Here is a 50,722-nt window from a genome sequence, read left to right as displayed (position 1 = left end):
GAAGTCAAAGGAAATTAAAGAAAATAAGGTTTTAGCCCATACTACTAGTACTCAAAAAAAAAAAAAAAAGAGTCCTCCAATATTTTTGTGTTATTCCCAGTCGTCCTTCAGCCTGGCTGGCGTCCTCGCCCAGTGTCTGGATTCCTGTTGCCACCTGGTGGTGGGACCAAGCCAGTGCACTCACACAGCCACTTGCCCTTCCCCCACCGCACTCTACCCCTGTGCCTACCCACACCCTCTCACCCAACCCGGTCCCATCCCAAGCTCACCTGATTCAGAAGCCTCAAGCCCCTCGGTGAGGTCGGAGGCCCAAGTGGAGGGCTGAGGTTCGAGGATCCCAGGAGCTCCGAAAGTGCATTCCATAGCCTCATCCCGGAGATGGTGAGTCCTTGGCGAGACCCTGCCTCCCAAGGCGGTCCTGCGCAGGCCTGACTGGGCAAGAGACCCGGGCTCTCTGCTCTGCCCCTCCAGCAACACTGGAGCTGAGTGCCGGCTCTATGCTAGGGGCCTTATGGACGGACAATGTCTCATTCGGCAGAAGGACTTAATTACACCTTTCCAAGAGGAAATCGAGGCTCAGAGAAGTTAAGTGACGGGGCACAAAGTCACAGTTTGCAGTGAAGGAGCCATGTCTCAAGCCTGGGTGGAAGTTAACCCACGACTGTTTCCATTAAGCCATAAGGCCTCTAAATGAGTGGTTCCTCACCTTGGCCGAACACCGAATTCCCCTGGAGAGTGCTAAAGAACGCTAATGCCTGGGTTCGTCGACCTGGGGTTCGGGCTCGAGCAGCGGGGCTTTGCAAAGTTCGATAAGTATTCTAGCCGCCACACTGAACTCATCCATTCTGCTTTCTGTGCCCTGAGGCTCAGCTCTTCGCTCTGGGGGTGATGGCAAACTTTCAATAAGCGATCTATACAGAGAAGTTCAGCTCCCCCCTCCTCGCCCCCGAGGGCTCACAGGTGCACTGGGGTGGGAGTGGCGGGCGCCACAGGACAGCCCCCCCCCACCCACGCCCCCGCCTAGAGAGAGAGGCCTGGCTTTACTGCACCCCGGAAAGTGGACGGTGTGCTCTGCGGCAAGTCACCATCTGCCCCGGAGCGAGGCTGGGGAATGTGAGGTCCCGGCTCTGCTGAGTACTGGCTGTGTGGCCTTGGGCCAGTAACTGCACCTCTTTGTGAAGTTGCCTCGTATGTGAAACATGTACAAAAGCATCTACCCCCCCCCCACACACACACACCCCAAAAATGGTTGTATTAAGTGAACTAACACAGATAAAGAACTTATTCCGGTGCCTGGAACCCAGTAAGCTCTCAATGAATTGTTACAACTACTGTCGCTGCTAGTATCATTAGTCCTGACTCTGACAATAGCTCCGCCTGGACTACTGCCAATTACTCAGAAGTAGCAGAACCCCTCTTTTCCTTTTTAGAACTACCATTCTCTCATGGGTGGGCTATCACAGAGAGCCCCGCCCAGAGGAGAGCACATGACTCGAGTTGGCCAATCATAGTGCCCCATCCTCTCGGACAATACAGACTAACCCGCAGGTTAGCGAGTGACGCCCGTGGAGCCAGCCAGGCCCCCACTTTGGGGGAATCTATATGGTCAGGGGCCACCAGCGGTCACCTTTCCCACCAACAGAGGAAAGCAGAGAGGGTGAGAGACTTAAGGACACTTTTCGAGCCGCTGGGTACAGCCATGCCTGAGGTGAGAACGCTTCTAGATGGCTCAGGTAAGAGGCCAGTCAGCTTTTGAGCTTACTCTAGTTGGCACTGGACTTCTGTCCCCTGCCATCAGCAGAGTACTGCCTGGCTTTTGGCTGGATTCATAGTCTCTGCTCACCCCTGGAGCGAAGAGCAGAATCAGTCCCTGGATTCACAGTCCCTGGAGGTTCAGCTGAGGCATGGCCTGGAGGTCGGGTCCTGAAGGCAACTTTCAAGCCACATTAATTGCCCGCAAGTGAAAATCGCATAGAGGAAGGAATCCCCCAGAGGATAAAGAAGACTAGAGAGACAAAATCAACGCAAAGTGTGGTCCTAGGCCTTTAAAAGCCATTATGGGGACAATTAGCAAAACGTGAGTGGGCCTTTGGCCAAGGGTATTCCAGAGTTCATTATAGTATTCTTGCAGCTTGTGTGTAAATTTGGAATTGTTTCAAAACAAAAAATAAAAGAAAAAAATCTCAAACTGCCTGTCAGGTAGTGTACCCGCGCTCCATTCACGCACCACTTCGGAGACACGCAGGGACACTGAAGGAGCGCCAGGTGGACAGGCCAGCAGCCAAGGGCCCATCGGTGCCAGAAGTCTGTGTCTGTGGGCACTAGAAACTCCGCACTCCCATGTTGTGGGGCCAGGACAGAATAAGAGAACGCAGGGTCTTCCTCCCAGGTCACACTAGTTCTCTCTGTCTCCCATTCACACATTCGACACAGACTCCGGGCCAGGCCCTGGGGAGACACTGCGAGCAGGATGGACAAAGTCCCTGGCCTCGTGGAGCCTGCCACCCACAGCCACCATGGCTAACGTGGCCTCCCGAACTCAGAGACATGTGGACAGCCACCTAAGGGTGAGACAGCGTCAGCCTTCCCTGGAAGGCCTCCTGGAGACAGTGCAGTGCCTCGGTGGGTCTCGCACTTGAGTGGGTGCCAGCGCCCGCAAGGTCTGCCGGAGCGCCGATTGCTGGGCCCCACCCAGTGCTTCCGATGGTCAGCGGTGCGGCCTGGGAATCTGCACCTCTAATACGGCCCCAGGATGTGCTGCTGCTGCTGGTCCAGGCCCCTGCCCTGAGAGTTGCGGCTTTCCTGGGAGGAGTAATTGAAAGAGCAAGAGTTCTAAGCCCCACAGAAGGCTCCAGTCACCGAGGATCCCTTAAAACTCCTGCTGCCCAAACCCCACTTCCTGCTATTTAACTCGGAATTCTGAAAAGTAAGACAGTATTTTTTAAAGCCCCCTGAGTGATCCTAATGTGCAACACAGTAGGACACCATGGCCCCAAATAACCAGGCTGGACTTCAGCTTTCCCCAGATTTGCCTTCGGCTTGGCCCAGAACTCTGAGGACATCGGCCCCTCCCAGCTGCAGCCCGTGGCCAGCCCTGTGCTGGGCCACCTGCCCGTTGTCAGTTTTCTCCCAGTTCTGCAAGGTTGCCGCCCTCATCCCACTTTACAGATGGGGAAACTGAGGGCTTCTCTTTACCCAGGGGAGAGAGCCACAGAGCAGGAATTCAAATCTAACACTGTCCCGCTTGTCCCTGCCCCCCCCGCGCGGCTCTGCCTCCAGTTTCCCAGGCGAGCGTGGCGCTGGGGGCTGGACCGCAGCGCCCATTTGCCGCATTACAGGACATCTGGCGCCTCGGCTCCTCTCTCTAAATGCCACGCGCAACCAACCCCCAGTCACTGTGACAACTCAAAGCACCCCACACGTTTCCAAATGCCCTGCCTGTCAGCCTCTGCACCCAACGCTAACCTTCGCTAACCTTCGCACCAGGCATCTCCGAGGACCCCCAGACGTCCCTCCCTAAGTCTGCCAGACACCGCACGCGGCCTGTTTTTGACTGGAAATCCAACTCTGCCTCAGTGAACTTCCGCCTCAAACCTCACACAACCCTACTCTAACCGTAATGAAGTTCCTAGGTTGCTTGTTAAACTTAATGCTGACTTCACAACCTTCCTAAAGCCCGGCCTCCAGACCAGTCTTTCAGACGCCCGGATGACCCAAGTCTCCAGGAGTTATCCCCAACTGCATACACCACTCCCTTCGGCTCACTCCTCCTTGTTTTTTTAAAGATTTATTTTTCTTTATTTTTAGACAGAGGGGAAGTGGGGGAGAAAGAGAGAGAGAAACATCAGTGTGTGAGAGAAACATCAATCGGTTGCCTGTCACACGCCCCCAGCCGGGGACCTGACCCACAACCCAGGCACCTGCCCTGACTGGTAATCGAACTGATGACCTTTCAGTCCACAGGACAATGCCCAACCCACTGAACCATACCAGTCGGGGCTCTCCTGTTCGTTTTCAATTTATTCTCTAGAGCCTTGCTGAATGTACAGTTCCCATCAGCTCACGTCCAGTTCAACAACTTTCAAAGGCTTCTTAGCACCCACCACTGCCCGCTAATATCAAATGCCATACCGCTGGTATCACACCCTCAGTGTGACCCCAAAGGAACTTTCCAGTTATAGCCATAGCACCAGGTTTAACTGTAAGTAACAGAAAATTCCCATCATAGTGACTTACACAAGATCAGTTTGTTGTGTTTTTTCCCATCTTTCTCTCTCAAATTAAGGCCCCCAGCTGGTTGCTCCATAGTCACAGCTCACATTTCCAAGGTTACCTCATGGTCCAAAATGGCTGTCAGAGCTCCAGCCCTTACGTCCTCTTGCCAGCCAATGGGAAGGAAAAAGTAACTAAGAAGGGTGCACCCCTCCTATAAGGATGCCTTCCAGAAGTGACATACAAACACTCACTAACAGCCCAGGAGCCAAAGTTTGGCCACACAACCACACGGCTGCAAGAAAGCTGGGAAATGTGTTTTTCCGGGTGTCCGTGTGCTCAGCTACATACAGGGATTTTATCAATAAGGAAGAAGACATCTTGGAGGACAAGCAGATGCCTCCAGACCATCGCCCCTCCCTCCCCACCCCTATGAAGGACCTCGGTTTTGAGTCTCGCATCATCAGACTCCACCATTCTCTGAAGATTCGGGCTCCCGACTCTCACTCTCCGGCATGTCCCTGCCCTAATTTTTGCCATTTCCACGTCCAAGCCAACCCTCCCAATGCCCGGCCTCTCCGTTCCTTGGCCTGCTTGCCTCAGTGATCCTGCCCCCCACTCTCCTTCCGCCGCTAGATCTTGCCATCACTGACCCCCTAGAATTCCCACCTCCTCCTCCCCACTCTCTAACCCCACTCACCCCCTTTGGCTCCCCAGCTCCCACCACCTTGCAGCTTCACAGAAACCATCTACCAATGATCTGTCACATTTTCCCTGTGTTTTCAGCCTACAAATATGTTCTCTCTCCCAACTGAAAAACAAAACAAAGCATCCCTCTCAAATCTACCTCCCCCTCTAACTAGCTCCCTGTCTCTCTGCTCCACTAGTCCTGCTGGGTCCCCCCCTCTCCCCCGCTCTCCCTGCCACCACCCCACTCCCGCAACACCGCCCTAGTCAAGGCCACCAGCAACCTCACGGTACACGGGGCAGCGGCCCGTTTCCTTGCCCAGCTCCCTTGGCCCATCCCGACAGGCATCCACACAGGCTGGCTTCGCTGGGACAGCCCCGGTTTACCTCTGGTGCTCTGCTGTGGTTGAATGGCGCCCCCTTCACAAGTGTCCAGGCTTGGACAATGAATTACACTGCCACCCTCTCTCCCGGTGGCACCTGACACCTGTCACTCCCTCCTTCCAGATCCCAGTTTCCTCCCTCCCTGGCTGCTCCTCCTCAGGCTCCTCAGTCTGTCTCCCCTCTGTTGTAGACCCCCACCCACCGCAGGCCCGGCCCTCAGACCCCCACCTGCTCTAACTTCCCCAGCTGCCGTGGCCACCTCAGCCAGATGTTTGCCTTGACCACATGCGAGCTGATGACTCCCGACTTTGTATCTCTAGTCTGGACTTACATCCGTTGCACATGGATGTCCAGCTGGCACTTTAAACCTAAGTGTCCAGCACTAGACTCCTGACCTTCCACACCTGGCCCTCCACCGTCCTCCTCACTGCAGCTAACAGGACCTCTGCCCTGACCCCTGATGCCCACACCCAATGCCTCTGGGTGGTCTGACACGTCCACCACCGACTCACCCGGCCACTGCAACAACCTCCTTGCTGGCCTCCTTGTCCCCCAGCTCTCCACACAAAAGCCAGAGCGGTCTTGTTAAAACTTGCTCAAAACCCTTCAGTGTCCCCCAGTTCACGCTGAATAGAACCCAACATTACCTTAATCCCTGCTCCCAGCCCCCGGTCACACCTCTAGTACCTCTGTGACCTCATCCACTACTGTCCCCTCGCTCACCAGAGTTTCTAGCCTTGCTATCCCTCAGATGTGGCTGAGCGTGCTTCTACCTCAGGGCCTTTGCACTTGCTGTTCCATTTGTTGGAATGCTGTTCCCCCAGACATTGGTGTGGCTCACCCCTCACCTTTTCAGGTCTTTACTCAAATGTCACCTTCTCTGTGAGGCCTTCCCTGATCACTCTGTTTAACTACAGCCACACACCCCCCCGGAATACTTTGACACTTTTTCCTCTCGTCCTGCTTTTATTTTCGACACAGTATATATCACCTTATGATACAATAGTTTAAGTTGTCAGCGTTACAAGGGTAGGAACTTTAGTCCATTTTGTTTACTGCTGTTCATCCAGTGCTCAGAAGAGCACACAGTGGGCCCCGCGATCTGGCTCCCCAGCTCCCGCCCACACCCGCTGTGTCAGTCAGCCCCTCTCTCAGACCGGTCTCCTGCGGATGGTCCAGGTGGCTGACTGGCCAGAAACGGTTCCAGTTTCCTGACTCTGTGGGGCACGGTGGCTTCAGAGGGTGGCAAGTGGCCTGTGCCGGAGGAGGGTAGGAAGAGGCAGGGGCTGTGTGCAGAGGAGGACCCCTGACTCTGCTGGAGGCCACAGGGCAGGGCCTATCAGCCCCTCCACCAGACCCTGGGAAAAGCCATGGAGACCCCACTGGCATCAAAGGTCACATTCTGCTCTCGAGGAGACCGAAGTACCATTGTTTCATCTTCTATGCTCCCACAGCCACCCTGACCTCCCACCCAGACTATGAGCGTTACAATCAGAACTGGGTTCGATTCCCATTTTCAGCTCCCGCAGCCTGTACCCGGTGGCCTCGACAGGGCTTCATCTGGTAAGCGATTGAGGCTCTCGTGGGTCACCACGGTGCTGCTCCAGGGAACTACACTGGGACAGCTGGCCTGAATCCTGCTCACTGCCCACCTGTGAGACCCCCGACAGTGACTTCACCTTTCTAAGCCTCCTGGTCCTCTTCTGAGAGGCCGGGGTAAGACCAGGACAATTGCCCCTCACGTCTGGGCTCCCTGAGAGAAACTCCCTGTTAGGACAGTCTGCTGGGGGCTGTGGGGCACCAGGAGCACTAATGGATGAAAGAAGCCCCGAACAACCTCAACAAAAGTAAGCCAACAGAAAGAGGCCATTTCCAACCTCAGGACCATTTTCTGTTTTGCAGGAGCCTGAACATACACCTTCAGGCTGCAGAGTTCCCAGGTTTCTGATAAGCCCAACTGAATGGGTCCTTTTACGATGCAAATTTATTATTTTGCCAAATCAAGAAATCAAAGTTCAAAGCAAGAGGTTCTGGTCAAGGGGGAAAGTTCGCCCAGTGTCACCCAGCTGGTGCCTGGTAAAGCCGGACACTTGAGTCTGTTTCCAGGCAGACTGAACCTGTAGCTCTTCGCCCCTGCTCAGACTTTGGAGAATGGCCCCCTTTTTCACCTTGGCTCTGCATGGGCTGAGCCAGGGAGACCTGGGTTTGATGCTCAGGGACTTGGGCCTCAGTTTCCTGCTCTGTGCTCTGAAAGTGAAGGAACACGCAGCTGACGTTGACAGGACCTTGCTGCATGCCCCACACCGTGCTAAGCACTGTACGTGTATCAAATGGTTTAATTCTCACAACTTCCAAAAAGTCAGGCGCAACTATTGCCTCCACTTTACAGGCTGGAGAGGTGAAATAATGTGCCCACCTGCCCTCAAAGTTCCCAAGGGACTCGAAATAGCACAAGTGGGTACCAGGCTCGCAGCAGGTGTTTGATCAGCAGTGCGGCTCCTCCAAGCACCAGCTGTGTGACCTGGGGCAAGTGACTTGACTTCTCGGAGCTGCAGAGGGGCAGGCTCGCTGTGAGGATGAACTGAAAGCACTCGGCACAGTGCCCAGCACACGGCAGGTCTTTATTTATCAGCATCATCGTTGTTGGTGGTAGCAAATCTCTGTCTTCTGAAAGGTTTAATTTCAGCAACCACCTACAATTCTTATGGAGTTGAGTCTGGTGACTAATGCCAGTGATCAACTTGAGAAATGTCATTTTTAGACCAGAGCAAGGTGTAATTACAAAATCAAGTCTGGTTTTCTTCGGAGGAAGGCCTGGGGTACTGGTGTCAGATCAGAAGGTACTAGAAGTTATCTGTGTTCCTGCTCTGAATCACACCCTAAACTGACCTCATTTTAATCAAATGCTTGATGTCTCGTCTTAAATCTACCCCCGACCCGAATCTGAACATTTACACTGCCTCTAAGTACTCCACGCTGGTTTACCACTCTGGGCCCACCAAAACCTAGAAGTTTCCTTCCATTCTTTTCTGAGTTCCACTTAGCTACTTTCTGTCCCTGTCATGATCTGGATCCGTACTAATTCTCAAAAAAATTAAGTGTATTTTATTGATTATGCTATTAAAATTGTCCCATTTTTTATCTCCCCTTTATTCCCCTCCACCCTGGATGCCCCTCGCAATCAGCATTCCCCACCCCCTTAGTTCACGTCATGGGTCATACATATAAGTTCTTTGGCTTCTCCATTTTCTATGCTAGTCCTAACCTCCCCCTGTCTATTTTTTCCCCCTGTCTATTTTATACCTACCATTTATGCTTCTTATTCCCTGTACCTTTTCCTCTATTCTTCCTCCTCCCCTTCCTCACTGATAACCCTCCATGCAATCTCCATTTCTGTGGTTCTGTTCCTGTTCTAGTTGTTTATGTAATTTGTTTAAGTTTTTCTTTTTGTTTTTCTGGTTCAGTTGTTGATAGTTGTAAATTTGTTGTCATTTTACTGTTCATACTTTTGATCATCTTCTTTTTCTTAGATAAGTTCCTTTAACATTTCATATAATAAGGGCTTGATGATGATGAACTCCTTGAACTTGACCTTATCTGAGAAGCACTTTATCTGCCCTTCCATTCTAAATGACAGCTTTGCTGGATAGAGCAACCTTGGATGTAGGTCCTTGCCTTTCATGACTTGGAATACTTCTTCACAGCCTCTTCTTGCCTGTAAGATTTCTTTTGAGAAAGCAGCTGACAGTCTGATGGGAACTCCTTTGTAGGTGACTGTCCCCTTATCTCTTCCTGCTTCTAGGATTCTCTCCTTCATTTTCATCTTGGCTAATGTCATGATGATGTGCTTTGATGTGTGGTTCCTTGGATCCAACTTCTTTGGGACTCTCTGAGATTCCTGGACTTCCTGGAAGTCTATTTCCTTTGCCAGATTGGGGAAGTCCTCCTTCATTATTTTTCCAAATAAGTTTTCAACTTCTTGCTCTTCCTCTTCTCCTTCTGGCCCCCCTGTGGTTTGGATGTTGGAATGTTTAAAGTTGTCCCAGAGGTTCCTGAGCATCTCCTCACTTTTCTGAATTCTTATTTCTTCATTTTGTTCTGGTTGAATGTTTGTTCCTTTCTTCTTGTCCAACCTATTGATTTGAGTCCCAGTTTCCTTCCCTTCACTGTTGGTTCCTTGTATATTTTTCTTTATTTTACTTTGTATAGCCTTCACTTCTTTCTCTATTTTACAACCATACTCAATCATTTCTGTGAGCATCCTGATAGGTTGGTTATCTCTTCTTCGCTTAGTTCTATTTTTGGAATTTTGATCTGTTCTTTCATTTGGGCCACATTTCTTTGCCTCAGCACACCTGTTATGTAGTAAGGGGTGGAGCCTTAGATATTCACCAGGGTGGAGCAACCCACATCTCTGTGTTGTGGTACTGTTTGTAGGGAAGGGGTCAGAGAAGTAACAATGCTGCTTGCTGCACTCTCTGCCCACTTTCTGTTTCTCCCACAAACAAATTAGGCCCTTCTGGTGCTGGTTCCCCAGTGGATGGGTTTGTGTATGTTCTAGGATCTTTTGGGTCTCTCCAACAAACTCTCCTGTGAGGCTGGGAGTTTCTCCCACTGCTGCAACCTCCACAGGATTTTACAGCCAGAGGTCTCGAGGCTTTATTTTCCTGTACTGGAACTCTGGGTTGCGTGTTCTATCTTGCTCCCCAGCTGTTCCTCCTGGTTTACGCACACACAAATGTGGGACCACCGGTCTGTCAGCCACCACCTTGCCACAATGCCTCTCCTCCCTGGCTGCCTGGCATGCCCTCTTATGGGTCTGGAAGAATATTTCTTTTTTAACTCCTTGTTATCAGACTTCCATACAGTTCAATTTTCTGGGAGTTCTAGGTTTTTTTTTTTGTTGTTTTTAAATTTATTGTTGCTTGTCTTTTGGTTGTTCAAAAAGGCAAAGTGTATCTACCTATGCCTCTATCTTGTCTGGAAGTCCTCGAAGGATTTTTTGGAGGGATCCTAACCTGAGGATATGTTTACTGATTTTAGAGAAAGAGGGAGAGAGAGAGAGGAACATCAGTCAATCTGTTGCCTCTCCTATGTGCCCTGATGGGAGAGCAAACCCACAGCCTTTTTTATATGATGCTCCAACCAGCAGAACCAATCAGCCAGGTCTCAAAGGATTTTTTAAAAATGTAATTGCATTGAAAGCATACAAAATTTGAACGCATCCTCCTCAAAATTAAATGTTAAAATTTTTAATTAAAATTATTTTTACATGTTTTCAAAAGGGACTTTTTCAATATATTCAAAATTATGTATTAAAATAAAAAGGCTAATGCAGTTTATAATTAACGAATATCAAAAATTCAATCAAATTTAAATGGTTTGGGAAATTTTAATGCCATTGTATTAAATATTTTTAGAACTAGTCCCAGCGTCCCACTGGTTGCGGGTGCGAGGAGCTGCACCTTGCTCCACACGGTGCGTCCAGACCCGCATGTAGGGAAGCCGCGCGGTCACGTGAACTGTCTATAGGGGCCAGCATCCTAGGCTGCCGTGTGCACTGTTACGAAGGCCTCGCTGATTCACGAGAACCTTTAAACCACAAAAAGAAGCAAGAAAATGGACACTTGTTACACAAGTATCTATCACACCATGCAACCTGAGAAGGAAGATTTGAGAAATGAATTTATCTTTTTGTTCACTTAAGAGCTTCTTCTCCCCGCACGGCAAAGCTGTGACCATCCCTGCCGTCCAGGGCAGACAGACACTTTCGGTTTAGAGAACAGTGGGCAGGAGGTGTGGAGACGAGGTCCCTGGGGCCTGGGCAGTGTTCGGACGTGGACATTTAGGTTTCCTGCCTGTGGGGTCAACTGAGGCCTGGGCGCCTGTGGGTCTTAGTTACGTATTTGTTTGGAGTTTCGGACTCTCAGCACCTCTCCGAAGTGAGGGTCCTAGGCGCATCTACTCTTGCCCTGGTCAAGCGGGTAGCACTTCTCCATTGTGCCAAGTTCTTTGCTGCCTAGAAGCATTTTGCTTAAGCTGTGCCTTATGTGTGGAACATCCTCCGCCCCGTCTTTGAAGTCCTTCAGGTCTCAATTTAACAATTCCCCTCTCACACGGACCTGCGAACCACACGATCGATCGCAGTTTGATTCCCAGTCAGGGCACATGCCTGCGTTGCAGGCCAGTTCCCAGCAGGGGGCACACGAGAGGCAGCCATACATTGATGTTTCTCTCCTTCTTCCTTTCCTTTCTAAAGATAAATAAATAAAATCTTTAAAAAAGAGAGAGAAATTTTTAAAAAGTTCCCCTCTCAGACAGCCTTGTCTGTCTTAAATCCAGCCTGGACCTCACCCGCTATTCTCATGGAACCCAGTTCTTTCCCTTCTTGATATTTATTACAGTTAATAATAATGCAATCATTGTAGCTAATTGTGTATTTATGTCTTTAGTGCCTTTCTCACAAGCATGTGAGCTCCAGGAGGGCAAGGACCACACCCTTCGTCTATCACTGAGCGGTCCATGGTCTGTGCCCGGGAAATGTGTGTTGACCAGCCTCCAGCTGTGAGTTCTCCATCCTCTGATATCGGTGATAACGTCTGCCTCACAAATGTTGTTGGGAGGTGGAGAGAGGATGGCGGCAGGGGGCTGACACACAGAAAACCTTGCTCAGTAAACACTGTTATTATTATTACACACTCAGAGGCAACTGAGGACTGGAGATTCTTGAAGGGCGAGACTTGAGAGCTCTGTAGAGTCGAGTAGGTTTTGTGGAATAGTGAGCGCATCCCAGGAAGGAGCAGCTTGGGGAAGGACATGGAGGAGAGAAAAAATAAAAGCACCAAGGAAGCCTCTGAAGTTGAAGAGTAGGGTTTGAGCCATCCCTGTAGTTGGAATGGCAAGACTGGGACCCAGTCAGGGAGAGCCTTGAATGCCAACTCAGCGCATTCAAACTTGAACCTTAGGCAATATAGAGCCAATGCACATTTTTTTATCAAAGGCATTGACTGAAGAAGTAGCATTTTAGAAAGATTAATTATGGCACACCTTGGTCATGTGGACCAAAGAATGAAGAAAGACAAAAAGCCTTTCTCTATTCAACCCCCTTCTCCAAACCTGCGACTGTAAAATGTGCCCATTTTAGCAGAGCTTTTCCACAAAGCTCTGACAGCAGACAGGCTGGATTCGGGCCCCGGCTCAGCGACATCAGGATCTGGCTGACCCTGAACAAGTCAGTTCCCCTCCCTGAGCCTCAGTTTCTCCACCTGGAAAATGGAGGTGATCTCTATCCTCTCACTGAATGGACTCATGCGCAAAACAAATGAAATACAGATGCACCCATTAATTCCCTCGCTCAAAAAATGAACCCCAACGTGAGTCAAGTTGTGCTGGCAATGCCGGGGAAACGGATTAAGTGGCAGCACCGGACATCAACGCATGCAGTTTCCACTTGGCATCTCATTTAGTCACACAAGGCTTATCAAACCCACCTTATGAATGACAAACGAGGGCTCAGAGAGGCTGAGTCACTCGGGGACGTCCAGCTCTGCCGTGGCAGAGGGCTTGGGCTCTGCCTTGAGCCCAGGGCTTGGGCTCCGGGTGACCGTGCCGGAGATGACAGGCCTTTGGGTACGTCTGGCTATTCCCAATGTCCAAGACTTTCATCTACCTGTTCCCTCTCTGTGCAGCCCTCCCCGATTTTTCTTGCCTGTGGAACTCCTACTCATCTTCCAAGCGTCAGGTCAGGCTGCAGACGCCCTCTGGGCAGCCCCTGGGCTTCCTCAGCGCAGCACCAAGCCTCTCTCATGACATTAGCCACACAGCAATGTGTCTGCAGTCTCCGAATGTTTAAAAAAGCATGTCCCCTATTGGTAAAAAATATTTAAATGTACACCCATCACATAGGCATATTTCCTTATAAAGTATATACACCCACTTCTGTCAATCCATATGTATTAAGTATTAGTAAATTCTAGATTTGTTTAAAGATTTTTATTTATTTATTTTTAGAGAAAGGGGAAGGGAAAGAGAAAGAGAGGGAGAGAAACATCCATGTGTGGTTGCCTCTCACATGCCCCCAGCTGGGGACCTGGCCTGCAGCCCAGGCGTGTGACCTGACGGGCAATTGAACCAACAGCCTTTCAATGGAACCAGCAACCTTTCCGTTCCCAGGCAGGGACTCAATCCCCTGGGCCACACCAGCCAGGGCTAGATCTTATTTTTATGAAAAATAAAGATATAGGATCTGATCTAATATTTTCTTTCCACACCCCTTTGAAATCGACACATTACAAGTGGATAACTAACTCAAAGCTGACAGGGAGACTGGTTCCGTGATGCCACCCTCCAGCTGCTGGGGGTCTGAGAAGAAATTGGGGTCGCAGCCTCTTCCCTAGCAGCTTGGGTCCCGTGGGGCTGGGGTTCACAGGCAGGGGTACACTCACAGCGCTGCCGGCCCCCACCTTCTTGAGCCAGCGGGAGGCGGAGTGAAGTTGAGCCCGGATTAGCTGGGCGGTCGGCCTGGCCCCTAGAGCGCAGGGTGGCCACCGACGGGGTACAGGCAGGCAAACGCACCATGCCGCTGCAGGACGACACCCTCCGGGAGGTGTGGGCCTCGGACAGGTGCGGGAGGTCCCGGGCTGCCCACCTGGACCCCGGGGCACCCACGTGGAGGGGTTGGGAAGGGCAGGAAAAGGGGCCGGAGACGGACTGATTACTCCGCTACTACCCGCAGTGGGCCTGCAGAGGAAGACGGCAGCCCCGAGGTCCGGCAGCGCCCCAAGCAGGTACGTCATCCCCGCTTGGAAAAGAGGTAGAAAGATCCCCCCACTGTAAACCAAGTTGGGCAGGGGACCTGGAGGGGTGCCCTCAGCAGAGTCCAGGGGCGTGCTTCCCTGAAGGGGTTGGTTGGTTGGTTTGTTCGTTTGTTTGAGGAAAGGGGTGTTTGGGGACATGGAGCGTCCGGGGAGAAACTCGGGCCTTGGCGCACGGGTGGCCATGGTGGGTCATCCTTCCTGTCCCAACAAGGTGGCCACAGTTCCCCTCCCGATAATCCGTGGTTATTTCTGGCGACTCAAGGGATTAGAGGGTGACAGGCAGCCCTCCCGGCCCCCCTTCCCTTCTTCTTCTTCCTCTTGACCCCGCCCCTCGCAGCGGCCTGCCCGGGGACAGAAGTTGAAGAAGAGGACCGAGGCCCCCGAGCCCCTCTGCCCTGCGGGACCCAAGCCCCGGAGACCTGGAGGCAGGCGGGGGGCTGAGCCCGGGGGCGCCCCCGAGGGTGAGGGACCAGGAGGGAAGGAGCTGAGGGTGGTCCAGGGCGGCGGGACGAGGGGGGCGGGCGGGAAAGCGGAGCAGGCTGCAGAGACGGGTGTGGAGGGATGAATGAAAGCCGACAGCGGTGTCGAAGGTGGAAACGGAGCCCGGAGGAACCCCGCGGGTCAGGAGTGGGAGGGGACCGCCAAGGCCAAGGCCGGGGGCGCTGTGGGAGGAGGGTCCGGAGCGCTGACGCGCGCCTCCGGCTCAGCCGCTCAGAGGGGGAGGCCGCGCAAGGAGCCCGCGGAGGCCGGGGCGCCGCAGACCGTCTACACCAAGTTCCTCAGGGACCCCGAGGCCAAGAAGTGCGACCCCCGAGAAACCTTCCTAGTAGCCAGAGCCCCTGGCGCAGAGGACGGTGAGAGAGGGCCCGGGCGGAGTGGAGAGGAGGGAAGGGGCTGGTCCGCGCAGCAGACAGGGAGAAGCAGAAAACGAAAAAACATCCTCCACTTTTCTGACTTTGTCTTTGAGCCAGAAAAACACTTAATTTTCTTGTTCTTTCTCCCTTTTTCGGGGTGGGGGAAAGGAGGCCCATAGTAGTTAAGAGATTTGTATTAAACTATAGCTAGGGGCCGGAGGTAGCCCAGTGGGTCTGGCTCAAGGCCAGAAAGAGATGCGCCGGGAACAGCGCAGGTGCCGCGAACGCAGAGGAGGAGAAACGGGAGGCGCGGGAGGAGGTGAGGGTCCCAGAGAGAGGAAGGACTGGGGAGAAAGGCGTTTTCCCAGAACAAGACTCCCAGACCTCAGCACCCCCAACTCGAGCTCACTCTCCCGACTTGGACACCTCCGAAGATTTGGGGTCACCCCCATTCTTTGCGGGAGCTGCTGGAACTCCTTTCCTCCTGTCCCCGCTCCAGAAGGAAAGCCCTACCCCTGGCGCTCACTCACCTATCCGGAGGGGCTGGGCTCCCCAAGTAACAGGGCCCACTCAACCCCATTATTATGAGGAGTTTCTACCTACAGAGGATGAGGAGGAGGAAGAGGAGGACCATGAAGAGGAAGAGGAGGAGGAGGAGGAAAAGAAAGAGAAAGCCCGTCTGCCTCCCAAGAAGCCCCCCGCAGAGAAGGCTCCGGCAGACCCGAAGGAGAGCAGGGCCAGGGCCCGGGGCCCGGAGGGTGGGTGTCTGCAGCACAGAGCCTCACAGGCAGGCGAGACTAGCCCCGCCCTTCGCCCTTGGGGGCCTGGGGTCTCAACCACGCACAGGAGCTGAAACATCAAGGTGACCCAGTGCCCGGACCTGAAAGTCTCCCCCTCTGGTGGTCCCTTCCCCCATGGTCCTCAGGACATAGACCAACATGTGCCCCCCACACCCCCCACCCCGCCTGGGGTGCTCTGTGAACAAGGGGGGGGGCGGTTGTTTAGTCCTTTTTAAAACTCAGTGTGAGTTATTGTTATAATTTTTATAAAAGTGTCAGTGTGATCACAGTAAAAATCAACAACTCCACACAGTGGTGGCTCCCTGGCCTGGCCCTTGTCCCTCAGGCCCCACAGTGAACCCAGGGTCAGAGGCGAGCACAGCAGATGGCAGACTCGGTGCCCTGCCAGGGCTTTCGCCTCCCTAGGGATGCTCTAACCCACACCCTTCGTTTCCAGTGAACCTGGGAAGCCCCGTCCCCCCACCAAAACCTCTGCGCATGAAGAAGAAGGTGCCAGCAGGGGAAGGGACCAAGACAAGAAAGACCAAGAAGAAAGGTGAGACAGGTCTCTGGAGGAACAGGGGACTCTGGGTGTGGTGGGGGTTGTAACCCCCTCACATACACACACAGGGTCTGAGGAAGCTGACAAGGACCCTTCAGTGAGTTCGGCCAGAGCGCAGAAGATCCCAGCAGCCATGTTTCTCGTTGGGGACGATGGCCGAGCAGGGAGAGCTCTGAAGGAGAAAGGTGGGTGGCAGTGGCCTCTGGAGCCATGACATGGAGAGGCAGTCCTGGGGCAGGGGGCACAGTGTAGGGTAGGAGTGTGGGTTCCAGAGTCAGAAGACTTGGGGCCACCTTGACCATGATTTTAATCGCTGTGCGGCCTCAGGCAGGTGTCTGACTTTCAGAGGGTCAGACAGGAGGGTGGGTGTCTGACTCTGATAATAGTCATGTGGGGCTACTCTCCTTCGTCTGTGGGAAGGGTCCCAGGGGCACATGCTTTGAGAAGCACTTTGCAAACCACGAAGTACTCTGCCAGGGTTAAGAGGCTTGTCCCACTCTGTTCCAGGCACTTCCAAAGGCTCCGAACAGGAGGGGAAGGGGGAAGAGGGCGAAGAGGAAGAGGTGGCCGCTGTGATGACCAAGAACAGCAATCACAAGGGCAAAGCGAAAGGGAAAAGCAAAAAGGTTAGGTCTCAGAGGAGAAGGGGCTGAGGTCCCCTTAGGGACAGTGGCAGGGGTCTGGGCTTGGGGGACTAGAGTATGAAACCTCATGGGCCGGGGCCATGAAGTCTCTTTGGGTTAGAATCTTGGCTCCCCCTCTGGTGACAGGATATGAGGACAAAGGGCACAAGGTTTGTGAGAACAGAAGAGGCAGTTGCAGGGTCACCAGGCTGGGACTGGGCACCCAGGACCCTTATGTCCTCTGGTCTCTAAGCCTTCCCCTCTTCAGCCCCCACATGAAAAGACACACATTTTCTGGACAAGGGATGTGGAGCACCAGGCCAGCACACACATGTGAGCACACCCCAGGGCACACCCACTGACGGACAGCCAACTGTACGAGGCGCTGAAGTATTCCCACCCTATTGCTCCCCAAGAGCTTTCTGCTACCCCACTCAGTGCCTCCCAACCTTCCAGCAACTAAAGGCTCAACACTGGCTGTCAGGGGCTTCTAGCCTCCTCCTCCAGGCCCACAAGGGTCCGTTCTGACTGCGCTTTCTCCACAGGCAGAGCACGTTGCTAAATACATTGAATATTGCCCTTACAAAGCCAGGCACTGACATGCACACACTCAAGTGAGCAGGAGAGAGAGGTCCCCCTGGGGAGAGAATGCAATGACAGTCTTTGAGAAAGAATTTCCCACGCATGGAGAGATAACCGCGAGAGCACGGCTGGGGCCTTTGCCGTGTAGGTTTGTTAGTTTGTTCAGGCATGGTCAGGTCTCGGGGGTTGATTCACGTTAGTCAAGGTCGCCAGATACCAACATGTAAATTGAAAGGCAGTTTATTCCGTCCCAGGAGGAACAGAGTGGGAGGCAGTGCAGCCTTCGGTACGACAGGCCCTTGAAATCCACAGCTGCAGAAATGTTTGAATGTGCTCTGGCTTTCCCCAGATTACATTCCAAACATACCCTTGTATTTCACAAGCTTCTTCTGGGGCGACCTACAGTGGAGAAGAGATGTCCACTTGCCCACAGCCTAAGGGCCCACTGCCCGGTACCAGCCTCACCTCACACACAGCACAAACCTGCCCTCAGCAGACGTGCCCGCCCGCCGCACGTCAGAGCTGGGGGAAGCTAGAGCTGGAATTCCCACTCCCCGTCCCATGAGGGCTAGAACGTGAGGACAAAGGCCACCGTGTTTGTGAGAACAGAAGGGACAGTGTGGGTCACCAGGCCTGGCCGTTGGAGAACCTAATGCAACCAAATTGTTATTAGCCTCTCCCTGAGCAAAATGTGCTTATTGACTCATTCATTATATTAACTGTGTGTTGCTACACAACAAATCACCCAAAAATTTAGTGTCTTAAAACAACAGACATTTATTTTCTTAATTTCTCTGAGTCAGAAATCTGGGAGGAGCTTAGCAGGGTGGTCCTGTGTCAGGGTCTTAGGAGACTGCAGAAGCCACAGTACCTTTCACGCCTTAACCTTAGCTTTAGAAGTGACCACCCCATGATTTCTGCCATATCGACTGGTCACAAAGTCCGACCCTGAAACAGTGTGGGAGGGGACAATACCAGGGGGTGGGGACAACTGGGAGCCACCCCAGAAGTTGGCTACTACATTGAGTACTAGGTGCTCATAATAACAGCGGCAGCGAATACTCCACCGCACTGTGTGCTCAGAGCACAGCCTTCAGCACCCCTCGCCCAGAGACCGTGCGTGCACGTGAAGGAAGCTGCTTCTAAAGGCTCTGGATCTAACAGGGACCTGGGCAGCATTAAATGCCAGCTCCACCCCTTACTAACTCTGTGAATGTGGGCAAGTTCCTTAGCCTCTCTGAACCTCAGCTTCCTCATCTGTAAAATGGGACAGTTAATTACCTCAGTGGATGTTGATAAGATGATTAAATGAAGCAATATTTGAAAAGTGCTTAGAGCTACACCTGGCGTATTTATTGGTAGACCACATATAAGTGTTTGTTACCTGTATAAATTAAGTAAGGTCTGTCCCAGGGATTTACCCCCTGCCTATCTACTCCTTAGATGGAAAAACTAAGTCAGGGCACTCAACAACCCTGACAAATAGTAGTGGAACTAGGATTTGAACCCAGGCTCTCTGGCTCCAGAGCCTGGGCTCTTGGCTACAAGCTAAATGAAACGTTAACTCAGTTTGAGCCTCCCAGAACCCCTAACATAGCCTGCTGAGCTGCTGGCGAAGATGAGGGGCCGCCACACTAGTTGGCCTCTTTGTTCTATCCCCGCACAGAAAGTGGTGAGTTGTCCTGCCTGTCCTGCCTGGGTCCCAGCACTGGGGATATGCTGAGGGCAGGGAAGCTAGTGCCCTGGGGCTGATGTGCCCTCTGCCCCCAACCCAGAAGGAGGAGAGGGCCCCGTCCCCACCTGTGGAAGTGGGCGAACCCCGGGAGTTCGTGCTTCAGCCTGCCCCCCAGGGCCGGACAGTGCGCTGCCGGCTGACCCGGGACAAAAAGGGTATGGATAGGGGCCTGTATCCCTCCTACTTTCTGCACCTGGACACGGACAAAAAGGTGGGTAAGAGAGAGGGAGGGGGAGGGACAGTGGAGGTACCAGACCCGGGCCAAGGGGGGATCTGGGACCAAGATGTGGGGAGGGGCTACAAGGCAAACAGGCTTTCTCTTCCCTTCACCCACCTCCTTTGCCACCCCATCTTCTTCTCCTCTCACTTGTCTCTGCATCCCCCCAAGGTGTTCCTCTTGGCTGGCAGGAAACGGAAACGGAGCAAGACAGCCAATTACCTCATCTCCAGCGACCCTACCAACCTGTCCCGGGGAGGAGAGAATTTTGTCGGGAAGCTGAGGTGGGGCCGGGGGACTCAGAGCAGCAAGAGCTCCATGGCCAGTCTGTCTGTCCCCTGTGCCTGCAAAGCGCCCACCACGTCGGACAGCCTGGCCCAGGGCTCCTCACACTTTGTACAGATCACTTGGGGATCTTGCTAAAATGGCTCAGTGGGTCTGGGGTGGAGCAGGGCTGAGGAGGAAGATTCTGTATTTCTAGCAATCATCCAGGGGATGCCCACACCCCTCGTTGGGCATAAGTTCCGCGAGGGCAGGACCTGTCTTGCTCATGGGGAATCCCTAGCACCTGGCACACAGCAGCTACTTGGTAAAACTTTACCAAGTGATCGGATGCGCAAGGGTTCGGCAGCTACTCTGTGCACTGTCTCCCCATCTAATCCTCACCACAAATCCGAGAGGTGGGGGCTGGACCCTTGAGTCGAGCGTGATTCTAAGTAGCTTGCAAATATTAACCAATTTATTCCTCTTACCGACCAAACGAGATAAATACTATCCATATATCCATTTTGCAGATGAGGAAATTGAAGTTAAGGAACTTGCCAAAGGCCACACAGCTAGTGAGAGGTGCAGCTGAAATTTGCACACTACTCAGTCTCTAAATCCGTTTTTATAAAAGACCCCATGGGGGTAGCCTGGGGCAGGGGACAAGAATTGCTCTATCCTAAGACACCTTCACCCTCAGCCATAAGGAACTCTCAAAACTACTTGGCTGGGAGGGTCTTGGCGTAGGGGCGTGGAATCCCTTAGCCCCGCCCCAGCCCCGCCCTTCTTGCAGATCCAACCTCCTGGGGAACCGCTTTACTGCCTTTGACAACGGGCAGAACCCGCACCGTGGAGGAGGCGGCGCTGATGTGGGGAGCCTTCGGCAGGAGCTGGCGGCTGTGATCTATGTGAGACTCCAGCTCTCCCCCGGGGCAGGCCCCGCCCCTTGCAGGACCTGGCCTAATGAGCGTCTCCCTCCCAGGAAACCAACGTGCTGGGCTTCCGAGGACCCAGGCGAATGACAGTCATCATTCCGGGCATGAATGCGGACAACGAGAGGGTCCCCATCAGGCCCCGAAATGTGAGCCCCGCACCTCCCTGACCCCTCTCCCTGAGGGTCCTACCCCCTACGTGGCTCACTGCTCTGGGGGGCTGGGGCTGCAGTGGGGGAGTCAGCTTGCCCAACACCCAGCCTCCGGAGCCCACTCCACGCTCCAGGGCAAATTCATCCTGGCAATTTGTGGAATGAATTCAAAGTTTTTGAACTGAATTCACTGAAACAAGCACAATGGTTGCTTTTTTTAAGTTTACACCCAATCATCCATTTATATATTCATTTGACACACACATACTGAGAGCCAAGTATTATCCTAGGCACCTGGAAGACCTCAGCAGACAAAAGAAAGATCTGCTCTCATGAAGCTGGCATTCGAGGGGAGCAAGACAGCAGTAATAACTGTGAGAAATACCATACTTTTAGGACTGTAAGACACACCTAGGTTTTAGAGGAAAATAGGGAAAAAATTTTGAAGCAAAAAATGTGGTAAAATATTTAATAACCTGTGACCCTGCTCCACCACCGCCCCCCCCACAGTGGGCCACGTCAGCTACATTCAGACTGTAAGACACACACCCTTTTTCCTCTCAAATTCGGGGGGTCTTATAGTCCAAAAAATACAGTACGTAAACTACGTAGTATGTTAGAAAATGATAAGTGCTTTGGGGGGAAAAGAAAAGGTTGAACAGGGTTAGAGAAATGAGAGGTGTGTGTTTATAGGTTTCAATATTAAATACAGTGATCAGAGTGGGCCTCATTGACAAGGCGAAATTTGAGCAACGTCTTGAAGGAGGTGAGGGAGCAAATGTGCAGATACCCGGAGAAAGATCATCCAGGCAGAGGGAAGAGCCAGTACAAAGGCCCTGAGGCAGGGCGGCGCCTGATGGGTTTGAGGAACAGCAAGCAGGTGGCCAATGTGGCTGGAGGGAGAGGAGGTAATAGGTGAGAGTGAGGGGCAGATAGGGCCTGTGTAACTGGTTTTTACTCTGAGAGAAACAGGAAGCCAGAGCAGGGTTTTGAGCAAAGGAGTGAGATGGCTTGACTTATATTTTAAAAGCAAAGGTTGTGCGTGGGTGTGGGTGCGTGTGTGGGTGTGGGTGTAGGGTAGATGGACAGGCGTTTTACAGAAAGGTGGCCCCCTGCAGAGTCAGTCCCTCACTGGGCTTCTTAGCAATGCAGGTCCTTTGCTAAGGGATTTCAGAGACAGGAGGGTTGGCAGGCCCCATGCTCACAGTAAGGTCACTGTACTCATTTTCAATGAAAAAATGATATCCCCATCATCCAATCACAAATTCTTCCCTGCTGGAAAGTCACATGGTAATCAGGCCCAGCCGACCCATGGGGCACCAGCCATGGGAGGTTCTGGTCTAGAGGATCCTGTGGGTCCCACACTTGCCCCTCCCATGCCTGGAATAAACACACACATCCTCCAGAGGAAGTGTCTTCTGTGCATTTGGTCTCTGAAAAACTACCCAGTGCCGCTCTGGGTCTCTCTTCTTCATCTCAGTTCATTCATCCTACAACTACTCGTTAAAACCAGGCACTGGAGATCCAAAGTCAACACAACAGTTAACATCAAAACAACATCTAATATTTATTGAGCATTTGCTCTGTTCTGGGGGAACTGATCTAAATAATACTCCGTGTACTGCTAATATATCTAATCCTCAATACTGAGGGGAACTGAGGCACGGAGGCGTTACTCAAACACCATGCCTGCCCTTGGAGTATCTAACTCTGTCCACTACAGCGCAGCAGGGGGAGTAAGAGCAAGGCATTGTTGGAAGCTCAAAGGTAACACATCTAAATAGGACACAGGATAGGGAAGCCTTCTTGGAGGACATGACCTTAGAGGGTGGACTCCCTCTAAGCCATGAACATGACCGGTGGCAAGGAAACTCAGGAAAGAAATAACTCAGAGCACCTCATACAGACATCACTCCTTCCTTCCAGAAACTCTCTTCCAGGACATTTTGTTTTAATTGCTGTTTACCTGTTCATCTCCCCAAGCTCAACTGTGACCTCCTTGTAGGTTCTAGAATGTCTGGTTCATCATTGTAATCAGGTGCCAGCACGTGGCCATTCTGAAGAACCCTTGGGTACCAATGGCACAGAACACCTACTTTGTACCAGGTGCTACTTGCCCTTTTCCAGCCTCCACTTTGGCACCCACAGCAAGCCCCGCTCTCACAGATGCACGCCCTGCCTGCAAGGACACCAGAGTCCAAGCATGCTCTCAAGGACACCCGGAGTGGAGGTTGACATCCAGGCTGTGCAAAAGCATGCATAGGTCCCCAGGCCCGTCCTCCTGTCCTTCCTGAGATGTCTCCTCCACCCCTAACTGGCCTCTCCCCAATTCTTCCCCTGGCATCCCAGGCCAGCGATGGGCTGCTGGTGCGCTGGCAGAACAAAACACTGGAGAGCATCATCGAACTGCACAACAAACCACCTGTCTGGAACGAAGACAGTGGCTCCTACACCCTCAACTTCCAAGGCAGAGTCACGCAGGCCTCAGTCAAGAACTTCCAGATTGTCCACGCCGATGACCGTGAGTACCTGAGGGCCTGGACCAGGCTGTTCCCCACCACCTTCAGGGCCCTGACTCTCACTCAGGCTTTTCCCCACCATCTTTCTCTCTCCCTGGAGCCAGAACATCCAGGAAGGTTGCTCTCTCCTCCAGGGGCATTGACGCTGTGCTCTCAGGAGCCTCAGGTATTCCAAGTAGATGTCTTAGGGCTTTTTTATTCCAGGCCCTCGCTCTAGCAGAATCCTGGGGTAGAAACTGGGATACTCTGGGTAAAACTGTGTTGACGGGAGAGCTAAGCTGCTGGAGCGTGAAAGCCACTGATAGCCCGACCCCTTTGTGGTCAAAGAGGGTGCTGAGGCTCAAAGAAGGCAGCCCATACCCAGTGTTTCAGCTCCTCTGCTCTCTGCACTGGCCCTCAAAGTTTACTTCACGAACACTTACACAGTGCTTTCTACGTGCCAGGCGCTGTTCTCAGGGCTTCACAGATACTGAATCATTAAATCTTTTCAACAGTCCTGTGAAAAAGGTACTATAATTATCCCTATTTGGTGGATGAGAAAACTGAAGAACAGAGAGGATAAGTGACTTGCCCAAGATCATACAGCTAGTGAAAGGGAAAGCTGGAATTAGAACCCAGGTGGTCTAGCTCCAGCGCCCAGTTTCTAACCCCTTTAGACTTTTAGGAGTAGGGAATATTAATCAAGCATTTCTGAGTGCCTACTCTATTGTCGTCTCTCAAATGAGGTGAAAGGGCTGCCCTTGAAGAGTTAGGAAAACAAGCTGTACCCTAACATCCTTAAGTTAGAAAGGTCCTGTTACAAGCTCAGGGAGAGGTCCACACTAGCGTAAGGAAGCTTGGGAATGAAATGGAAAGCTTTCTCCCAAGGGTCTACTGGTCCCCAGGGCTGGCTAATACTGAAAGACTCCCCAGCCTCCACTCCATCCTGGGGGTACCCCCAGTGTCACCTGTCCATGGGCCTTGGATAATTGCTCTCTAGATCACATTTCTGATGCAACCTAGTCTGGCGAAGTTGGAGGTATTTTTAGCAACTTCCTGTCCCTATGGGGGGGGGGCGTTAAGTGGGACCACTGGATAAGGAAGGGAACCAGGGGGCTAGCCAAGGAATTGAGCCTGGTGGTCTAAGATAGGGCTTGGGGTGGGTTTCGAGGGAGGAGGAAGAAGAAACCGGGTCAAAAGACATCAGGAAAGTTGGCGAGGGAGGAATCTTGCTTGGGGAAGTTTGACAGGCTCCTGTACTTAAGTGGCAGTTGCACTCAATAGCCCTGGGCTGCTGAAGATAAGGCAAGGTCCTGTCCTCGGGGGCTTACCGTCCCCGGCGGTAAAGCTGCAGGTGGGGCAGGTAGGGTGAGATACGGAAAGGGGAGTGGGTGAAGGGTGAATAACTGAGAAGGTGGTGGAGTATTGGGGCCCCTATGTTGAGGGGATGGGCACTGATTGACAGGATGGGGATCCAGGAGGTCTCAGGAAGCTCCCACCCTTATGTTCGTCCGCAGCTGACTATATAGTGCTGCAGTTCGGCCGCGTGGCAGAAGACGCCTTCACCCTAGACTACCGGTACCCGCTGTGCGCCCTGCAGGCCTTCGCCATCGCCCTCTCTAGCTTCGACGGGAAGCTAGCCTGCGAGTGACTCCAGCAGCCCTCGGCGGCCCCTGAGCCCGCCAGGGCCGGGGAAAGTATTTCCTCGGTGGAGGTTTGCAGTATCCCTTCACCAAAGTCCCCACTGAAGGCTCCTCCTTCATCGGGGGACCCCTTAATGTCTCCAGGTGACCTCCACCACTTCCAAGTCTAACACAGACCCACCGAGGGGCGGAGCTTAGACGGCAGGTCAAACGCAGATGAAGAACATCTGGAGCTGTGCCGCACATCTGGTCACAGAGCTAGCCTGTGCCGCTTCACACACACACACACACATACACACACACACGCGCGCGCGCGCACACACCATCCCCCGCCCCAGTCACTTCCTGTCCAGAATCAGTAGTCAGTGTTGTTTTAACCCGATTCGGGGCCGTTCCAAGGAGCTGGGAGGCTCGGAGGAGAGGAGCGGGTGGTGGAGAACGAGGGCCGGGCACGCACATCCCCAATAAAGCTGCGTCCCAGGCCAAGCGGAGCAGTGGTTCTTCAGCGCGTGCGAAGGACGGGGCGGCGGAAGGGGTCGGGAGGGCGGGCAGGAGGCTGTCCTCGCCCGCTCCCGCCCTGGCCCCGGGCGTTCGCGCGTTCCCTCCCCCGCGCCCGTAGCCTGTCCTAGCGAAACTCGGCGAGCTCGCCGCGTCCGCGCGCCCCCCGCGGGGCCCCGGGGGAGCCGGGCCGCCAGAGAGGGCCCCGGAGGTCCGGGAAGAGGGGGAAAGGGAGAAATTCGAGAAACAAGCCTCTCGGGGAGAACCAGACAGACCAGGTCTGGGCGGGGCGGGCGCAGCCACCAGGGCGGGGCCGGGTCTGGGCCCCGGAGCGGGGCCGGGAGCTCAGGCGGGAGAGGGAGCTCTGCCTCGGCGGCGGGTGGGGAGCCCGGAGGCCCATGCGCTCCAGCTCCACGGTGCTCTTCGTGCCGCCGCACCCGGGCCCGGACACCGACGGGAATCGGTTTTCCAGGCGGGAGCTCCGCCCTCTGCCCCGCCCAGGCCGGAGTCCCAAACCCCGGTGGGGCCCTGGGTTTAGGCCCGTTTAGGTTGGGAGCGTCGCACCCCCGGGCGAGGAACCAGGCGCCAGGGCGCAGGCAGGCCTGTGCGGTCTCCCGCGGCGAAGCCCGGGGCGGGCGGCCGCCCGCGTGGCCCCGCCCCCGACCGGAGCCCCGCCCCGAGCGCCCCGCCCCCTCCGTCTCGCGGCCCCCACCCCCAGCCGGGCTCCTCAACACAAACTTTCCGTCGCGCTCGCTCCCTCCTCCGCGCTCGGCGCCTCCCGCTCCAGCCCGGCTCATTCCGCACGTTCCGGCCAGCCCCCTCCCCACGACCCCCCTTCCCCAGCCCCCCTCTCAGCTCCCTCGGGCCCGGCGGAGCGCCCCAGCCAGCTTGGACCAGGTGAGCCGGGCGGACTCCCGAAGGAGGCCCTGCTGGGTAGGTGGTTTGGTCGGTTGGTTGGGGAATGGGGGGGGGGTACTCGAGGGAGGCTGGTTCCCCGAACTATTGTCCAGCCTAAGACGGAACCCCGGATTTGGGTGCCGGAAAGTTTAGGGGGAAGCGGGGAGCTCTCCGGGAAACCCCGCCCACCCCTCTCACCCCGCCGCGACCCGGACGGGTGGGTTCGGGACGGTAGGGGAGCCGGGAGATCGCCCCCCGGTGCCAACCGCTGTCCCAACGCCCCTCTTTGGGGTGTCAAGGCAAGGGTCTGGGGCCGCACGGTTGGAAGGGCTGCCACGGAGGCGCTCGTACCCCGGGCGCCCAGTCCGGGGCCTCGCCGCCCTTTGGACTCCAAGCTCGCGCTCTCGCGGAGCCCGCCCGGCGCCAGCTTCACGCAGGCCTCTTGGGCCTCGGGCCCGGCTCCCGGGCGCTGACTCCGGCTCCTGCGCGTGGTGTCCGCGGCTGCGCTAGATTGTGGAAGGTGCTGGGAGTAAAGCCGAGCCCCCTGAGCCCCCTGAGAGACAGGGGCGTACGTTCCCTCCAGGTCTGCCGCCTGTGTTGGGCTGGATGTTCAGAGTTCCTGTCCTGAGCGCTGTGAGCCTCGCTGCCGAGGTGGCTGGATCTGGGGCCTTCTCTTAGCCACGCTTCCTCAGAGCCCTTGTTTAGACTTTAGATTTGAAGGCGGATTGTCCTCACCACCATCACCACCATCACCACCATCACCACTGTCTGTCATGCCCTTTATCCCTGCCCGGGGAGGGAAGGCCGGGACCGCCTCTCCGCGTCTGATCTCCAGCCTAGCTCAGACCCTCTGACGTTGAAGCCCCACTCTGTCACCTTGCTAGGAGAGGGGCCCTGATCCAGGGCTGAGAGATTCTTTCCAGACGAGTGAGGATGAGGGCCTCGGGGAGGGCTTCTCAGGGGGCACCTCCCTCTGTCTTCCCTCTTTCCAGCTGGAGGCAGAACCAGGTCAGGCCTGGACTTGTAGCCCAGGAGATCAGGGGATAGGGGTGAGGGCTGGACACAGCCCTGAGGGGCTGGCGCCCTGTGGTGGCTCTGTGTCCTGTCTTCTGCGGCCTGGTTCTATGTGCGCATGTTCCATTCCAGGGCAGGAACTGTTTTGCCGGAATGCTGGGGGCAGCCTGGGGCAAAGAGGGAAATCCAGAGTCTCCGAAAGCTGAAGATTTGGGAGCATTATGTCGTCCTCTCCTCCAGATTTTTGTAGTTCCTTTTCCAAGGGATGTCAGTCACCCCAGGACATTCTGCGGACATCTGAGTCCCTGCTCACTCTGTGGGCAGGGATGGACTCATGTATCTTCTAGGAACTAAGACTCTGGTGAAGGTGACTTCCTGGGTCCTGGATGCCCCCTCAGAGAGAGGGTGGGAGCCGATGGGAGTCCAACTTCTTGGGCCTTCTTCCCCTGGCCCCCTGGGGGGGGACAATAATTAACATTAATCCGTGCATTTGGGCTGGAGAATGACTGACTAGGATGGTCAGTAATTGGGAGGACCAAGCTGTGTGTGTGTCTGTTTGTCTGCCTGTCTGTCCCTGACCCTGCTCTTGCCCCTGCCCTCACTCTCAAAATGTACCAGAACCTGATACATTCTGCCAGTTGAGGAAATATTAAAACTAGAAGGAAACACCTCAACAGAGGAGGTCAAGAAATTAAGTATCTGCTTCCAGCTGGACTTTATTTTTCTAAGATTTTATTTATTTATATTTAGAGAGAGGGAGGAGAAGGAAAAAGAGAGGGAGAGAAAAATTGATGTGTGAGAGATACGTCAACCAGTTGTCTCTTGTACATGCCCCTGACTAGGGACCCGGCCTGCAACCCAGGCCTGTGCCCTGAATGGGAATCAAACCAGCGACCTTTCAGTTCACAGACCAGCACCCTATCCACTAAGCCACACCAGCCAGAGCCCAGCTGGACTTTAAGAAGTTGTGTAATCTTGGTGGGCCTTTTTGGGCCTCAGTTTCCCTGCTTATAATAAGTGACTTCTCAGATCGCTTTTCACCCAGCCCCTCCCAGAGTTCCTGTATCCTAGTCAGGCAGCCTTCCTTCCCCTCCCACTATGGAACCTAAACCTTGGGGGGTCAGGAGAGGTGAGTAGGTAGGTGATCCAGTGGCCTAAGGAAGAAGGTGAGGACAAATGAGGAGGTGACCGAGGAGTAGCTGAACCAGGCCCGTTTTTAGCATGGCTAAAAACGGTTGCGAGCAGCAGGGGCTGAGGGACAGGGAGGCCAGGTGGAGTTGGGGGAACTTGCCCTCTGAAGTGCCAATGTGGTCTGGCAAGGCTGGTTGGGATGAATGGCTTTCAGAGGCCGCTTGGATGGCGGGCCCCTCTGCCTTACTCCCAGACCCCTCTAGGGGCTCGATGTCAAGCTGGAAGGGTGCTGAAACTATCCGTCCTGCCCATCTCCTCCCTCAGGGAGTGGAGGGGAGCAGAGGCGAGCAGAGGCTTTGGCTCCCAGTGAGGAGGGTGGGGAAGGGTGCTGGTCGTGCCAGGCCCCAGGGAACTGGGGGACCATGATGGCTCTAAATACTGCAGTTTTCTGAGGAGGTGGCTCAGAGGTCACACTGTCTTCTTCCCACATGGAAGCTGCAGAAGCTGTGAGGTGCCAAGGGTGGCCTTGAGGACCTACGTCTCTGTGGACCTCTCGGGCAGCCCTGGGGCCATGGCAGAAGCCTCTCTGGGCAGAGCTGAAGCAGAAGTCAGCAGATGACCTCGGCTCTGTCCTCATGGTCTTGCCCTACCCTGCCCTCCGTCCTGGTGCTCTGCCAGCCTAGGGTGGTCTGCAGAAGAGGGGCTGCCCCTCCCAAGAGGACACTGAATGGGAGAGGGCTCCACCTGTCCCCTCGGGGTCCCACAGGAGGCTGTAGGCAGGGGCCCAGGGGCCAGAGAAGCCTGTCACTGCAGATCCTGACGCCCAGGCCCCTGAGGTTTCCTAGAGAGCTGATTGTTTCCTGTGCGCCCTGCCAGCCCTGGAGGACAGGAAGTGACTGAGGGAAATGGGAGTGCAACTGTGTGTGACGCTGGAAGTGTGTGAGAGAAACGGAGTGGGCCGTCCTGTGTGGGCAAGTCTGCGTGTGGGGTGGGTGCCAGTGTGAGGGAACCAGGCAAAACCGGTTTGTGTGTGTGACTGCATGTGAGGCTGGGCAGATGCATGAGAGAAACTGTATGTGATGTTGTGACTTTGTAACACACGTATGTGATGGACACTGCATATACATGAGAGGCACGGTGTGAATGGTGCTCTTAGTGTGTGGTTGTGAGCGCCATCTCACGGGGCACGTCTGTGAGAGGAGCTGTCAGCCTGGCTGTCGGTGTGAGCCTGTGTCTGCTGCTGTGTGGGATTCGGACACTGACCATGGGTGAGGGGCACAGTGACAATCTGATGCTGGGTGTGTCAGTAGGCTGGGCAACGTTCTCTGCGGTGTGTGATGCTGTGGCGTGACTACTTGTCATGCTGTAAATGTGAAAAGCGTCAGAGATGGTCTCAGGTTTATAGATACTCTGGTGGACTGTGTGTGACTGTGCATGACAAGGTGTCAATACGGAGCGTGTCTGTGTGTGTGTGAGGGGAAACCACTGGGACGTGGGGGACCATGTCTAATGCGGTGTGAGCACTCTCCCACAGTGTGGGGACACACTGGGCGCGAAGTGAGGTGCTCAGGTGAGACTGAGCGCGAGGGAGAAGCTGCATGTGCGCTGCTGCGTGCGAGAGGAACCGGGGTGTCCCCGAGACTGACTCTGTGGGTGGTCACTCTCTGTGATGGTTCGGAGCTACAGGACATGGGATGACACCCTTCGGGGCTGCAGTGGGCGTGGTGCGGGGGACCATGTGGCAAGCTGGGGGCCTGCGAGGCCGAAGCCTGCGGCGTCTGTGTGCAGGACCATCAAACAGATAGCTGTTAAAAACAAGAAGGAATGTACTTGATGCCGCTGAATTGTGCACATAAAAATAGTTAAAATAGTAAATTTTATGTTATATCTATTTTATCACAGTAAGTTTTTTTAAAAAAACAGAAAGGAAGAGATGCAGGCAATGGTGGGCGCTGGGCAGCGTGGAGAGGGCGTGTGCAAGAAAAGCCCGTGTGTGGATGGGCAGCACTGGGACTCCCGTGGTCTGGCGATTGACTGAGCGACCGGTGGCAGCTGGGGGTGACTCGGGGCACAGGGGCCTGGGTGCAGGCAGGCTGAGGTGGCAGGCACTGACGTGAGTGAGAGCTGTGGGACCATTCCCCAAGTTCCCCTTCAGCTTATCTCTGTTCCTCCCAAACTTGAACACCGGGCCTTGGCGGAGTGGGAGGAGACGGGACAGGACAGAACCTCCAGGTGGGGAGAAGGCGGGACTGGGAACTGGCCCCTTTTCTCTGCGGGCAGTTTGAGGGCTCTGAGTCTCTACCTGCTCCCTGCTGGTGGGGGGAGCGCTGACAGTGAGGAACAACTTTGAAAAAAGAAGCTAGCGGGGGCTACCCCAGGCCCTCCACTCCCTGAGAAGCCCATGCCCTGTCTGGTGGGACTGCAAGAGGGGTGCACAGAATTTTGATTCCCAAACTAGAAGCACATTAATAAGCAGAGGAGAGGGGAGGAGGCCCNGGAGACGGGACAGGACAGAACCTCCAGGTGGGGAGAAGGCGGGACTGGGAACTGGCCCCTTTTCTCTGCGGGCAGTTTGAGGGCTCTGAGTCTCTACCTGCTCCCTGCTGGTGGGGGGAGCGCTGACAGTGAGGAACAACTTTGAAAAAAGAAGCTAGCGGGGGCTACCCTAGGCCCTCCACTCCCTGAGAAGCCCATGCCCTGTCTGGTGGGACTGCAGGAGGGGTGCACAGAATTTTGATTCCCAAACTAGAAGCACATTAATAAGCAGAGGAGAGGGGAGGAGCCCCCCCCCCCCCGCCTCCCTCCCAACCGGCTCTGAAAATTGCTTCCTCCTGTGAAAATCCCAACCCTGCTCCAGGGAAGAGGGTACTCCCTCCCCAGCCTGGCAGGGGGTGGCCACTTGGCAGGGTCCCTCAGGGGTCGCTGGACAGAAGCTGGGGGAGGCAGGCACCATCCCCACCCCTTCCCACTCTCAGGTCCCACCCAGAGTAGGGCCACTTCTAGGGTGAGAGCCAGTGGCAGCTGGAGAACAGCTGGCCTCGCTGTGGGGTGGGTGTGGAGAAAGCGGGGAGGCAGGGGGTGGGGAGGCTAGATTAGCCCTCAGCAACTGCCCTCCCCACCCTCACCCTCCGGGCCAGGCCAGGCCAGCCCAGGTTTGGGGCAGGATTTGGGGTGGAACCTCGGATTCTTCCTACAATTTGAGGGGCTGGGGTCCCAGCAAGAATGGACAGCTGCTGGCTCCCAGACCAAGTAGGGTCACCGGGCTCAGTTTGTTCTCCCAGTGGGGCTGGTACAGGGGGAGGGATTAAGAGTCGGGGGGACCCCTGCCTGGACTTGCCTTGTCTGCATTCCCCACCCATCAAGGTGAAGGCTCTCGGGGAACCCACGCTTCAGACCTGTCCCCCAACCTTGAAAAGGAGACTGCGGCGGTGGGGGGGCAGGGAGGGTGCCTGGCCGGCAGGCGCCTGGAGCCTCTGCAGCAGCCCCAGCTCTGGCCTCCATCCCTGGAGCTGTCCAGCCAGTTATTCCAGCAGGCCCGGCGCAGGGCCCCCAGGGTGGGGAGTGGACAGCAAGGTGCCCCTTATCCCCCCAGGGCCCCAAAGCCCGCTCACACAGCCTTCCAGCTCCCATCCCTTCCACCACCCAGAGGCACTTCTGGCTCTGACACCAGAGGCCCTGGCTGGTCAGACTGAGGGCAGGGGTCTATGAGGCCAGGGGAGGCCTGAAGCCTTTTGTAATCCCAGGGCCTCTGCTGAGAGGTCGTCTGTGAGGAGGTGGGAGGAACAAACAGGACAAGAGAGGGGATGTCCTGGACACCGCCTAGTGGCTGACCCCAGTCTCCAGCACTGGCTTCTTCCCTTCTTTCCAGATCCGCCCTGGCCTCTGGGTCTTTCTGTCATTTGTCTCCCTGCTCTCTCTCCCTCCTGGCTTGTCCTCCTCCTCCTTACAGGGGGCTGTACCTCCTTACAGGGGGCTGTATTGACCTTGCCCCTTACGACCCTTTTAGCCCCTCCTCTCTCTCCCCACCCTCCAACCTTCCCCCACACTGTCTCCCCCTTCTCCTCTAGCCTGTCTCAAGCTCCACCCCCTTGCCCCCTACTTGGGTCTTTCCTCCTCTCTCCCCTCTCGATGTCAAAGCCCAGCAAAGCAGAGGTTCTAGACACCTGGGCAAGCATCAACAAGGGGCTGGGGGCTGGGGGTGGGGAGCCTGCCAGGCCTCGCTACCCTCTCTGTGCAGGGGAGATGAGACCCTGCCCTCCCTGGGGCTGCCATCCCAGGGGCCTGCCCTCTCACCCCAGGCACGGCCCTGGGGAGCCCTCCCCCACCCCCATGCCTGAGTCCCACATGTGCCTCCATCCAGCCTTGCAGCTGTCTGAGGAGCCCATAGCCTCCTCCCTCACCCCCCGGGGTTGGGTCCCAGAGCTGTGGGATCTAAGGAGAGGAGGATGGGTACACACTGGTCTCTGTCCTCATCCCACAGCAGTGACTCTGGGAAGACCAGGGCAGCCAGGCGGGCCCCCTCAGGCTGGCCCCCTCCTCAGCGTGCAGGAGGACAGGACCCCAGTTCAGCCCCCAGCCTGGTACAGTTGCCTGCCCACCATTGCCCATGGGCATGCTTCAGCCTGGAGGTACACATGTTCTGTGTGGGTGTCACCCAGGCACCCACAGAGCGTACCTGCATGCATGTGCTCCTGTGCATGGCTGTGTGGTGTGGGGGCCCCCTGCGTGGGTGAGTCTTCCCACACGAATGTTCCTAGAAGGTGGGTCTTGCAAGTGCCTGTGAACCAGCGGAAGGAACCAGTGGTGGTCCTTCTCTCCTTGACTGTCCTTGTGGCCACCCCCTGGCTCCCCTCCCCCTCACCAGCTGCCAGCGGTCCCAGCCAGGGGCTGCCCCGCCCCCCCAGTCTGTCCCGGCCCCCAAGTGCTGCTGTGTTCGCCATATTTGGCCACAGTGCTCCTGCGGGGGGGCGGGGCGGGGCTGACATCACTCCAGAAGGGGGGCCACCGCCTGGATGAGGGGAGGGGACAGGGACTTGGGGGAGACAGGAAAGTTGCTTTGAAAGTCGGCTGCGGGGGGTGGGGGGGGCGTGCGCTGAGCCTCCGCCACTCTGAGGGTGTCCACAGGGAAGGGTTTGGTGGGAAATGGGTTGCAGACTCTGCTGAGAGGGCTCTTAGCCCACTGAAGTCCCTCTTCTGCCTCCCCTCTGACAGCTTGTGACTGTGTCAGCCTGTATCCCAGTGTCCAGTACAGGAGTCTCTGGGGCCCACAGAGTCCCTGTCCCCTCACACTCCAAGAACTTGGCCGTGAGAGTTGAGAGGATGGTGACGGGGTGAGAGGCCGGTGGGAGCAGAGGAGTAGGCCCCTGCCTGGTCTGGAGCGTGGCTTCCTCTCGCCCCGGCTGCTCTCCCGCAGGGGAGGGGTATTCCTGCCAGTCTTGGAGGCCTCACTGAAAGGGCTACAGCAGGCTTGGGGGCATTGAAGTTGCTCCAGCCACTAGGGCTGAGGGGGACCCCGTGGCCTGGACCCCACTGGCCACATTTAGGGTGGTTGCCATGGTAGCTTGGCTTCTTTTCTAGTTATAGATGGTGGCGCTTCTCAGCCCCCTCTCCTTGCTTGAAAGACTGAAGCCAGAGTGCCTGGGTTTGGGTCCTGCTCTAGCACTTACAAGCTGTGTTCTTGAGCACATTACTTAACCTCTCTGTTCACTGATTTCCTCAGATGTAAAGTGGGAATGATAATAGTATCTACTCCATGGTTATTGTGAGAATTAAATGAGTCAATATGTATAACATCCCCAAACACTGCCCGCCTTTCGACAGGTGCGGTCATTAGTAGTAATATTAAGTCAGTAAACTCGGTGTCCATCTGACATTCAGGCCTCCCAGACCCTCCCCACCCCAGGCCACTAGCCACCCCCTTCAAGCTTTCCTAAGCAATCAGGTATCTCCACCGGGAGACCCTCCACCCATCCAGCAGGATCTGGAATTTATGTCTGAAGAGAAAGAATTCCCCTCCCTGGTTTCTGAGGGGTCCCTCACCTTCCTAGCCTGCTGTTGCTTGCCCTGAGGCCCAGAGCAAAGTCCCATAGTCTGTCCGTCTTGGGCTCTGAAGCTCCCAGGACCCTGGTATATACTGGACATGTGGATTCCACGGCTGGTAGGGGCTGGGTTGGGGCTGCTCGTGTTGGGGGGGACTGGCTGGGTGTGGTCTAAATTAACAGCCCAGCCTGGCTTTTCAGGGAACTCAGAGTTTGCAGAGCCCTGGCCTGTCCACAATGTGGGCCAGGGCGGGGCGGGGGTGCGGGTGGTTTACGGGCTGCTGTAGGCGGAGGGGTGCGGGAGCAGGAAGTGGGATGGAGGAGCCAGTGGGGTTGAGCAAGGCTGTTGGCCGGGCATCTTCTCAGCTGCTCCCTCACCAGCCAGCATCTCTCTCTTGCGATTCCTGGGGCATTTCTTGCCCCGCAGTTAGGTTCCTTGGCAGGGCTTTTGAGAGTTATCTTTTGGGGAAGGCAGAACCTCACCCCTCCTTGGTCTGGGACCCTTCTCATCCCACAGCAGGCCCTCAGCAGGGCTGTTCTGGTGCTGGGGAAAGAAGAAGGGGTGGGGGCTCTGTGGCTGGGGATCCCGATGACAGGGAGGAGGCCCTGGCAGAGTGAGCCCAGGAGCCCCTCCGAAGGCTCCAGACTCTCAGGGCCCCGCCCTCATGATCCTCCTCTCCCTGCTCGTGGCTGCCTTCGACAGCTGCTGGGCCTTGCGAGCCTAGTTCCTCACCTGAGTGGTGGGCGTCGCCCCATGCCCTCCAGCCTTAGGTTTGAGGATTGAATGAGTATGAACGTGCCTTCCCCCCACGGAAGCGCTGTGGATTGTGAGGCTTTGTTGTTGTTGCCCATCACTGCCAGCACCGTTGTGAGTGTTCTGCGTCAGGCACTGTCGTGATCCCACTTCATGTGAACCCTCACAACCCCTAGGAGACCCTTTTCTCATTTCGCAGGACCATGGGTCGAACAGGTGAAGTAACTTGCCCAAGGTCACACAGCACTGAATAAGCAGGACCTCTGGTCACCTCCACCTTGGCCAGAGCACCTGCCCCTGGGTGGGAGATTGCTATGGCCCGGGGGAACCCTGGCCCTCAACCCTCTGTGTCTGCCCCCCAGGCTCAGGCTGCCCAGTGGGCTCAGGCCCAGAGCCCAGAGTAACCAGCACAATAGCGTCCAACAGCTGGAACACCAGCAGCAGCCCCGGGGAGGCCCGGGAGGATGGGCCCGAGGGCCTGGACAAGGGGCTGGACAACGACGCCGAGGGGGTGTGGAGCCCGGACATCGAGCAGAGCTTCCAGGAGGCCCTGGCCATCTACCCACCCTGCGGCCGCCGCAAGATCATCCTGTCGGACGAGGGCAAGATGTACGGTGCGTGTGGGGAGGCATGGGGACACTGGACAGGACTGGGGGAGGCACTTGGCCCTCCTTGCCCCTCCCCCTGCTTTCTGTCCCTTCACCCAACCGGTTTGGCCAAGTCCTAAGGCTGCCAGCCCGCACAGTGGTGGGCGAGTCTGTGCGTGCAAGCCCGTGTGTCTGGATCCTCATAAACACGCCAGGCCTGCTCCTCCACCGAAGCCCGGCCCACACCTCAGCTCCCCAATCTGCTTCTGTCCCTGCTGCTGGCCTGGAGGTTTCGGGTTGACTCAGTGGGCCCAGGAAACTGGGACAGTCCAGTATGCTCCAGGCTAGGCTTGGGAGAGGGTCCCTCCCCTGGTAGGGGAGCCGGGGGGTGAGGCTGGGGCAGGAGTCCCAGTGCACAGCAGGGCCTGGTAGGGGAGGCCTGCAAGGTGGTGGGAAGTCCACTAGGGCAAGGGCCTGTGCTGGGAAGAGGGCCGGAGAGATTCATTCACTCCTCAGACCGCCTCCCAAGTCCCTCCCTCCTTGGCCCCTCTGTTTGCCACCTGGCCCACCTCCTGCCTTGAGAAGGGAGTGTCCCCTCTTGTCCAGCCCTGAGAGGGTTCTCCCAGAGCTGCATTTTTGGGATAGCTCAACCCTTCTCAGCCTGGCTCTTTGCCAGCTCCCTCCAACCCTCCCTGACAGCCATGGCTAAGTGAGACAGGCCCTCAGCCTGTCCCCTCCCCGCATCCAGTTCCATGGTGGTACAGACAACAGGCAGCCGGGCCAGTGCTAAGGGCTACCCCATGTCCCCACCCACTTGCCACGCCCACCCCTAGCACCAGGCTGCCCCTCACTGGGCAGGCAGATGTTCCAGGGCACCTTCCATAGGGCAAGGGCTGCCTGGCCCCACGGCCACCTCCCAGATGGCTGGGGCAGCCCCATGGATATTTTTAGATGGGGTGGAGGGGGTGGGGTGGAGAGGGGCAGGCAGGAAGGGAGGAGCAGCGGGGCCAGTTCTGTCATCAAAGAAGAATTTGGAGAATGTGGCCATTCTGGGGAGGCTGTGAGGTTAGGGGGCAGGGGTCCTGGATTTGGGGGTAGGAAGCACACACCCTGAGGATGCTGACATGCTCGCACCCACCCCTGGGCCCAAGCCCTGGGCCCTGGGCAGTTTATGGGCCTTCAGAGGGTCCAGGGTGCCGAGCAGAGCCCCCACCCCACGGATGACAAGCAGTGGGGCTCTCTTACAGGGCGGGAAAGACACCGGTGACCGGTGACACAGGGCTGACAGGCTCAAGGGCACAGTGACATGCTCAGTGACACTTCCTGACAGACATCTGTGTAGGAGGTGTGTTGGGGAACATCCAGTCCTTGGTGCCAGTTTTACCAGAGAAGGGAAGGGACCTGCCCAGGGTCTGCCGTCATGCAAGCACAGCTAGGAGGGAGCCCAGTCCAGAACGCTCTCCCACTCAGCAGCGTTCGCCGAGACATCCACGGCCCGGGCAGGCCTCCCTCACACAGCACTACACATCCTTGAGAGCTTTGCAGCAGGCGACGAGCCCTGGGGGGAGGGAAGCAGTGCTGGGGCCCTGGAGTGAGGGGCCCAGCTGTCCTGCTGCCCTTGGGCCACACCTGGCCCTGTCTGTCAGCAGGGAAACCTGTCCGGCCGCCTGACTGCCTGGCATTGTTCCACCTCCCTCCTAGTCTGCTGCCCCTACCCTCCCCAACCCCCTCCCCCCCATCGTCATTGAGTAGCCCCCAGGTCCTGGAGGCAGTGGGGGCTGCAACAGGGACTTCGCCAGCACCCTGGGCTGCCTTGCTTGTGCCTCTGAAGGTGGGGGCTGGAATGCAGAGGGTGTAGAGGGGCCTGGTGTGGGTTCCAGCTTCCAGCCCCTCATTTTTCCCTCACCCCGATCTAGGTCGGAATGAGTTGATCGCACGCTATATTAAATTGAGGACCGGAAAGACTCGGACAAGAAAGCAGGTAAAGAGGCTACTGATGCTGTGGCCCCTCTGCCCGCACACACTCTCCCAGCCCCTCCATCCCCACCTATCACACCGCTCTGCTGCCCACCTCCCCAGAGATGCCTTCGCCCACCCCGCCCCACTCCACCCCCTCCTCACGACTCCTCACCCCTCATGCTGCTTCATCTCTCTGACCACCCACCATCCCTCCCAAGACCCTAATCCAGTTCAGTGACCACAGAGAAGCCCCACCGGCAGCTGCGGCAGCTGCAAGGTCCCTGGCGAGCTGTGGAGACAGACAGTGGATGGATGAGCGCAGAGCCAGGGCACAGCTGAGATGGCATTGTGCGCTCGCAGTCAGACAAGCTTCTCACCCAGCCCAGCAAGGGGAGCGGGGAAGGGAGAGCTAGGAAGACTTCCTGAAGGTGGGGACACGCAAGATTCATTTTTAAGAAGAAATAGAATTTAGCCAGGCAGAAAAGGGTAGAGGATTATTCAAGGTTGAGGGAGTTAGATACACAAATAATTATGACTCCATATAGAGTTAACTTGATATTAATTTATTTGGTCAACAAATAAATTGGTCACAGCCACCATACCAGGTAGGTACAGTAATTATCTTCATTTGACAGATGAGGAAACCGAGGCATGGGGAAGTCCGAGTAACTTCCTCAGGGGTGCTTGGCTGGTAGGTGGTGGATCCAGGATTCAGCCCACTAGGCAGGAAGGAGCCTTCCGTCCACAGGGTCGGGTGAGGTGGGGTGAGGTGGGAAGGATAGAAAGAGCTGAGGGCCAGTGGGGAGAGAGTCAGCTGGAGGCCTGAGGACCGGGGGCAGCTGGGGGCCGTGGTGGCAAGCAGCGGGAATGTTGGCGATGGGTTAGAGTCAGGCACCTAGATCAACAGCAGTGGTGGTGGCAATGATGAGGGCAGTGAGTGACTTGAGAGATGGTTGGGTGGCTGGCCGTCCAGGCACAGTGAGTGGCAATGGTGAGTGGCAGTGACAAGAAACCTGAAGGGAGTTGCTGGGTGGGCTGCCTGTGGGGCACCCGGGAGGGTGACAGGCTGGAGGCAGGTGCCTGGAGGAGTGGAGGCCTCTTCTGACCCTCAGCTCTCCCACCCCCTGGGGTCTGGATGGGGTTTGGACCTTGTATCCACCTCCCTGGTTCCCCTGTGGGCATATGAGAGGCCTGACCCGTCCTACCCATGGTCTCAAAGGAAGGCTGTGAGTCTGCCCACCAGAGAGGGAGCCGAGACTCGACCTCATTTGTTCAGGCTTTTACAGACCGCTGCCCATGGCCAGCTCACAGCACACAGCGCACTTATTGAATGATTGATTGATTGATTGATTGATTTAGCATAGTATTGAGCTACCAAGAAGTTCCAGGCACCAGGGATGCAGCAGGGAGCCAGGCAGCCAAGGGCCCCATTCCCTGGAGGCTGGGACCCCACGAGAAGCACTGACCAGTCAGACCCCCAGGTTTAAATACCTGCTCCCTACCTGCGGGGAGGGGTGCTTTGCCCCCAGCCTCTGCCCTTCAGCCATTGAGTCAGCCAAGGCACTGAGGGCAAAGGAGACTCTGTCCAAGAACTTGGCGCTGCTGTTGCTGTTATTATGACTGTCAGTGTAAACAGAAAGCCGTCCCAGATGGGAGAGCAGGCACTGTCCCAGCGTGTTCACCCAGCAGGTGTGTGACAGGAGCCTTGGTCAGAGTGGGCAGGGGCCGAGGGATCCTACCCGCCCTAGGGAGGAGACCAGGGAGGGCGGCAGAGCCTCTTCGTTCCTGGCTCGGCAGTACAGCTGCTCCTGGCCAGGTATTCTGTGAAGGCCAGCCACTCAATGCGGTTTTATTTTAATTATAAAATAAAATCATAAAACAGTAATTATAAATAAAACCATCCCTGGCTTGTGTGGCTCAGTGAATTGAGTGCCAGCCTGCAAACCAAAGCTTGGCTGGTTCGATACCCAGTTAGGGCACATGCCTGGGTTATGGGCGAGGTTCCCAATAGGGGGCGCTCGACAGTAAACCACACATTGATGTTCCCCTCTCCCTTCCCCTCTCTCTAAAAATAAATAAATAAAATCTTTTTAAATTAATTAATTAAACCAACTGTCAGCAAGCTCAGAATTTTAAAAGCTGCTGGCTTTTGTCACTTTGCCCAGATGGCAGTCCTCTTAATACCTACTTAGAAGGGGACCCATTCTATGGCTGTGAGAACAAGGCATGCTTTATGTGTCTCAAAGAGCAAGGAGCTAACAGCAGAGTCATTTTGGTTTTTTGATTTAAAAAATATAGTTTTAGGTTTTTTACAGATATTCACAGTAATTAGTAGCAAGTACAATGTCTTCATATTGAAAAGAGATGGCTAAATGTGACATTAAGATAAAGCCCTATGTGACTGTCAACTGTCACCAAGTTGAACATTTGGAGATGGTTCTCTGTGCTAAGGGTCTGAAAGAGTCCACCTTGCATAGCTTGGTGGCGAAGCAGGCGGGCTCTGAAGTCAGACCACCGGGGTCAGTTCCCTGCTCTAGCCTCCAGCTGTGTGACCTGGGATAGGCTGCCTCTCCTGCCTGTGCTTCCTCATCGCCTTCTCAGTGTCCCCCTGAGGTGGAGATGAGCTGGCGGTGCGGGTAAAGTGCCCGGAGCGACAGGTGTGCCCAGCGAGCGTCAGTGCTCTCGCAGGACCTGTGTCTGACTCCTGCGCAGTGTCCCCAGATGAGGCAGCTGAGGGGCTGCCCAGCATCATATGCGTAGTAACTTTTAGTCTCTGATTAAGAATAAAAAGAAGCTGTTTCTGTGTGGGGATAGAAACAACTTGCAAAAAAAGCCATAGCAGTTGCTGGTAATGAATTGTGCAGCAGCCCGGACAAGCCAGCCATGTGTCCCTTGTGTTCCAGGCTGAAACAGTGGCCTTTAGGCTCTCTGAGGCCCTGGGTCAGATCCTCGGCAGTGATGATGGTCTGTCGTGCAAGTCAATGGCACACACACCCTGACCGTGATTAGTTCAGGTTTGCCAGGGAGGAGGCGCTGTGGAAAAAATGTAATTAAGAGCACTTATTGTGTGTATTCATGTTTACTGCCACTTACTAGTCCAAGGTGAAAGGAGGCACATTGGGGGAGGGAGCTGCATGAGCTAAGCTTCTGGTGGCCTGGCTTATAGACCACAAGCTGTTGGGGTGACAGGAAAGTGTAGGCAATGGGACCGGGGGTGGGGGGGGGGTGGAGAGCGTTTGTAGAAAACATGGCCTGAGGTATGATCTAATGGCCCTCACCAGCCTCTGTGATGCCAGTTAGAAAAAGCTGTCTCCTCTGAGGGTACCAGTGAAAAAAACCTCACCCCTTTGGGGAAAAATGAGAAGATGCTCGTACTCTTCCTCTGGGTTGGATGCAGTCCTACACCAGGGCTCGCTGCTTGGCCGGCAGGGCTTGGCCTGGACGTAGCTCTCGCTGGGCCGGTGCCCGTGTGCACAATCTGCACCCCCCCCCCAGGGGGGTCTTGGAAGCCGCTGCAGGCCCATGATCCAAACAGGGCCGAGAGGAAAGCAGAATTGCCAGGGCTTCAGAGTGTCTGCCCACGGGGGCCCCAGAGTTCCCCCCACTCACGTTAGTTCTCAGAGACGAGGGCTGGGGCGCTCCTTACCCATGGCCGCCCGTGCTGCGCCTCCTCACTGTCTGTGTTTCCCTCTCTGGCTGGGCGCGGGGCGGCCCCCAGGTGTCCAGCCACATACAGGTTCTAGCCCGGAAGAAGGTGCGGGAGTACCAGGTCGGCATCAAGGTACGTTGGGCACCTGGCTGGGGCCTCCAGCCCCTCCTCGGCCCCTTGCACACAGCACCTCCGCCGCTATCTGCACGGCTCTGGCCTGGCCTCGGCCAGCTCTCCGGCCCTGCTGTGCCTCTGTTCTGGCTGAAGCTCTGTTCTTGCCTCTTTTCCCACTTCTGCTCTTTTTCTTTCTCTTTCTCTCTCTCTCTACACAGGTCTCTAGCCACTTGCAGGTTCTAGCCAGGCGGAAATCTCGGGAAATTCAGTCCAAGCTGAAGGTATGGGGTCCCTGGCCACTTGGCCCGGCCCTGCCCAGGCCCATTGCAGCTCTCTGACCCCAGCTCCGGTGGGCAGGGGCTGAGGAGCTATTGAGAGGAGAGGGATCTCAGAAACACAAGCAGCAGCAAGAAGCCCAGAGGCCACCATGGGCCTTTGGAGACTGAGCTGTCCCCACAGGACAGCCAGCCCTACAGGGGTGGGGAGGAAGGCCAGAAGACCATCGGGGGCCACTAAGGCCCACCTCTCTTCTCCATTTTCCTTTTTCTCCTCCCTCCTAACTGCTGCTTGCTGATTGCATGGGAACCTCAGGTGGGCAGGGAGGAAACACTGGAAGGTACTGGCTGGCAGAGCTATTGCGGTGGGCATGGCTGCCCCTTTCCTGGGACAACAATCCCAGCTGCTCGGTGCTGGAGGATTCCCCTGGCCTGGCCCCGTATCAGGGCCCATAGGCTGCATCTCCTTCTCTCTGCCCATAGCTGCCCAGCGGGCTGGGCCTCCCACCGTAGCTCTCCACGCCCATAGCACAGCTCCAGGGGACATGCCAGACCCAAGGGGCACCTGTCCTTCATCATCCTACCCTGTCCAGGGCACCCCCGCTGGCAAGCCTTCCCCCTTTGTGGTAGTGGGGCGGGAGGAAGGTCCACAGCTGCCTCTGAGCTTCCCTGGGCTCCCAGGGAGCTGACAGCCAGGTGGGCGTTGAGTGGAGGGAGGTGAAAAGACACAACCCCCGCAGTCTGTGCCCTTCACTGGCGCCCTTCTAATCCGTCCTCCCTCTCCTTCACAGGCCATGAACCTGGTAAGTAGCACTGCCCCTCCCCAGGGGGAGTTGAGGGGAGAGCATCCAATGTAGGATTTTCAAATTATGGATTATAAGTCAATTTAACAGGTTTGCAAACAGTTTTCTTTTGAATGAACTGTAGTGGCTTTCAGACTTTAACCTGCATCAGGGTCACCTGCAGGGCTTGTGAAGGCAGATCCCTGGGCCTCGGCCCCAGAGCTTCTGACTCCGTGGGTCTGAGCTGGGGCCCAGCACATGCATCTCTAACAGGCTTTCAGGTGACGCTGCTGCTGTTGGTCCAGGGACCACACTTTGAGAACCAGTGATGAAAAAGAACAGAAAATATGGCAGTGCATGACACAAATAAGGGGAAATATTTTGGTACATGCTGAATTATGGACTAAAATAAACTTATTTCTTACTGTGGGCTGCACTAAAGGGGTGGCGGAGGCTCCCCTTTGCCCACACAGCCAAGCTGGGGCTGCGATGGCCTGGCTCCCACAGCCCTGAGAGCCTGGGAGGGGCCCTCAGATAAGGTGGGTCCGGCCTCTGGCCTGGCCCAACCCTCACAGGACCCCTCCCCTCCCTAGGACCAAGTCTCCAAGGACAAAGCCCTGCAGAGCATGGCGTCCATGTCCTCTGCCCAGATCGTCTCCGCCAGCGTCCTACAGAACAAGTTCAGCCCACCCTCCCCTCTGCCCCAGGCCGTCTTCTCCACCTCTTCACGGGTACAGGGGTCCTGGGAGGTGGGGCTGGGGCGAGGGACTGCCCACAGGGCCGGGCTGTGGTGAGGGTCATGGATACTGAAGGGCCCCTGGGCCTTGTCCCGTCTCTGCAGTTCTGGAGCAGCCCCCCGCTCCTGGGACAGCAGCCTGGACCCTCACAGGAGTGAGTATCCTGGTGCGTCCTTCCGCACCCTCTGCTTTCCCTTGGCAACCGCACTAGACTTACCCTCCCAACTGGGTTCCCGCAACAGCTGAGCAAAGTTTTAACTCGAGAACAGGATGGAGAGCGCCAGTAAGAGAGCTCGTGCACCTGTCTATTCACTCACATGTTGGTTCATTCATCAACCCACTCATTCTCTTGTCATCCGCCCTGCAATTATTTTTCACTCAGTCTCTGAATTCATCTCTCAGTCAGCGAGTGAAGTAGTCAAGGGTACGCGGTTCCTTCAGTTCTCAGGTGACTTTCTTCCAGAGACACCCTCAGTTTGAGAACAGCTCTTGAGGTGGGGCTGAAATGCTGTATCAAATGTGCACATCAATTGTGAGATGCAGCAGGATTTCACAAAAGTTAAAATGGGAAGAAAGCAAAAGCTTGTGAGTTAGCTTGTCAGCATGCATTTCTGGGCTCTGCAGAAAGTCTGGCTGGCTCCTCCCTGTGGGGATCCCGGATGAGACCCCAAGTGACTAGGCCAGGTGGAAGGTGGGAAAGGGGTGACCCTCTAACCAGGCTGTGCTCCTGTCTGCAGCATCAAGCCCTTTGCACAGCCAGCCTACCCCATCCAGCCGCCCCTGCCACCGACGCTCAGCAGTAAGTTCCCCAGGAGGCTGCCACCACCACCTGTCCCTCCCTCGGCACCTGCGCTCTGCTCAGAAGAGCTGGGCCCGCTATGTGCGCATGTGCACATGCAGGGGAGGGCAGTGGGTGGCATCTGCAGGGAGGGGCAGGCCAGGAATAGCCCCCTTCCCTTATACAGTGTTGGTTCACACTGTGCTGCAAGTACACCGCCAACCAACACTATTGTGTTTACAGGTTGTACGTATGTAAAATTCCTTAGAAGGAAATGCACCAATGTCTGAACAGAGCTTCACTCTCTCTAGGTGTTGGGATTCCAGATAATTCTTTTTTTATTCTTAGAGAGAGGGGAAGGGTGGGAGATGGAGGGAGAGAAACACTGACTGGTTGCCTCTAGCATGGCCCCAGCCAGGGACCTGGCCGGCAACCCAGGCACATACCCTGACCCGGAATCAAACTAGCGGCCCTTCGGTTTCCAGGCCAGCACTCAATCCACTGAGCAACCCAGCCAGGGCGGTATTCTGGATCATTTTTATTTTTCCCTTTCAACTGGTTTCTATTTTCTGTTAGAACACACATGAACAGTGACAAAGGAAAAAATCCACTGGTGTGTGCTACTGTGGCCCCCAAGGCATAGTCTCGCAGGTTGTACGCTGTGCAGGGACGCCTGGCCAGGGGGTCACAATCCAGCCTGGGTTCCTGCCCAAAAGGGGCGCCGTTTTCTAGTTTACACAAAGGCTCTGCGCAGGTGGGGGCGGGTCTGTACAAAACCGCGCTCGCACCCAGGGCGTTGAGGGTACGTCTCATCCCCAGGTTACGAGCCCCTGGCTCCGCTCCCCGCAGCTGCTGCCTCTGTGCCCGTGTGGCAGGATCGCACCATCGCCTCTTCCCGGCTGCGGCTCCTCGAGTATTCCGCCTTCATGGAGGTGCAGCGAGACCCTGACACGGTAATGTGTTCAGGGGTGGGGTGAAGGGAGACCCCAGCACCGTGGTCCAATGTCACTGCTTGGGGTCACCGGGTGGGGAAGCATGGGACAGTTGTCTCTGCAGCCCCTCCCCACCCACCCGAGGCCTGTGCGCTCAGGTGCTGACCCGGGCTGGGCCCTCCCCACAGTACAGCAAACACCTGTTTGTGCACATCGGCCAGACCAACCCCGCCTTCTCGGACCCACCCCTGGAGGCAGTGGATGTGCGTCAGATCTATGACAAGTTCCCTGAGAAAAAGGGCGGACTGAAGGAGCTCTATGAGAAGGGCCCCCCTAATGCTTTCTTCCTCGTCAAGTTCTGGGTGAGCTGCCCTGGCCCCTCCCCACTCCAAACAGCCCCTCCCCCAGATTGTGCCATCCACTCGGGTGCACCCTACTGACCACCTCTCTCCCCATGGCCTGTGGGCAGTGTGGAGGTAGGTGCTTGGGCGGGGCTGTGATGTGGTGAAGCGGGAAACCGCCCTCTGGCCTCCAGTTCCTAATGCTACCCCACCCCCCCACCCAGGCGGACCTCAACAGCACCATCCAGGAGGGCCCGGGAGCCTTCTACGGGGTCAGCTCCCAGTACAGCTCAGCTGATAGCATGACCATCAGTGTCTCCACCAAGGTGTGCTCCTTCGGCAAGCAGGTGGTGGAGAAGGTGGAGGTGAGTGAGGGCCTGGGGCGGGCAGCTGAGCGAGGGGGCTGGGAGCAAGCTGGCTTAGTGACGCCTTCCTCTTCTCTGCAGACCGAGTATGCCAGGCTGGAGAATGGGCGCTTTGTGTACCGCATCCACCGCTCGCCCATGTGTGAGTACATGATCAACTTCATCCACAAGCTGAAACACCTGCCCGAGAAGTACATGATGAACAGTGTCCTGGAGAACTTTACCATCCTGCAGGTGAGGGCGATGCAAGAGTTACAGGGGTCCCAGGAAGGTGCCAGGCACAGGGGCCTGAAAGTGGAGGTGGCCAGACCCATTCATTGTTCAGAGGAAGAGACTGAGTTGCAGAAGGGAGCAGGGTCTGCTCAGCCCCTACACCCCTGGCCCTGTGCAGCCTGACCTGAATCTTCCTGCCCGGCCCACAGGTGGTCACGAGCCGAGACTCCCAGGAGACCCTGCTTGTCATTGCTTTTGTCTTCGAAGTCTCCACCAGTGAACACGGGGCCCAGCACCATGTCTACAAGCTCGTCAAAGACTAGGGTGTGCCCTGCCCCCACCACCAGGATTCAGGACAAACATCTTTTCCACACACCTGCCTGGCACGCCCAGGGGTCCAGGACTGAGGATTCATCTGCCTGCCAGGCCTCAGGACCAGGACCCAGGAGGCCTCCCCACTTTACCCCAGAGCACACACTCCCTGCCACTGTTCTGCGCTTTAACTGTGGGAGAAGATAGGGGAGCTCAGAGTTGGGGCAGCCCAGCTGGGATGCCAAGACCATCACCCAGTTCTGCCCAGCCTCAACTGAATGGGAGAACACTTTTGGGCTCAGGTGTATGTGGCCACTGGCCCCTAAGGGGAGTGCGATGGGTGGGTGAGGGAAGACGAGGGGAGGCGGAGCACAGGCCAGAGGGGAGTGTGGAAGTGGGGTCGGGCTAAGAAGAGAGGGGCCCACACTCTTTGTATTTGCTGTGTGCCTGGTGCACCCTCAGACCCTGCAAGGTGGGCGTGGTCTCGATGTCTGGGATGAGGAACTGTGGGGTGGTGGGCAGAGCTGGAGCTCTTGCTCAGGAGTGCCTGTCCCCAGAGCCCAGGTTTTCACTACCTCCCTGCAGTGCACTGGGCCCAGGGGGTTGGGGAGAGGAGGGACTGGGGCCAGCTGGGCTGGGGGCCCCTTGGCAGGAGGAGAAGCTGCTTCTGACCAGGCACAAAAGCGGAGCAGCAGGTACTCGGCACGTGTTGGGCACCCTCTATCAGCCCGCAATCTAGTCAGGGGGCCTCGGGAGCCTCCTGCTTGACCTCCCCCAAGCTTCCCTGGCCCAGATCCTTTGTCAAGTCCCCTAGCAGCCTCCTGGTGGGGGAAGGCCCCCCGGGGACAAGCCCAGGCTCAGAAATAGGCCGGAGGGTCATACAGGAAGATGGAGACCCAGCCTCTGGGCAGACCCCTGGCCCAGGGACAAGGGCCAGCAAAGGCTTTGATGTCTTGTCTTGCCTGAGACTGTGGTTCATCCTTGGTGGGTGCCACCACCTGTGTTGTCCCTCACCTCGGTCTCCCGGCCTGGAGCAGCAGCCCCCAGACCCAGGTCTGGAACTGAAGATGAGCCCTGCCTGCTGCCTCTTCCCAGCACCCAGGCCCCTCAGCCGCAGGTATTTATGAGTTTCACATGAAGTACTGTGTCCTTCCCTCCCTTACCCCACCCCTCCCTCATCCCGCCCCACCCCACCCTGCTCTGAGCTTCCCGAAGGTCCTCACAGTTTGCATATTGCTCAGGCCACCTCCAAACCCAACCTAGGTTTTATAATGTGTATTATATATTTTTGTGTATTTTTTAAATCTAGCTGTGATGGGTTATATCATAAATGTGGCACAGGGCTGGGGCAGGCGCCCTCAAGGCCTGCTCCAAAAAAGAATTAAAGTTATTTGTTTGTGGGTGAGTCGCATGCCAGACTCCTGGGTTGAAACAGCTTCAGATGGGCGCTCCTAGGTTAGGTCCTGGTGTGTCACCCTGTCCCATCTTTGGTGGGGGCACCCCAAGCCCTACCGATATTTAGAACAGGTATGATTCTGGGTCCATGAAAGCTATCCGGCTCCAAGCCCCTCCCGCCATGAGCTGAGCAGTGAACTGTGTGTGCCCAGAGCTGCCTGAGCTTTTCTCTTGCATTTGTCTCTCTCTTCCTTTTTTTCTTTTTAACAGAAAAGCTATTTATTTTGCCTTATGATCTAAAATTCAAACTAAAGACCACCTTTGGCATCTTTGTGCTTTGGGGGACCAGTTACTTGGATGAAAATAGCTTTGTTTAAGTGAAGTGACTTGCCCAAGGTCACACAGCTGCTGCAGTGGGCCCTGGCTAAACCCCCACAGCCTCCACAGTTACTACTGCTCTCACCTCCAGTCCCCCTCTGGCTCAGGAGGAAAGGCCTCAAGGAGGGTGAGTGCACTCCCAAGTGGATGGTTGCTGGCAGGGGAAGCCAGATTCCACGCCTCACCCGCCTGCCTGCAGAAGCACACAGCAGGGACCTCAGAGCGGGAGTCGGGCGCAGGGAGGCCAGATCCTCAGTGGGCATGCATTGTCTGTCAGAAATTCAGACTTAAGTGGGTATCAGTACTTCCCTTATTTTTTTTTTAAGATTTCATTTATTTGTTTTTAGAGAGGGGAAAGGAGGAAGAAAGGGAGAGAAACATCAATGTGTGGTTGCCTTTCTAGCGCCCCCTATTGGGGACCTAGCCCATAACCCAGGCATGTGCCCTGACTGGGAATTGAACCAGGGACCCTTTGGTTCGCAGGCTGGTGCTCAATTCACTGGGCCACACCAACCAGGGCAGCATTTGTAGTTTCATTTGCTAAATCTGGCAACCCTACTGTAGCATCTAGAATCTTCTAGATCATTCTGGTCCAATCTCCAGTTTTGCAGGTGGGAAACAAGCTGAAGTCACTCTTCTCACTCAGCCTGTCAGTGACAACACCTAGTCTGCCTGACTCCAAGTCCAGTGCACCTGGCATACTACTTAAGTAATCAGGTGGCCATTGTCTTGGTCCACCTCACTGGAGGGACTCCAGACTGTCACTAGAAGAATGGGGAGAGTACCTTGGAGCTCCAGCCAGGTGGAAGGAGGACCTTGAGGCAGAAATTGGTTTATAAAGGACCCACCATGTCCCAGGCCTGGGGCTGGATGCAAGCAAGATACAATCTCTGCACTAATAAGTGATCACATCTATTCTACCCTTGAAGCATCATTGAATAGGGCTTGTTGCTTTCGCTGGTCTCCTGGCGTAATCAGCCTTCAGGTAACTTCTTTAAGAATAATGTAGGTCTTTCATGCAGAAAACTCAAGGAGTGAAATATAGCCAGCCTCCTTGCTTTCTTTTTTCTACCCCCTGCCTCCAACCACAAATGTAACACAAAATGGGTAATGACTACTCTTGAGGTTCCAAGTAGGGAAGGAACCAGGGTAAGAAGGGTCTTGTGAGCCCAACACCCAGGCCTCTCAGGGAAGTGGCTCTCCCATCAGGTGCTGGGGGAAGCTGTATGGAAAGGCCGAAGTTGGAGCCCAGAGAAGGGACCTGTTCCTCTGCTTTTCTGTTCTGAAGGTTCCAGGGAAAGGGGAGGGGTGACAGTGTTTTGTCAATTCCAAAGTCAGAGCACTGTCCTGGGGGGGCATGAAGGTGCTTCATTTCCCTGTAGTACAACTGGTGGAAAACGGGCCCCCAGGTACCTGAATCCTAAATTCTAGTTCAAGTGTATGCAGAGCTTTGGACCATCATACTACAGGCTGGAATTTGATAAAGTAGCTCAACCCTCATTTGCAATAGAAACAGCCTGTCCCTCCACGTGTTTTCTTTCCCGTTTCCACCGCCTACTTCCCTTTTCTCCTGATCGAGGTGCTGTGGGGCTCTTGAGGGCAGACCCTGTGTCCCTGAAGATTCCCCAGAACTGGGCTCAAAGTGGTCAGTGTTTAATACAGTTGGCTTGTAAGGACTCACACACCAATACACAGGGCTCAGATTTATAGTGGAGTGGGTTTGATTTAAATTCAGATTCAAGTTCCCAAAGTAGTTTTGCCGTTTCCAAAACTACTTTTTAAGGATTTTATTACTTGGCTTACTTCAGGCAAGAGGGTGTGATGGGTTTCGTTCTCCCCATTCATCAAGACATTAATGAGATGTCCTCAGGATCGTCATCAGTCTGTCCCAAACCCCACTGATATTTGTGTACCAGGTCCAGCACACTACGCACACTTAAAAAATCACCATTTCAGCGCTGCTGTCAGAGTAGTGTCCGGCACTACACAAAGCCCGCAGTGCTTGTAAGTTAGTACTACTGTCTCAGGTAGTACCACCTGAGTACTCACCCGCACTTTCACACAGAAAACTGGTTTCAGAGAAATCAACAGATGTGCTCAACAGGCTCATAAGGCTCCTGGAATTCAAACTCAGGCGGTGGGGAGGCTTCAGGCCACAGGTGACCACGTGGCTGGCCATCTTGCACCCACAGAGCATGTATGCGAGGTCACAGGATACCTCGGAAACCCTTGGCTCCACTGTGACACTATTTGCCACAGGACCACTGCAGGGTGGACTGCACACGGGTGCCCATCAAGGCCCTCGGGAGGAGCGGTGGTAGGTGCAGCTGGGGGCCTGCCTGTTTAGTGCCTTTGCCTCATGGCTCTATTTTTAAGCTGTATTCAGTGCCCTATAAGGAGTTTCATGGTAGAGACAAAGCATAAAACATACTCACACTTTTGCATTACTTTTGTATTACATTCCTCTAGTCATCAAGTTTTCTTACCCTATTTTTTAAAAAGATTTTATTTATTTTTAGAGCAAAGGGAAAGGAGAAAGAGAGGGAGAGATACATCAATGTGTGGTTGCCACTCGTGTCCCCTGCCGATAACTGGCTTGCAACCCAGGCATGTGCCCTGACTGGGGACTGAAC

At 55.5% G+C, this 50,722-nt stretch overlaps 2 protein-coding genes across 9 annotated transcripts; both read left to right on the top strand.

Annotated features, from left to right (window-relative positions):
- Positions 1–13,798: 13,798 nt before the first annotated feature.
- On the top strand, positions 13,799–25,231 carry TULP1 (TUB like protein 1). 8 transcript variants are annotated; one of them, XM_037052847.1, is made up of 16 exons: positions 13,799–13,905; positions 14,018–14,069; positions 14,437–14,560; positions 14,807–14,953; positions 15,559–15,711; positions 16,190–16,288; positions 16,363–16,479; positions 16,802–16,920; positions 19,166–19,171; positions 19,275–19,445; positions 19,623–19,735; positions 20,509–20,623; positions 20,698–20,796; positions 23,149–23,320; positions 23,762–23,825; positions 24,815–24,876. In XM_037052847.1, the coding sequence occupies exons 1-15, from the start codon at positions 13,859–13,861 to the stop codon at positions 23,797–23,799; spliced, it is 1,572 nt and encodes a 523-aa protein (XP_036908742.1). In that variant the 5' UTR covers positions 13,799–13,858; the 3' UTR covers positions 23,800–23,825; positions 24,815–24,876. The 8 variants fall into 8 exon arrangements, with proteins under 8 accessions (XP_036908742.1, XP_036908740.1, XP_036908741.1 ...); XM_037052845.1 differs by lacking the exon at positions 23,762–23,825 and having other exon boundaries at positions 14,437–14,524; positions 24,815–25,231; XM_037052846.1 differs by lacking the exon at positions 23,762–23,825 and having other exon boundaries at positions 15,598–15,711; positions 24,815–25,231.
- A 605-nt stretch (positions 25,232–25,836) lies between these two features.
- On the top strand, positions 25,837–47,721 carry TEAD3 (TEA domain transcription factor 3). Its single transcript, XM_037052861.1, has 15 exons — positions 25,837–25,958; positions 26,064–26,335; positions 35,635–35,886; positions 37,776–37,840; positions 41,537–41,599; positions 41,800–41,862; positions 42,648–42,659; positions 43,232–43,369; positions 43,480–43,529; positions 44,113–44,174; positions 44,973–45,106; positions 45,274–45,447; positions 45,651–45,791; positions 45,873–46,025; positions 46,214–47,721. The coding sequence occupies exons 1-15, from the start codon at positions 25,837–25,839 to the stop codon at positions 46,325–46,327; spliced, it is 1,815 nt and encodes a 604-aa protein (XP_036908756.1). The 3' UTR covers positions 46,328–47,721.
- The last annotated feature ends 3,001 nt before the right edge of the window (positions 47,722–50,722 follow it).

The sequence above is a fragment of the Sturnira hondurensis genome, unplaced genomic scaffold (genome assembly GCF_014824575.4).
Source record: "Sturnira hondurensis isolate 20B ecotype Veracruz unplaced genomic scaffold, ASM1482457v3 Scaffold0007578, whole genome shotgun sequence".
Lineage (NCBI taxonomy): Eukaryota > Metazoa > Chordata > Mammalia > Chiroptera > Phyllostomidae > Sturnira > Sturnira hondurensis.
Note: the sequence above shows the minus strand (reverse complement) of the source record. Positions and strands in the feature narration are given on the sequence as shown.

Excerpts from the sequence above, each read along its gene's own strand:
- TEAD3 (XM_037052861.1), top strand. The coding sequence starts at position 25,837 with ATGCGCTCCAGCTCCACGGTGCTCTTCGTGCCGCCGCACCCGGGCCCG. Across the intron at positions 35,887-37,775 it reads GGACGAGGGCAAGATGTACG|GTCGGAATGAGTTGATCGCA; the intron begins GTGCGTGTGGGG and ends ACCCCGATCTAG. Across the intron at positions 46,026-46,213 it reads AGAACTTTACCATCCTGCAG|GTGGTCACGAGCCGAGACTC; the intron begins GTGAGGGCGATG and ends CCCGGCCCACAG.
- TULP1 (XM_037052841.1), top strand. The coding sequence starts at position 13,859 with ATGCCGCTGCAGGACGACACCCTCCGGGAGGTGTGGGCCTCGGACAG. Across the intron at positions 14,954-15,558 it reads AGCCCCTGGCGCAGAGGACG|AGGATGAGGAGGAGGAAGAG; the intron begins GTGAGAGAGGGC and ends TTCTACCTACAG. Across the intron at positions 23,321-24,814 it reads GATTGTCCACGCCGATGACC|CTGACTATATAGTGCTGCAG; the intron begins GTGAGTACCTGA and ends GTTCGTCCGCAG.